This window comes from Sparus aurata, chromosome 9 (assembly GCF_900880675.1).
Source record: "Sparus aurata chromosome 9, fSpaAur1.1, whole genome shotgun sequence".
NCBI classification, from domain to species: Eukaryota; Metazoa; Chordata; class Actinopteri; order Spariformes; family Sparidae; genus Sparus; species Sparus aurata.
Genome location: NC_044195.1, coordinates 2,810,927 through 2,883,015, shown reverse-complemented (window position 1 = coordinate 2,883,015; position 72,089 = coordinate 2,810,927). Strand labels below are relative to the sequence as shown.

The following is a 72,089-nucleotide window of genomic DNA, read 5'->3' as shown; positions in this document are numbered from 1 at the left end:
GATCATCCCTTCCCAGTGTCATGGTAATCAAGGATCTCAAATTTGGTGTTAATAGCATTTAGTTTGACCGAGATATCAAACACTTTCCATTTTTATAGCGAGCTACAGAACTATGTTCGTTGATAATCTGCGCATTTTTTGACCGAGCAAACTTATTTTGATAACTTTGGATCAGATGCAGCTGAAGAGTGTATGTGCCAAGTTTCACGCAGACCGGACAAAATCCCAAGGAGGAGTTCAAAAAAAGTAGGTTTTCCAGTTTTTGCGATTTTGCGAAAAAAACTGTCTGACCGTAAGTGGGCATGGTCAACGGTAAAGTGATTCAGCTCCATTCAGGGAATCTGGGGATACAAGGTTTTTGAATGTACGACATACGGTTTGGGAGTTATAGGCAAAAACGTGTTGGCCTAGGTTATAGCGCCCCCTGCAGGTGGATATATGTAGTTTTTTGTGTCTGAGATATTCGCAGGAGTCTGGACCAACCCTCCAAATTGCACCGCCCTCCCTTGCACGGTTTAGCCTGCAGCACCACTTTTAGCCAGAGAAAAATAAAAATAAAAATCTTAACAATAACAGTAGGGTTCCTAGCACTGCTGGTCCTAGGAAACACGTATGCTTGCATGCATGTTCCCTCGGCCCCTCGGGCTTGGCCCCCTGAAAATCTTTACAATTACAATAGGGTTCCTAGCACTGCTGGTCCAAGAATACGCGTTCCCTCGGCCCCTCGGGCTTGGCCCCCTAACAATCTTTACAATTACAATAGGGTTCCTAGCACTGCTGGTCCAAGCATACGCGTTCCCTCAGCCCCTCGGGCTTGGCCCCCTGATAACAAAAAATACAACAATAAAATATATATATATTTTTTCATTTAATTTAAATTTAATTTAATTTAGGGTCCCAGCCTGATAGCCTGTGCCCTTTAGGTTTTTCTCCTCTACTCTCATCTCTCTCTCCTGCACCATCACTTTGCTCTCCTGCTCCTTCACTGGGCTCTCCCCCTGCTGTACTCTGCTCTCCTTCACTTTGTTCCACTGCTCCTGCCTGTCTAATGTTACTTGTCCTATACGATTACATAAAACATCAACGTTAGATAATTTGCACTCACATCACGTCTGATTATAAGTGTGAACACAATTTTTTACCGAACCATCATCATTTGAGTCAGTAAAAGGCTAATGATACCTGACTAGCGTCATCTTCATCAGGTGTCTTTCTCTTCTTTGAGAAATATTTGAACAAGCTCATCTGAAAATGCAGTCAGCAGTATATATATTTGCTTAATGCTATCAATTAGTTTACTCACGTTAGCGACACTGAGTTGAGTTGGCACCGGGCCCAATTAATTAAGCTACCGATATGTTACGTAACCTTAGCTGACCATCAATATTTTGCGAATGTCTATTGAACTTATAAAATCTATTATAAGTTTTCTTAAGCTAATAAGTCTACCCACTCCTCTGACTCTCCGACCTGGTGCCTGGGTGCTCGGCGTGATGTCACTTTCAAGGCCGCGCTCTCGCGAGTAATTAACGTCGATGGCACCAGTAAGTTCTTGGGGAAGGGGGGGGGGGGATCTACTCCAAAGAGTAGATACTGAGCAAGATAGTTATCTAGTTTACCTCAGCACTTGCGACACCCGACCCAGTGCAGGACTCTGCTGTGAAGGTGGAGATATGATGCGGCGGTGGTGTATTTGCGACAATTAAAAAAAAAAAAAGACATTTGAAGGAGCGGCGGCTAGGATTTAGGAGTGGCGGGCCGAGGAAACACTGTCCTGTTTCAGGGGCATGATACTGTCAGTCCGAGTCTCACCTTGCAACAAAGCAAACCCCTCATCCCAATAGCGATAAACTCCAGTTTCCTCAACCTGTCTAAGGAGGGTTTGTGATTTTTGTTAACCAACATCCAATTAAAACGTAGGTCCTCTGATGCATCCCACTGCAAGTAAGGAGTGATAGGATCTGATGCTTTTTTCCAGGGTTCGTATCATTTTGATTGCCAATCTTGTGGTACGAGACCAACTAGTGTATTTATCATTTTGGAGTCTGGGTCTTACTGACGAATGTCTGAGTTCTTGTCGATATATTGGACATAAGGGGTCACAAAGTCTCCATATGACCAACCTCCTACCGTTCTCCCAGCAGGCACATGTTGGTCACATACCTCTCTCCATTGATTGCATCTATTTACATAGGCGGTGTCATACAATAGGGCTTGATCCATGATGTGTCTTTTTATTGGCCACTGTTGTAAGTGCTCCTCTGGCCATTGTCAGGGCAGTGACTATTTCCGACTGTAGCCACCCCTGAGTTGAACATCCCCAGTGCTCAGCTCTGTTGTTGCAGTCTTTCACCACAGAATTTCAGCAAGCTATCCTTTTGGTGCTGCAGTTGCAGTGCATTCTAGTCCTGCAGCTCAGTAATTCTGCTTTGCAGGTGGGTCAATGTGGCATCCAAGTGTCCATTATCCCTTTGTAGCTGTAAGATTCTGACTGCTCGTTGGAGCACAAGTGCTTTTCTCACTCAACCTTAAAGATCAGCTTCTTTGATCCTGAATTTGCATGTTAAACTCGTGTTGCACCTGCAACAGTGGGTACTGGCCAGTTATGCTTTTGAATACTTGTGTGATCAGGATGCTCGACAAAGGTAGAACACAGCAAACCACCATCACAACCGGCACCAGGAATCCCCCTACCACCATCTCTATCATCTTAAATAATCGACCCCAGCCCATTCTGCCCAGCCAATCCCAAAAGGCCTTCAGGTGTTTATTCCAAATTGAATTTCTGACATGTTCTTCCTGCATGCTTTTCATGTCATCTATAACGTGGGTCAGGTTGCCTTCTTCATCAGTATGCATTCTTATATAAGTACAGCATTCATCTCCAGTTTCATCGCACACTCCTTGATCTCCTGCCATGAGGGTCTCAAGGACGAATCTGTTTTGCATAGTCCATATATAATTGGCATGCACCTGTTCTCTCACATGTCACAAGGCTAGGATGGTGTGGTATATGAATTTCTGTTGGTTATACCATAAGAAGTTTATCCACCTACTATTTCTTGCTATATATTGGGCATTTGCTACCTGTACTACAAATGGAACAGCCCCTAAACCCTGTCCTGAAAGTATCCATGCGTCACTTACGGCCTCATGTTCTGCTGAGACTCTGTAAGGGACTTGATCCCAGTTGATATATACCTCATCTGAGTTTTTCCATTTCCAATCCCAAACTGTTTTGCCAGTCTTACCTTCACTGTCTCTTTTATCTCGATTGTGAATTTGGTTATCTTTCGATGTGATTAAGGTCAATTGTCCTGTCCACATTACTGGAGCACATATGCCTGTTCAATCTTTTGGTAATTGGGTCAATAGGGTGGCATTGCGCTCGCCCATCCAAATATGTCACCTAATGTGGCAGTACCTTGTGCCCAATTTAGCAATCAATATTGGGCTATGTGCGATGAGTTTTTCCTCATAAATTACCTGTCCTTCATTTGGCACAACCTGACCGCACCTTATATGGGCCTTTGGTCTGGTTTCACACATTTTGATGGTGGCTGTGATGTTTCCAGTGTCCAAGTTTACCAAGTTTCCCAGCTGCAGTTCAACAGTCCTGCTGCATCCTTCATGGAGGAGGTGTATCTTTTGGTTACATATTCCAACTCCTCTCGCACTACACAGAAAGGGAAGATTAGTGTATCAGGTTTGCGTACCACTGGTGGTACTGCTGCATATCCATGAGTCTTTACTCCATCAATCCAATTTTCCTGCCATGTGTACTGCACAAAAGGCAAATCATTCAGATAAGTCTGAACAGTCACCCATGTGACTTCCTGGCAGGGGCATGAGCTGTGGTATTCTTTTGGCAGTGTAACATGCAATACTCTCTCGCCGGTCTTTATTCTGGGCTGGACACTGCTTCAGCCACAAGTCTGTGGATTTGATTTAAACCCTGTAAATCAGGGGTTCTCAACCTTTTGCAAGCTGGGCCCCCCCAAAGCTGGTTCATTGCAGTTGCCGCCCCCCCCCCGCCCCCCCCCCCCCCCCCCCCCCCCCCCCCCCGGTACACTACCTTGCATAGATAGATAGATAGATAGATAGATAGATAGATAGATAGATAGATAGATAGCCAGCCTAGGCTAGGCTAATATTATTATTATTATTATTATTATTATTATTATTATTATGAGTAGTATTAGGCCTATTATCATTACTAGGCTATTGCTATATACTTATATGAGGTTACATGCTTTATTATTATTACTATCATTATTATTATTATTATTATTATTATTATTATTATGAGTAGTAGTAGGCCTATTATCATTACTAGGCTATTGCTATGTACTTATATGAGGTTACATGCTTTATTATTATTACTATCATTATTATTATTATTATGATTATTATTATTATTATTATTATTATGAGTAGTAATAGGCCTATTATCATTACTAGGCTATTGCTATATACTTATATGAGGTGACATGCTTTATTATTATTATTATTATTATTATTATTGTTATTAGGGCGGCTGTAGCTCAGTGGGTAGAGCTGAGGACTAGTGAGCGGAAGGTCGCTGGTTCGAATCCCTGGCTCCCCAGGGCGGGACTGAGTTACAAGCCGAAGCATCCTTGAGCAAGATGCTGAACCCCAACCCCAACACTGCTCCTGATGTGCAGTTGGCACCTTCGTGGCAGCCACTGCCATCAGTAAGGGCCCTGCGATGAGCTGGCGACTCATCCAGGGAGTACCCTGGCCTTCGCCCATAGAGTCACTGGATTTGGCCCCAGTACCCCCGCTCCACCTTGAAAAAAGGTGGTATAAAAGCGGTAACATCACCCGCAACCCGCATGGATAAAGCGGAAGAAAACGGAACGGAACGGAACGGAACGGAATTATTGTTATTATTACTAGGCCTAATAGCATATCATCTGCATTTTTTTACAGAAGCCTGCAGGAAGGCGATGTTAATGTGAGACCTGAGCCTGCTTTGCCTTGCAAAGATCATCAATTCTTGGCTCAATGTGTGATAAACATAGCCTCAAATCATCCTCGATTTTGCGGTATTTCGTTTTGAGTGCAGTCATTTATGAGAATCCTGCCTCACACAAATATGTCGACGCGAAGGGGAGGAGAATCTTCAAGGCGACGTGGGTATTCCTGCATCAACGCTGCCCAGAATGATGAAAGCGGGCAGGAGGTGAAGAGTTCCTTCAGCCTACTGTCACTCTTCAGCTCAATAAGCTGTTCCTGCATATCAACTGACAGCTCGTTTGCTGCGCACACGAATGGTTCTCGAACCCACGCAAAAGAGCGATAATCCTCTTTAAAGTACGTCGCAAACTGTGTTCTCATTGCTGACAGGTGCTCAGACGCTGATCGAAATAGAGAGGAGAAATCGTGTGACGTGCCTGCATCAGTGATGAAGTCTGCAAGGCTGGGGAACATGTCGCAGTTCCCTCGACTTATGCGGCCGTGCCAGAGGTCAAGTTTTTGAGTGAAGGCGTCCACTTTGTCTGCCAGGAGCAAAATATGAGTTTCACGGCCTTGCAAAGACAGATTGAGGCCATTCAAGCGGTCAAATATATCGACCAAATAGGACAGAGACGCAAGCCACATAGTGTCATCCAGATGCTTCGCCAGATCTGATTTGATTTCTGTCAAAAACAACTTCACCTCCTCTCGCAGCTCATACAACCGCTGTAACACCCGCCCCCTGGAGAGCCAGCGAACTTCAGTGTGCAGAAGCAGCTGTTCGTACCCTGACCCCATCTCCTGGCAGAGGAGTCCAAACAAGCGAGAGTTTAGCGGCCGTGATTTGATGACATTTATGATTATCACGGATTGTTTCAGCACGGAGTCAAAGAGAACCGGCATGTTTTTAGCAGCTAGTGCTTCGCGATGGACCATGCAATGTGTCCATTTCACAAGTGGAGCTACTTGCTGAACGCGAGCAGCTAAGCCACGCTCACGGCCCGTCATTGCCCGCGCACCATCCGTGCATAGGCCGACGCATCGGTCCAAAGCCAAACCATTTTCACGGAGAAACATATCAAGGACATTGAAGATGGCTTCTCCAGTAGTGTGCGACTGAAGAGGCCGTCAAAAGAGGACATCCTCCTCAATCGCCTTGTCCCGCAGATACCTGACATACACGAGGAGCTGTGCCTGCCCAGCAATATCAGTGGATTCGTCCAGCTGCAGCGCGTAGTAAGGACTCTTTTTAATGAACTCTATCAGTTGCTCTCTGATACCATTAGACATGTCTGAAATTCTCTTAGCGACTGTGTCATTGGACAGTGGTACTGCACTGAGTTTGGCTGCTGCACTATCTCCTATCATTATTCTGCACATGTCTTGCGCGGCCGGCAAAATGAGAGTCTCGGCAATTGTATGTGGTTTACCCAACTGACCTATTCTTTTGGCCACTACATACGACGCCTCCAAACACTGTTTAGACACAGTGCTGTGCACTGACATGGTTGCCTGTTGCTGATGGAGGCCATCAAGCTTTCTTTTAAAATATTCAGCCGGTTTATCTTTAATGCCTGCATGCTTTGTTTCGAGGTGCCTTTTTAGTTTGCAGGGCTTCATGCTGTCGTTTGCCAGCACCTCTGCACACACGACACACTGGGGTCTCAGATCAGCCGTGACTGTGAACCATCTGCAGTCATTTGCATCCTGGACGCAGAGTGGCGTGTGTCTCCTCTCTGCTCTGGCTGCAAGCTGGACTGCTGCGCGAGGTACTGAGAGACTGACCGCCTGTCAGTGCTATTGGACGGGGGAGGGACTCACGGCAGCACCCGCTGCTCGTTGAGCACAGTGACTGCAGATTGATACGTGCTTTCAAGTCAGCGTCTCCAAACACCACAAAAGTCTCCAATAACACCAGTTAAAGTCGCTAGATTCATCGCTAGTCACTTTTGACAAAACATTTCGACACGGGGGGAGGGCGGATTTTCGTGATTTTTTTTTATTTTTTCAGATTTTTTTTTTTTTTGTTCAGATTTTTTTTTTCCTCCCGTCCTGTTGCCTACTCGCGCCCCCCCGGGGGAGTGTCGCCCCACCGGTTAAGAACCACTGCTGTAAATGATCCCCCAATTCTTGCTCCAGCTGTTGGAGCAGTGGGCCCTCTGTGGGCCCCCTGTAATGTGGCAGTGGCATTGGGCGTCCAGTGAGCATTTCATTAGAGGTTAGATGGGTAAGTCTGTTAGTTTGTGAGTGCATAAACATTAGTGCTAGTGGTAAAGCATCCACCCAGGTGAGTCTACCATTACTGTTAGCCATGATTTTGGCTATTATAGTTTTCAACACACCATTTGCACGTTCTAATGAACCTTGTGACTGTGGGTGATACACACATTCATATTCCTGTTGTATACCAAGTCCTTTGAACATTTCTTTAATGAAGTGTTTCTGTTGTCAGAAGGACTTCAGTACACGAAAATTTAGCAGCTGCTTTATGATCATCTAGACATGGGGCATGCTTCTACCCATCTGCTAAATCTACAAACAACCACCAACATGTATCTTTTGTTCTGATCTCTGTCCAGCATGTCCACATAATCCATGATCAGATGCCTCAATAGTCCTTCTGGGACTGGAATATGAGCCAATGGATGAGTTAATGACATTATACTTTGGACAATGTACACATATAGCCTGTTCTCTATCTACCCTTGTCGTCATGTATGGGGACCACCATACTGCTTGTAGCTTTTTCAAAACCTGAGCATGTGAACAATGATCTGGTTCATGCATTTTCTTAATGGCAATCTTTAGCAATGACAGAGGTAAAACAAAATGTCCATGACTGCTTCTCCACAGTCCTTCATGAGTAGCTGCTCTTCTGATTGCTCCTCTCTGAATCCAGTTTCTCTGCTTCTGGGACTTGGTTCTGTGCCTTTATCAGAGAAGACAAACTAGTCATAGGGTCACAATCCTCCTAAATCAAAATGGGGGCCTGTGTTGCTAACCTTGTTGCCTCTTTTGCTGCCTCATCAGCTAAATTGTTTCCTTTCGCTATCAGTGAGTCATTAGTCTGGTGGGCTGGGCACTTAACTATGGCTAATTCTGTAGGCAGCTGTATAGCCTGTATTAGTTCTAATACTGCATGTCGATGTACTACAGGAGTACTACCCACACAAACAAAACCCTCCTGTTTCCAAATGCTAGCATTAATATGGCAGACACCATAACCATAGGCACTATCTGTATAGATGGTTGCCCTTTTTCCTGCAGCCTGCTCACAAGCTGCAGTTATGGCTTTTATTTCTGCTAACTGGGCCAAACATGGTTGATCCAGACGTATTGATTGGAGTTTGGTGAATGTGTTATCTGGATTCAGCTGTACAACTCCGTAACCTGCATAGTTACTTGTGTCATCTTGAACACAAGATCCATCTACAAACAATGTCAACTCTGATCGAATTGGTTGATTGTACAAGTTGTCTAGTATTTCCATAAAACTGTCTGTTTCTTTTAACTGGGTTTATAGTGGTACAGCTATCGTTAGCACTGTTCCTGACAACAACACTTCATAACCAGTTCTTCTGGCTTGAGTTAATACAAACCGTGGGCTAGTAAGCATAGCATGTAACTGATGTGATGTATACAATGTAACAGGATGCTCAATTGTCAAAACTGATGCTTTTTTGTAAGCAAAAGCAGCTGCAGCTAACCTCTGGGAGCAGGGAGGCAGGCCTTCTTCTATGTTGTGTAGATGTGTGCCATAACAAGCCAATGGTTGTTTTCCTGTGGGGGGATCCTTCATCAACACAGCGCATGCATAGCCTTATCGTTCAGCAACATACAGATAAAAATGTTCTACTGTAATCTGGGGTGGCCAGCGCAGGGGCAGTCTGCATGTCTGTTTTAAGGGGGAAGAATGTTTTTTCAGCTTCCTCTGTCCAATTTAGTTGGGCTGACCTGTTTGTCTGCCCTGCAGCATGTATCATAGCTCTCAATGGAGCTGTTTTTACTGCATTGTCACATATCCATGGTCCGCTGTAACCAGTCATGCCCAGAAAAGACAACATCTGACCCACTGTTGGTAACATTTATTAACATTATATTAACATTTATTTTGAAAGGACATCTAAAGAGACATAGGGAAAGGAGAAAGCTTGAGAGGGTGAATAATATGCAAAGCAAAGAGTTGGACTTGAACTTAGGGCTGCTGCCTCTGCTTATGGGGCATCAGCACTACCAAGTGAGCTGCAATTAAATGCTTTCAATAAAGCATTTCACTGATAGATATGCTGCTACTTTGTTGCAGCTGCTGCTTCAGAACTGAAACAGACACGCTGTTTGATGACTGGATGTTCTCGTGTCACTCGTGGCATGCTCATATTGTCAAGGGCAGTTTATTAGCCAGACTGTAAATCAGTTTAGGCCTATCAAAGTTAGGATCAGAGTCACAGTCCCATTAACACTCAGACATTTGTGTACAATATTATTTACACATTTGGTGGTTATTTGGTGGTGGTGGGTAGGGGGATGTTAGGTTACAGTACCACCACCTGATTTTAATCCAGGAAAAAGTCTGAGTATGAATGACTTGTCATGAGTTTCAAAAGGATTTCCTGCAGACCCTTGCTTCTGAATGACCACTATCATCAGAACCACTCAACCTCCTGGTAAACCTTCAGCATGTGTATATGTACAGCAAATGTTAACCTTAATGTTGAGGTTAAAGCTTAACTGCTATTTCATTTAATTTCACTTGAGCCATCTCTAAAGTGAAACTGCATACATCATGTGAAGATGAATGATTTGGACCGCTCTGTGTAGGCTACTGAAATGACCATAGTTAATGAAAATAAACATTTGTGAGCTGCCTAGAACTTCTATAGGCTAATATGAAAAGCAGTTTAAATGTAGCAATGGTCTCCAGGGAAGGTAAATGCTGTTGTATTGGCAAACAAATCTCAATATCTGTCATAATAAAACAAACCAAGAAAAGGAACTGTGCCAACACCAGGATAAAACCACATAAACTACATGCTTTTCATCTGTTTCCTCAACCTACCACCTGAAAGCATTATATTCTGTCATTCAGAACAGATCTTAATGAGCATTAATATGTGTCATCTGTGTCTAATTGCTTTTCCGCAATTCAGAGGTAAACAGTGAAAATATAATTTATAGGAATAAAAAGTAATAGAAAGTATGAATCATTGCAGGGCCACACTGTAGGCTTATATATATATCCAAACAATGTAAATTACAACGTCTTGAATTATTTCACAGCATGTCTGAACAAAACACGTGTAATCAGGAGACATTCTACTGCTGCAATGTCTCCCTGCACAAACACACGTACACCAAAAAAAACAATTAAAAAAAAAGTCTCACGGCACAGGCTGGGACCTTAACCTCTATGACCTGAACTAGAACAACGTGATGACAACAACGCGACATGCCATTGGAGTACGTGCTGTGAAAAGTGCGGTTCCCGTTTGGGTTGGTCGACAGAAACTGTTCGAAAAGAAGAAGAAGACATGCCATTGGCTGTTGGGACACTGAACATCCGTCTTTGTCGTGACGCTTAACAAGATCAACAACCACCGCGCGGCGGTTCCAGTTTGGTTGACAGAAACTTCGAGCGAACAGCAGCTAATGTCGAGGCTGGAGGAAGGACGAAGGTAGAAGGCAAGTATCAAACTGAAGCTGAGAAGCATTAGCTTTATTTACCACCATGCCTCTGAGTTTACTCAGTCGGCAAAAGGCACCGAATTCGCTGGCATGTTGTCAATTGAAATGTTAGCTAACTATGATGACAAAAGCATGGCTGGCGGTGTTGGCGTCTTCACCTGGCGTCTGCCAGCTGCATTTAGTATTCAGCCAGACCAGCCACTAACGTTAGCTTACCACTTAACAGTGAGTCATTACGTTTGCTTTTGTGAACTAACTGACACAGGTGGAGAGAAAGACAAACAACATTTTTTTAGAGCTGCAACAATGAACAATAATTGATTATTAACCCTCTTCTACATTTTCACAAATTTTTTGGCCATAACTTTCACTGTATGACTTGAAATGGCATGATTTTTGGCTAGGATAGGAAGCTTAACTTGTCAAAATTTCGTTTTGAAATGTTTTTAATGTCAATAATACACTGTGGGCAAAAAAATGCATACACTTAATACTAGGGGTGGGACGATACGGGTAACTCACGATTCGATACTGTGACGATATTTGGTCCACGATAATGATGATATCACGATACACGATATCTGCAATATTCAATATATTGCAAGAAATTTTTTCATGTGACTGAAAAAGAAAAACGTCTTATGCATCTATTGCATTTATTTTATTTTATTTTCTATAAATTTAATATGTGTCCTTGATGTGTCCAGGTAGACCCAAAGCACTTTTATGTTCCCACTTTCCAGGTACTAGATGGGTGAACATAACTCTGTGGACGCCCCCCCCCCCTTGTGGTTTGAGAAACGCTGATATTTTCTAACATTTTTTAACATTTTATTGACCAAACAACTAATAGATTAATCGTTTAATCGTCATTAGCTGCAGCCCTACATTTGTTTGTAGCAGGATTTTGTTGTTGGGGCAGCAATACAGGATGTGGTAAAAACATTGTTGCTCAAGCTGAGTTATTTTTCATGTTGCCCGTTCATTTGACTTGAGCAAGTGTTATAGAGATGGGGAAAACCCTACCTTCATCTCCCAAATGACAGCTGTACTTTTAAAGCTTTTGCCTGGGCTTTAAGGCGAGGGATCCCCCAGGGAGGGACTGTTTTCAGTGAGCAATGGGAAAAAAAAGAGAGATTACGGTCATGTCGTTGAACCAATGTTTTACCCTCCATCTGTGCGGGTCATGTCAATGAAAACTATGAATGATCTTTGTGACTGCTTTTCTCTTGACATCTCTGAACAGTTTATCCAGAAACTTGCTGATATTTCCTTTGAAACTAATGCCAATGTTGCTGAAAGCTACATATTTCTTATGCTCGGAGCATGGCTGGGAATAAAAGCTTTACAGACATGGTAACAGTAAACAAGGGGGCAGGGCTTAGCAAAGGGTCAATACAGTTGTATAAAAGTGAAGGTGAAATTTGGGAACTGTCATTGCACCTACCTGATTTCAATCTTGTATTCTGGTTATCGATTGGTTCCTTTGGCACTAAATCATAGATAAACATGAAAAAAATGCATTGAGTCAGAAGCCCCTGTCCTCCTCTAGCCCCCACCTGCTCCTTTCTTTTCACACAGACTGCTCCTTCTCCTCCACTTGCAGGTGTCGCTAATGAGCCATTTTAAGTGTATTTTCTTCCAAAGAAGAGAGAACAAATATTTTATAAATGATACTGAGATTTGGTAATAGTTTATTTCAACCAGTTACTCTTTCTTAAAACAAATATTTTGATCTTCCTCTTGCCTCTCAAAAATATAGAAGGAGTGACCTATTCTGCCTTTTTCAAGGTTTTTCAAATCTTCATTTTGGTGCAACACTAGTCACTGGTCAACATGAAATTCAAAACAATACTGAAAAATATGTAAAGGATAAGCTAACAATCATCTTTTAGTTTATTGAGGGGAGATTGGCTAACACAGTTTAGGTCAACTATTTCACAACCAATAGCATTTATTTTGATTTTGGCAAATTTCATGATTCACATATTTGTTTTTGTTTTTTTTCTTTCTCTCTGCAGATAAGTGGTGCAAGTTGATTTCATGGAGTAAACTGAAAAGGCGAGTACTGCACTGCAGTTTAGGATGTCAAAAGATTACACCAGTTGTAGTTGTGGTGCTTCAGTGAATACCCTAAAAGGATATGTGATGCATCAAGAGCATAAAAATTAGCCACACTATCAGTTTGCATGTTGTATGGAAAGTTGTAAGTTTCAGTTCAGAAATTACAATTCTTTTAAATGTCATGTTTACCGCCATCATCATCATCTACCGTGTCACAGTCTCAAACTTTGCAGGCACTCTTTCTATGTCAACTTCCACATTGTCAGAAAGAGTTGATCGACCTTGAAGACCTTCTCTGTCACCTAAAATCTCACATTTTAAGAAGAGAGGTAGTGCATTGCCCATTTAAAGACTGTGATAAAAACGTTTTCAGTGACATCATCTTTCACAGCCCACCTATCTAGGAAGCACAAAAACCCCACAGCTCTGCATGTCTCTGGTGCATACTGTCCTCCTTCAGTTCCTAGTGAGTCTCAGTCCTCTGTTGCTGAAAGCCAGGCAGATGAAGGGTCAGCTGATGATGAGCCTGAGGCAGATGTCCCAGACCTTGCACAAATGAAAAGTTTGTACATTAGAAATCTGTGCATGTTTTATATGAAACTACAGGCCAAACAACTTATCCCTTCCTCTACAATCCAGTTGATCGTAGAAGAACTGAATAGTCTTAATGGAATGTGCCTGCAGAACACGAAAAGTCAACTAAAAGCATCTCTTCAAACTAAAACTGAACTATCTGAGACTGAAATTGAAGATGTTTTGAAGACCCTAGATAATGTAGATATTCATGGATCGTGCAGCTCCTCCCTTTCCACAGAGTACAACAGAAAACGGTATTTTGAGGAGAATTTTCCATATGTGCATCCACAACCAATTTTTTGGGGGTTTGATGAAAATAGAAAGGAGCAATATGCTGGGTATGTTCCCATAAAGCATACATTGGCAACTCTGCTAAAACATACTGATGTGCTGGAACAGGGTTCTACATCTGAGAATGAAAGTACACCTCATATTTTAAATGATGTGTGTGATGGATCGGTATTTAAATCCAATCCTCTTTTTGCTGAGTCAGGTCTCACATTAAAAGTGATACTTTATCAAGATGCGTTTGAGGTGGTTAATCCCAAAGAAAAAACATAAGATGCTTGGAGTCTACTTCACTCTAGCAAATTTTGAACCTTTTCATCGATCCACTATTGACAACTTGCTGCTTTTGCTTTTGTGCCGAGAAGCTGATTTCAAATGTTTTGGCCACGAGAAAGTGTTCTCTCAATTGATAACCGATCTTGGAGAACTGGAGACAAATGGACTGAATATTTCTGGAAACATTGTTAAGGCAACTGTCTTTTGCATTGCCGGTGACAATTTGGGGTCACATAACATTGGTGGATTCACAGAAAATTTCAGTACATCTCAACATTTCTGCCGATATTGTCACGTAACCAGAAGTGAGCTAGACAATTTGGAACACCATGCTCCAATCCGCACAGTACAAGAGTACAATGACACTGTTCAAGAACTGCAAAATGGGTATGCAAGTGTAGTCAGAGGTGTGAAATGTAACTCTGTCTTTAATTCACTGACATTTTTTCATGTTTGCCAGCCAGGCCTCCCACCCTGTATTGGCCATGATCTCTTTGAGGGTGTCGTGGCATCTGACCTGGCCATTTACCTGATCCATTTTGTCAAGGTGAAGAAATTCTTCACATATTCACAGCTTAATCGAAGGATCAAACAGTTTAGTTACCAGGGATCTGATGGTAGCTCTAAACCAGCTGAAGTTTCAGAAAAGGGTGTGAAATTAAGTGGCCAGGCAACAGAAAACTGGTCTTTGCTGAGACTTCTCCCCATTATCATTGGCGAAAAGGTCACAGACACAGAAGATTATGAGGGGCCGTACAAGACATAATTTATTCTGGCCCTCTCACACACACACATTCTCCTCTCACGTACATACATTCTCCTTTTACGCACATATATTCTCATTTCACATACATATATTTTAACTCTCGCACACACATACATTCTCCTTTCATGCACATACATTCTCCTTTCACGCACATACATTCTTCTTTCACGCACATATATTTTCCTTTCACGCACATACATTCTCCTTTCACGCACATACATTCTCCTTTCACGCACATACATTATCCTTTCACACACATACGGTCTCCCTTCATACATATATATTTTTTCATTTTTCATGTAAAGGAAAATATGTGTCTATATATATCTGAAGGAAATATATGAATGTAAAAGAAGATATGTGTGTGTAAGAGAGGAATATATGGGTGTGAGATAAGAATACATTTGTGTGAGAGAAGAATGTGTGTGTGTGAGAAAAGAATATATGGTTGTGAGAGGAGAATATATGTGTGTGTGAGAGAGAGTATAGTGGAAAAGGAAGTAGTTTAGTGGAAAAGTGTTGTGATTGGCTGTTCGGCTGGGACTGGGTGGGACTCCCTGAAAACTACTTTTGTGAAGGGATGCCATTTTTTCTCTGGCGTGTGATGGCCTCACCAGCCTTGTGTAGAAGCTGACAGCTAATCACTGAAAGGTCTCTGTTGTTGGCTGAATAGCCCCCCGCCTCAGAGGACAGAGGAGCTGAGTGGATTCACTTCATTTTAAATGGAAATAACCCTACATCTGGAAAACTCTGACAGGTGTGTGAAAACTACTGCATACTGCTTTCCTGTGGCAGTACAAAGAAGGTTTAATGAAGATCAAGGATTGATTGATGCTCACTTCAAACTTGGAAGCTGTAAGTTTTGCCCTTTCTTATGATGCTTTACTGTTTATTTTTCATGTTAGCCTGTTGAGCCTGGCATCAGCACTGTCCGCGGCTAACCTGGCTAATTTAGCATCGCTGGACCTATGAAGTATCTAAAACCTTACTAAGGGACAGCTAAAGGAGGATGAGGTGGTGTGTAAAATGTCTGTAAGACTTTTAAGTTACGTGAACATGACATGAGCAGTAGAGGTGTATAAGTTATAAAAATTTAGCAGCTAACGTAAGTAACTGTGCATGGCATCACAGACAGCTAAGCCATTAGCCTCGTTGTGTCTCTCCCACTATTAGTCAAAAGGTTTTACATTTTATCAGTCTGTTAGTCAAACAGTGATAACTCCTGAGGCATGCTTTTATGATGAATGCAGGACATGAAACCATCACTACCCTCAGAATATCAGTATTGCATTTGACAGTGGATTATTGATAAAGCTAACTGTCGCAACTTCTATGATGTCATTCTGCATAATAATTAGCCATGTGCTTCTGTTTGTTCGAACACTGGACAGATGAAGAAAGATAAATTCGCCTCAAATTAGATTCATTTCAGATCATGTTCTGTTTATCTCCAGCACATCAGAATGAATTGTAAATAAAGGGCAATATAATTGGCTAAACGTAAATTTGCCTATGTCCTCCATCAGCCATCTGACCATGGCAATAGGGAGTGAGTTGAGTACAAGGGAGCCGGTAAGTCATGATCAGATGGCTGATGATGGACATAAGCAGCAACAATGATTAAGACATCTACTCTGATGTAAATGAGGTGCTTGGGTGCAGAAAAAATAATCAAAATAGACCTTGTTTTAAAAAAAAAACCCTGCAGAGGCCAGATCCAACTAAACATTTTATTATGGGGGGGGGTCTGTGTATTTTTCTGCTTGTCCCTACTGTCAACAGCTCCAAGTCTCCCCTGTTGCTGTCAGGTTGTCCTGAATTGCATTATAAACAACCCAGAGCATCACTAGGAGAGTGTCAGTCACAACACAGATCATAGTCTAATGCAAATGCTCTATTTAATCAATCATTTCCTTCATACTGGCAAACAATGATTTGTAATCATTTTTTTGCAAACTGTTTGCTGCTGTTGCATATATTTGAGGTGATTTTGGAGTAAACTGTAACTGTTCTGCACACAGGCCAACATACCACTACAAGACCGACCCCGCAGACACCACCACATCTTTGACAAAGTTGATAAACATGTTGTGAGTTACTCAAATATCCCTTAATTTCTCTCTATATATTTATTAGTTGCCTGTTTATTCGCTTAAACTAACACAGTCTAATTCAGCGTTTGAACTCTCTCTGTAATATTATTTTCAGGCTCAGTGGCACCAAGTTCAAATAAAACAGGAATAATACTTTTAGTGCTCAAAATAATTCACATGCCTACACTAAAATAAACATACTAATAAATGTTACCAAATGTCACAACACTTTTATCAGGCCTACCACATCAACAAAGAGTGATCCTTAAAGAAGGACAATAAAACAAAGAAAGTATTTCAATGTAATTGTCAACAACATGTTGTTGTCATTTGGGTTTTAATACTGTAATCACCTTGACTGTAGTACTGAGATCACCATACCACTACATGCTTCTCCTTCATTCAAAACCAAATTTATGCAGTGGTTATGTGCATGGTTGCGACTGATTAATCAGCAAAGGCATCAAAGAATCAAAGGCTTCTGGATTTATTTGTATGTATGTCAAATACATATAAATAAATCCAGTTGCCTTCAATTCAGTTTCCTTGATATATCTATGACCTGGATGAATGAGATTATTCACAGGCACAAATTTTGGTTGATTATAGATAGGGATGTAACAGTATGAACATTTCATACCACGGTAATAGTGACCAAAATGATCACGGTTATTGCTATACACTGGGATTTTTAAAATGTCTTCAAAATATTGTAAAAATCACTGATATATTGATAACCTGAAGCAATTTCACCAAGATGAATATTTAAATATAGATTTATTTTATATTAAAATAGTATCACAGGCAAAACCTTATCAAAACAACAGGCTTTCTGCCTGTCATTGTGTCGTCTGCCACCAGTAGATACTGCTCCGGTCAACAGAGCTGAAATGAATGCAGCAAGAGTAGCCAAAGTCGTGATGAACGACTTCGACTAAACTGTCCCTCGGCATTCGTATAGTAGCCAAAATATGTCCCAAAGGAAGCAACTGTCCTCCCTCCATCATGACTTCATGACTTCAATACACAACAAACCACAAATGCACGTTGAACTTTGCGCCTGTGTAGTGAGACTTTGAGAGAAGCTCTAGGGAGTTTTTCACACTGTGGTTCTTGAACACGGTTACCATGGTAACAGTTGCATCAAATATCTACCACGCTGTGATTGGCTGAGAAGCACAAGCGAGACCTGGTTCTTTGTCTGGTTTCAAAAGCAGTCAGCCGAAAGTTAAGAAATCCATGTAAGGACTGTAAAGTATTGATTGCTTCTCTATTTCTTGAATCTTCCACAAATCTTTGAGAGATTGAGAGAAATCCAGATAAGGTTTGAATGTGATCACAAAGTTCTCTATACAGCTTCCCATGAACAAAAGAATCTGTAGCTACTCCATGCAATCATTCCACACATTGTAAGACATTATTAAAATACAATGATGTTATTTTCATTGCCACTTACTCCCAAAATAAAAAAAAATACTGGGAAAATAGGATGAGTTTGAATAGCATCATTGCATAGTTTTGCTGTGTCTGGCTAATATAAGCTAAGCAAGCACATGTATTTCCTGGTTTGAGAGTGACTTCCTGTTTAAGGAGGGACTTCCTGTGTCCCTGAGAAAGGAGAATGTATGTGTGTGCGAGAGTGAAAATATCTGTATGTGAAAGGAGAATATATATGTTTAAAAGGAGAATGTATGTGTGTGTGAGAGTAAAAATATATGTACGTGAAAGGAGAATGTATGTGCATAAAAGGAGAATGTATATATGTGTGAGAGGAGAATATATGTGCGTAAAAGGAGAATGTGTGTGTGCGAGAGTGAAAATATATGTATGTGCAATGAGAATGTAGTTGTGTGCGAGAGTGAAAATATAAGTATGTGAAAGGAGAATGTATGTGTGCGAGAGTGAAAATATATGTATGTGCAAGGAGAATTTATGTGTGTGTGAGAGTGGAAATATAAGCATGTGAAAGGAGAATGTATGTGTGTTAAAGGAGAATATATGTATGTGAGAGGAGAATGTGTGTGTGTGAGAGGGCCAGAATGAATTATGTCTTGTACGGCCCCTCATAGAGGATCCTGTATGGCAACTGACTGTCCAGCTGAAAGAGCTAGTGTAATTGATTTGTGCCCCTACTATATCAGTACCCCAGGTTGCATTGCTCAGTGTTCTGATTGGTGATTATCTGGAAGGAAGGAAAGAATTTTTTCCTTCACAAAAACTAAAACCAAAGCATTATTACCTCACCCACTACCTTGCCTTAATACTAAAGTTTGGCCCACTCATTCGGCTGTGGACAATGAGGTTCGAGAGTAAGCATTCATATTTCAAAAGATGTGTGCAAAGGACACAAAACTTCAAAAATGTATGTCACACACTTTCAAAGAACCATCAGCTACTGCAGGCATACCTACACTCTGGCTCCTTTTTTGCACCCTCACTGGTGGTTAAGAACTCCACTCCTTTCCATGGTGAACTGTACAGCGAAGCAGTGCGCTCTGCAGTAGCAGAAACCTTAGTCAAAGAACCCAATGTTGAGTCAGCTACCGAGGTGCAGTGGAAAGGCCCTCAGTACAAAAAGGGACTCTTTCTGTGTTTAAACCAAGGTGAGGCCCTTGAATTCGGACAGATTGAGCTCATGCTTGTGACACAGGACCAGCATGTGTACTTTATTGTTACACCTCATGACGTGTCCTATATGCCAGCATTTGCAGTGTATGAAGTGAAACAAGCAAGGCAGAGGCATGTTGGGAGTCTGAGCGGAAACTAGATTATTATCCTTTGCCTGTGTACAAGCTTTGTGGGAGAAGGGTTATTTCACTTAAGCATAGCATTGTTGACTCAGAGTAATCTTGAGTTTGAGAGATTAAAATCTGACATTAATGCTTGAAGAACAGTATTTTTCATCCCTTCTAGTCCTCCTAGTCATGGATACAGAGAGTCCGCTTCTATCTTTCATCAAATCAAGTCTTCCTAAACTGAGAGACTCTGAGCCTTTGCTGGAGCATCTGCAAGGTTTAGGAGTTGAGGACCTGGAGGACCTGAGCTACCTGCAGGAGAGTGACCTCCTTTCTGTCCTGAGACCAATTGAAGCCAGGAAACTTCTGTCACTGCTCAAAAAGACAAGTATGTGTTTCAGTTTTTCATCACATTAGAAAAATTTGCATGGTCAAAATATTAGTGGTGTCAACAATAATCGATTTAGCGATGCATCGCAATGCGGGGCATGCACGATTCAGCATCGATGCGGCAACGTGCCATAATCGATTATGTCACTGTTTATTGTCTGACCTTGAGTGGACAATAAAGTTTGGAAGTTTCAATTACTTCCGGGGGCATTTCCGGAGAAACGTTGCAATGACATGCGCAGCCTTTAGCTACATGCTAAGTGGCAGCACTAGCTAGCATAACAACAACAGTAGCCTCTTTCACACTGCCATTTGCATGCGGGGATCCTGTGCCAATTCTCCGCACCCTCCTCTGTGTGAAAGTTTCAGATGAGGAGAGGGGGGAAATTTGGTTCAGGCGCTGATCCGCCTCTGGAGGTAGTATCAGGGCCGCATTATTGGTGAGCCGTCCCAGTGTGAACGGATAATCCGGAGGCGCCGAGCGAGGGCGTGTCGGTTGTGCAGTCTGATAACTGCACAGGTCCTTCACTCAACCAAATACAGAGAAATGTCCCACAAAGCAACGTTACAGGACCGGACAACAGTAACATATTAACTGTAACTGCCTTTGGCAACTTATATGAGGAAAACAAATACCACAGCTGTACGTGGAGAAGCGTCTGTCCTCCTGTCCATCCTCTGCCTGTTCTCCCTACTCTTCCTCACATTTTTGCTCAAAAAACAGCGTCTGTCACCGGCAAAAAACTTTAACTCACCGATAGTTGGGGGCCTTAAGCACATTTTCGCGCAAATTCATCTAAAAGCGCCAAATTTGGCACAGATGTAGCTCAGGTCAAACTGAAATGATTTAGCTAGGGCGCCGAAGCCAGTGACCCTTGGGGCCAAGATGGCGGCCAAATCCAATATGGCCGCTGCCCAAAAAGGTTTCCGACTAGGGGTGCACCGATCCGATATTAAGATCGGATATCGGCCCCAATATTGACAAAACGGCTGGATCGGAAAATGAAACAGATCGACAGGCCGATACAGTTTTTTTTTTTTTTTTTTTTTTCCTCCGTCGCAGCACATCCTACGTCATTCTTCAGCGTTAGTGTGTTGCATGCTGGAAGAGCGCAAGTTGATGTTTGACCAACTCTTTATTAGTTTATTCTCAGGTTCAGCTGCTATGTTTTATTTTGTATTCCTGTTTGCAGGACGTTACACTTACTTACGACACATTTCTCCGCTGATTAGCTAGTAGCCCCACCATCAGTTGTTAGCCTCACCGATCAGCTGTTAGCCTAGCAACGCTAACTTTCAAACCGACGTATTCAATACTCTGTGGGCTGTCCATCGTTGCTCCGTTGGTCCTCCCGCCACCACAACCTCAGGGTTATTCACCGCCGGGCTGCTTTGTCTCCTCCTCTGCCGCTGCGGTCTCCCCGGCTCGCAGCGATGCTGGATGGTGGCCCCCGCTGTGTGCACGGAGCCTCCAGACGCTAGTTTGTTTACGGACGGTGCCACTGACTTCGGTGCTAGTTTTCCCTCCGTGCTGACTGACAGGCGCTACATTCATTCTTTGTTTTGTTTGTTCCACTTTGTTACGTGTGTCCTTGGGTACCCTGACAGTGATATATAGGCTAAATGTATTATTAGGGGGCCAAGCCCGAGGGGCTGAGGGAACGCGTATGCAAGCATATGCGTTTCCTAGGACCAGCGGTGCTAGGAACCCTATTGTAATTGTAAAGATTTTTATTTTTACTTTTCTCCGGCTAAAAGTGGTGCTGCAGGCTAAACCGTGCAAGGGAGGGCGGTGCAATTTGGAGGGTTGGTCCAGACTCCTGCGAATATCTCAGACACAAAAAACTACATATATCTGCCCGCAGGGGGCGCTATAACCTAGGCCAACACGTTTTTGCCTATAACTCCCAAACCGTATGTCGTACATTCAAAAACCTTGTATTCCCCAGATTCCCTGAATGGAGCTGAATCACTTTGCAATTGGCCACGCCCACTTACGGTTCGAAAGTTTTTTTCGCAAAATCACAAAAACTGGAAAACCTACTTTTTCGAACTCCTCCTTGGGATTTTGTCCGATCTGCGTGAAACTTGGCACGTACACTCTTCAGCTCGATTTTATCTAAAGTTATCAAAACAATTTTGCTCGGTCAAAAAATGCACAAATTATTCACGAACAAATTTCTGTAGTTAGCTATAAAAATGTAAACTGTTTAATATCTCAGTCAAACTAAATGCTGTGAACACCAAATTTGAGATCCTTGGTTGCCATGACACTGTGAAGGGATGAGCCCAATTTGGCGAATTTTGGCCACTAGGGGGCGCTAAAAATATGGGAAGTTTATATCTCTTGAACAGCTACACCGATTTTTACGATATGATGTAGGGCCAATCCTGAGGCCATATCTTGAAGGTGGTCATGACTGCTCAATGTGGGCGTGGCTTATTACAACATAAACAACAAACATTAATTTCAGCCAAACTATTATGCTGAGAGCTTTGAAATTTATATGGTACAGATAGAATAGGACACAGTTCTTCCATACCAAAAATTGCACATGTACTCCAGTAGGTGGCGCCATGATGGATGTAATCACGATTTTGCCTGTAACTTCCACATTTTAAATTACACATTTGCAAACCTTATATCCATATGTTCCCTGAATAAAGCTGGGTTTTCTGACATAGGACACGCCCACTTCTGCTGCACATTTCGTTCGCTAAATCACCACATATGCAAAACCTACTTTTTCGAACTCCTCCTTGGGATTTTGTCCGATCTGCATGAAACTTGGCACGTACACTCTTCAGCTGGACCTCATCTAAAGTTATCAAAAGAATTTTGCTCGGTCGCAAAATGCGGAAATTATTAACAAACAAATTTCTGTAGCTAGCTATAAAAATGTAAACTGTTTGATATCTTGGTCAAACTAAATGCTATTGACACCAAATTTGAGATCCTTGGTTGCCATGAGACTGAAAAGGGATCATTCATCTACAAGCACCAAATTTGGCACAGATGTAGCTGAAATGATTTTTCGGACAGTTGCCATATTGAATTTAGGGAATTTGGGGGGTCCTGATATACCTAATCATAAATGTAAGTATTCCAATGGGTTTCCTATGGTCAAAAAAGGTAAAATAGACATCAAGTTTGTATTTGTATCTCATCTGGCTATGGCCGAATCCCTTTCAGGTGGCGGCTATATTGGATTTGGCCGCCATCTTGGTCTCAGGGACCATTGACTCAGGCGCCCTGGCTAAATCATTTCAGTATGCCCTCAGCAGCATCAGTGCCAGATTTGGTGCTTGTAGATGTATTGGCGCGAACAATGGGGTGTAAGGCCCATACTACAGCCAAAACTGCTTTTTTGGACAGCGTTCATATTGGAATTGGAGGATTAAGGGGTCCAGATGCACCGGGTCATAAATATTAATATTCCTATGTGTTTCCTATGATCAATTAAGCTAAAAAAGACATCAAGTTTGTATTTGTAGCTCATGTGGTTCAAAAGTTATTTTCGGAACCCTTTACGGGCAGTGGCCATATTGGATTTGGCCGCCATCTTGGCCCTGAGGGTCGCTGGCTCTGGCGCCCTAGCTAAATTATTTCAGTATGACCTTAGCTACATCTGTGCCTTTTAGATGAATTTGCGCGAAATGACCTATTTATGTGCTTAAGGCCCCCAACTACGAGTGTTTGTGACGAAAATAAATCACTGCGACCCTCCGGACCGAGACTTCAGGGAGCTTTCCCCCAGAAAACAGCCTCCGTCCCCTCGAGTGACAGAGTCAGACAGTGTCCTGTTTACTGATGGTGATTATGTATAATTATGTAATTTAACGCGAAAAACTTAACTTCGTCACTTTCCAGGATGTTTGGTGGGTCAGGATCTCAATCACTACACATTATAACAGCATCCATATGATTATAAACTGTCCGCGGGTTGGGATTAACAGGGGAACACCTGGGGAAACAGGAGAGTGATAATACACACATAGCAGCCAATAAAATCTGTTGTTCAGTATCTGACTGCTTGTATTGCCTCATGACTGATGAAAAGTTTGCCTTGTGTGCAGTAGAATTTTGATGCCTTGCAATGCATCGCAATGCATCGTAGAATCGAATTGAATCGAATCGTTACCTGGTGAATCGTAATCAAATCGAATTGTGAGGGCAGTGCCAATGCACACCCCTACAAAATATACTTATTAGGTACACCTGTTCAAATTAATGCAGTCCAATACAGCAGTTTGACTATGAATTATACTTCAAAGAATCTTCTCTGTATTTGTGTTGATGTTTTCAAAAAGGTGATAACTATAAACTATACCTTGGTCATCATTGATTTCATAGTGAGTGTTAGTGGTGGTGTACTGTACTGCATTATATTGAGAAAGGAACAGTTTGAAATATATGAATTGGCTACTGAGTATATAATTATGTTAGGTATTGATATACCCAGATTGAGCTATGTGATGTCTGTATGGTTAAATATTACTACTATCTGTACTTTATTAAGGCCAACAAGATGTCTTCGACAGTCCTCCAATCAACCAGAGCAACCAACAGTTCAGCAGAGCCAGTACCAGTACAAGTCCAGTAACACAGTCTGACGAGATGGCCCTTTCTGGTGAGTATATGCATCTGTTGCACAGAATCACTCTTTTGGGTTAGATGGACTGAAAAATTATATAATCTACCTATAACTTACTGTAATATAGTACAATCACCAGCAGTGAATTGACAGTGTGCTTATAAATCAGTATCATCAGTTGGGTCTATCTTCTCTAGATTCTGATTCAGTAGCAAATGACACACAACTATTTTTGTATTTTCTTTGCTACCCTTTGTAGTGTGTTATGTTGAGATCTCGCAAGCTCGTCTGTCCCAAAGCAACAGTGTCATCTATAGTGTGACTCGTGTGACTGCAGTGGTGTTGGAAAAGGCTGGATCTTCTTGCACCTTTATCCTGGTCCTGGCTCGTAAACTGGATCACTCGTAAATGTTCTCAGACTCAATAAAAGCTCCAACCTAACAAAAAAAAAACACACACGACAAAAACAGTCAGGTCTCCCAGCCAACAACAGTAAGGGAAAAAATTACATTTTTCAACCCAATGCTGATAAAGAAAACTCATGAACTCACCCATGTGACCACACACTAAAAACAGTTGGGTTAAAAAATAACCCAATTTTAACCCAATTGCTGGGTTGAATAAGGACGAACCCATTTTTTGGGTTATTTTAACCCAACAGGTTGGGTTATTTTTTTCGACCCAACATTTGGGTTGAGTATTTAACCCAAAAGTTGGGTTATGCTTAACTACAATGTTGGGTTGCGCAATTTATCGCGTCTCTGACCCAATAGTTGGGTTAAAATAACCCAACATTGTAGTTAAGCATAACCCAACTTTTGGGTTAAATATTCAACCCAAAAGTTGGGTCGAAAAAAATAACCCAACCTGTTGGGTTAAAATAACCCAAAAATGGGTTCGTCCTTATTCAACCCAGCAATTGGGTTAAATTGAATAGTGTTGGGTTATGCCGGGCTCCACTACTTCCTTAACTTAAACAGGCTCCTTTACTTCCTGTCTTACATTATTGGACAAACTGATTAATCCAATTTTAACGCTGAGTCACTGTTGAATCAACGTCAGGTGCTAGTGCTGGATAACCGTTGAATTTTGTTTAGATTTTGCAAATCTAATCTAATAGTACGTCATTCCTACGTCACGTCTCTCAACATAGGTGAATTTGCCAACATTGAATCAATATTGATTTTAATTTAGATTTTGCAAATCCAATCAACGTTGATATTTCAACATAGTTTGACACACTATATATTTTTGTTACACTGTTTTTACTAAAGTAACGATGTGTTCAACAGAAGCTCCAGCAACAATTAACACCTTAAAATGGATACATTAACACTAAGTACACAACCACACCATTTTAACCAAACTCAATGTTTATTAGTTTGTGTTGTCATTGTTTTAAGTACACATTAGTCACATGTTGAGTTTGTTTACTTGAAAACATGTGACCCAAAACTTAAAATTTTTGAGGCAATTGATTGCCTCAATTACACTGAATTTAACAAACTTAATATATCTAAAAGTCATGAACATCTGCAACTGAACAGTATTTTCTTGCCCACTCCCTTTTAGCACACTTCAGTGTTAAAATTAAACAGAAAAATAAATAAACATTTATAAATTAAAATAAATAGAGCAAAAAATAGATTGTAGAGATGCAATAAGTAGATTAACTGATTATTTGCAAAATTTTTAAGAAGAAAAACTCAAAATTTTCTGATTCTAGCCTTCCAAATGTGTTCTTGGTCACTTGAGTCCATAGGAAATAGATATTTTTCACAAATTTCTGATACTGACCAAACAACTAATCTGATAGTCAGTAAAATAATCAGTAATCAAAAACAATAATAAATTAAAGCTGCAAGCAGCGTTGAACGGGCCCTCGCAGTCCGCGCGCGTCGGGGCGTGCTGCCGTCGATGCATGCTGCCGTCGGGGCTTGCTGCCGTCGGGGCATGCTCGAGCAACACCTTCCGCTGAGGAAGTCGTTGCTTCATAATTCGATGGACTGCTATTGCCGGTCTGAAATGATGTACGCTGAAGTCAGAAAAACTGTGTGAACTACTGCATGATTGCCCGGACAAAGACTGAGTCGATGCCAGGTCAGAGAAGAACTGATTAACTGATGGGATGTGAGATGTCACCTGCTGCATGATGAAATCTGAAGAAGAGGATGAAATTGCAGCTCAAGGGGGGGTTTCACGAGTACAGTGTTTGACCCTATAGACGGCTAAACAGCATGATAGTTTTATATACTGACTGTTAACCACAGTACATATTTCGACCTTTAAACTGTAACGAGCATGGTCACAATCCCAAGAAACAGACTGAGTTGAAAAATCGGCATTAAAAACAAAATATTCATCATTAAGTCCTCACAATCCAAATGTAGCTGCAGTGCAAGCAAAGTGCAGCTAACTACTACTGAGACACAGGCTATGTGTAAACTGCAATAGTGATCAAATTATCCATAACTACAAGCAGAAACCACGTACATTTCCTCAAGAATGCACACATCATTAGGGAAACCCACAGAAAGTCCATGCAGCTCCACACGGTCTGCTCACTGACTGGTCTGCTGCATTTTAGTGTGACTGAGCATGTCCTGACTCTTTGCACCAGTAGAGGGAGCTGTTGGACCTTTACCTGTAGAGCTTTCTTACAGTTTCTGTGACTGAGCATGTCCTGACTCTTTGCACCAGTAGAGGGAGCTGTTGGACCTTTACCTGTAGAGCTATCTTACAGTTTCTGTGGCTGCACATATGCTGGAGCACTAGCAGAGGCAAAGTAGGAAATGTCCACACAAGAAGAAATGGGAAAACGCCTCCCAAACTCCATTATTACTATAAAGATATGTATTATGATTATATCTATATATCACATAAAATGTCAAAACAAATCTCCAAACATTTATCATTAGTAATATTATCTTTTTAACACTTACAGATCAAGTAAAATGAATACTGTTACAAACATTGTATTGACATGTAGTGGTCAGATGAAAACAACAGCACTACACATTAAACTTCCAATGTTATATGGTTCTTAAGGTTTCATGAAACTGAAAAGAATACAGGAGAAAAGGTGGGTTGTTTTGCTCCGCTGCCTTAGAAGCAGAACAATGTTGACAATTAGTAGTAACATATTAAACCTGTGAAGAAACTGTTCAGGTGTTTTCAGTTGTACTTTTTATACATACATTTAGCACTTTTCTTCTTGAAAGATGCAAATTTCTCAGTGACTTTGTGGTTTAAGTTGTGGATGTCTTTGATACGTTTCTTCTCCATACAGAGCATGGCAACTGCATTAAGAAGATATTATCTTCCTGAGGAAGGTCTTGATTCTCTTCAGTGTTGAGAAGCACCGCTCAGATTCAGCTGTAGTCATAGAAGTTGTGATGAGGATGTTTAGCAGAGCCACAGTCTCTGAAAAGGTTTCCTGACGATTGCACTCTGTGACCAGCTGGTACAGAGCCACAGCTCCACTACGGTTTTTGAACTCATCATTGCTGTAGATGTGAGACAGCAGTGGGTAAGCCTCCATGGGGGTGTTCAGTACTGTTTCAGGGAACTGACTTTTGTACTGTTTGAATTTGTCTCCCTGCAGCAGTGTCACAAACCACAAACAGCCAAAAGTGTAAGTCCTACATCTGAAATAAGACCATCAGCTGAAAGCCAACAAGATTTCCTACATTTCCCTGTATATATTGTCTATGTGAAGTAAAAGACGTGGGATCCAAATCAAGCTGAAGAGAACTTTTTCTCCAGTTCTTCCATCTGCTCTCCACTGTAGCTATGATGTCACGCACTCTAGCTCACCCAATACACACCCATTATAAAATCAGAAGACGGCCTAAAAATCCTTAAAACTAAAACTGTGATGATTTGAAAACCATAAAAGATTTTCAAAAACTGATTACATGCCGAATAGTTTGAGGTCTTCTGACTCTTTTAAAGTTGGAATGGAGTGTCTAGCTCAAAGTATGAGGGACAAGAAAAGGATGAAGGTCAATGAGTTTTGAAGAGGACTTGAAGATCCCATTGACACTGATTAGACTGCGACCAGAGCGCCATCTATTGGCCGATTTGCACCAAATTTTACACAAAGCCTCATCATGCCATACCACACAATGAAGACCATTTATGTGATAATCAGACAGTATTTTGTAAAGATATGCAAGATTGTCTGTTTTCAACACAATATGCAGGAATTTGTCATTTTATATTTCGGGCAGTTTATGGACTATCAAAATTCTTTTGATAACTTTTTGTCAGGAGGGTCTACAGATGCTACATGCAAAGTTTGGTGCAAATTGGTCAAATTCTCTAGGAGGAGTTCGAAAAAGTAAGTTTTTCATTTGTCGCGATTTTTGCGAACTGGAAAGTTACTGCAAAAGTGGGCGTGGCCTACATCAAACAATTCAGCTAAATTCAGGGAATACATAATATGAGGATTAATAATGTGCAACATATTAAGTGGGAGTTATGAGCCAAAAACGCTTTTGAATTGAAAATAGCGCCACCTGGTGGTCATTTTCGGTGAGTGAGTCACAGGGGCCATTCTATAGCACCTCTATGAATTTCATTTCCATAAGTGTTATGGTGTGGGCACAGGGCCAATTATGCAATTAAAGTGACGCCAGAGCGCCACCTAGTGGTGGATCGGTAAACCCTTTGTCAGATGTCCTCAGGAGGGCACTGACAATAAATGTACCAAGTTTCGTTTTATTCCGATGCACCGTTGTGGAGATATAAAATACATCAATTTAAAGAGCGCCACCTTGTGGTCATCGCCTGAAATTTTGCACAGGGCCTCAGGGGCTCATGGGGAAGTAGTATCCTGAGTTTCATGTCATTAGACCACACCAATGTGGAGATATGCAACACTTCCTGTTTGTAACCAAATCTGCAGGAATTTGTTATTTAATAACTTCAAATTATTTATTTTAATTAGAATCCTTTAATAACTTTTTGTCAGGAGGGTCCACAGATGCTGTGTGCCAAGTTTCGTGCAAATCGGTGAAATCGCCTGGGAGGAGTTCGAAAAAGTAGGTTTTCGACATTTTGCGACGTAGCGAAAAAAAACGGTAGGCGGAAATGGGCGTGGCCTATACCACGAGATTCAGCACAATCCACTGAACGCGTCGATGTAAGGTTTTTGAATGTGCGACAAAGTATATGGGAGTTATTAGCCAAAACGCGCTTTCCTTAATAATAGCGCCACCTAGTGGTGGAAATTCAGGACGACAATAGATTATAAAATTTTTCGCCAGGTGTGACTTATATTCCAAGTTTGGTGAGTTTTGGGGTATGTTCAGGCAGTGAAAAATGCGATCATTTTGGTACAAGGAAAAAAAAATAAGAAGATATTACAATAGGCCTGCAGGTTCCCTGCTCGGGCCCTAATTAAAGCTGCAAGCAGCGTTGAACGGGCCCTCGCAGTCCACGCGCGTCGGGGCGTGCTGCCGTCGATGCATGCTGCCGTCGGGGCTTGCTGCCGTCGGGGCATGCTCGTGCAACACCTTCCGCTGAGGAAGTCGTTGCTTCATAATTCGATGGACTGCTATTGCCGGTTTGAAATAATGTCTGCTGAAGTCAGAAAAACTGTGTCAACTGCTGCATGATTCCCCGGACAAAGACTGAGTCGATGGTCCGCCTCTGGAGCTGGCTGAAGAGAATGTGCACACTAGGCATGATGCAATGAAATAGTTTCAGGAAGAAGCTGAGTATCATCCTCCAGTAGCCTCACAAACCTTCTAGCTTCTCGCACAGTGGTAGGCTCAATCTCCCCTAATGCTTTCAAAACACTGGATGATGGAGATGTTCCATCTCACTCTGTTTGCTCTTGGGAGTCTGTGTGCCACCACTGTGTCACGTACACTGGTTCTCTCTGGAGATCTTGAAAAAAATCCATGAAAGCCAGCCAGGTCAGAGAAGAACTGATTAACTGATGGGATGTGAGATGTCACCTGCTGCATGATGAAATCTGAAGAAGAGGAAGAAATTGCAGCTCATGGGGGAGTTGCTGTTGTGCTTGTCCCTCTGGGGCTTTAACAGCCAAAAGTCCTACATCTAAAATAAGACCATCAGCCGAAAGCCAACAAGATTTCCTACATGTCTATGTATATATTGTCTATGTGAAGTTAAAGATGTGGGATCAAAATCAAGCTGAAGAGAACTTTTTCTACAGTTCTTCCAGCTGCTCTCCACTGTAGCTATGATGTCACGCATTCTATTTCACGCAACACCAGTGTTGGGAATAACGGCATTAGAATAAACGGCGTTACTCACAGCGTTACTTTTTTCAGTAACAGTTAACCTAATCAATACTACTATTTCCATCGTTACAATGCCGTTACCGACTATTAAATGTGGCGTGTGACAAACTGAAGCTGATCACTGAAGCTGTTGTCATCCATCTCGGCTCTCAGCCGCCGGAGCTGCAGAGCTGTATTTTTTTTCCTCCGGTGAGGGAGGAGGGAGGAGCGAGACAACCGCATAAGTGATGATGATTGGCTCCCTAACGTTGAGTTAGAGTTCTTAAGCCAATCAGTGGCAATGTTCGGTTTACACACAAGCCACACACGCACACAGCAGCATCACACACTCAAACTAGCAGAGGGGAACTGTGGTAATGGTGAGTCCGGAGGGAAAGTTGATGTTTTCAAAGTGGAAATACAGACACTACTTTAATCTCCTTTGTCCACATCCGTTGTAAGCAACTCTGAGCACACCTTTTACAAAACTAACACTGGCCAAAACTCTGTTGCTGACACTGTTGATGATGATAGCAGGCCAGGTGTGGCTAACCTGTGCTCTGCGAACAGCTTCACAGAAACTTGTGACACAGACTGAACTGAATGCAATGATAGACAGGTATGTTGTTGAGAACTTGCTCCCGTTATCAACAGCTGACTCAGACTCCTTCAGAGCACTCATTGACAAAATATCGGGGAGAGCAGGTGCCGGTCAAAGAAATACATTTTCTAAATACATTTGTAGCCAAGCAGCTAAAATGACTGCCGAGCTCAAAAGGGGGAAGAAATTAAAGTAGCGCAACAGTTAATTTCCTGGTAACTAATTACTTTTATAATGGAGTAATTCTGTTACTAACTCAGTTACTTTTTGGGAGAAGTAATTAGTAACTATCACTAATTACTTTTTAAAAGTAACGTGCCCAACACTGCGCAATACACCCCCATTATAAAATCAGAAGACGGCCTACAAATCCTTGAAAGTAAAACTGTGATGATTTGAAAACCATAAAAGATATTTAAAAACTGAATACATGCCCCATAGTTTGAGGTCTTCTGACTCTTTAAAGGTTAGAATGGTGTGTCTAGCTCAACATATTAGGGACAAGGAGAGGTTGAAGGTCGATGAGTTTTGAAGAAGACTTTAAGATTTCCCCACTTTATCCCATTGAAACTAATTAGACTGCGACCAGAGCGCCATCTATTGGCCGATTTGCACCAAATTTTACACAAAGCCTCATCATGCCATACCACACAATGAAGACCATTTATGTGATAATCAGACAGCATTTTGTAAAGATATGCAAGATTGTCTGTTTTCAACACAATATGCAGGAATTTGTCATTTTATATTTCGGGCAGTTTATGGACTATCAAAATTCTTTTGATAACTTTTTGTCAGGAGGGTCTACAGATGCTACATGCAAAGTTTGGTGCAAATTGGTCAAATCGTCTAGGAGGAGTTCGAAAAAGTACGTTTTTCATTGTTTGCAAATTTGCGAACGGAAAGTTACTGCAAAAGTGGGCGTGGCCTACATCAAACAATTCATCTGAATGGAGGGAACACATCGGCATGAGGATTAATAATATGCAACATATTAAGTGGGAGTTATGAGCCAAAAACGCTTTTAAATTGAAAATAGCGCCACCTGGTGGTCATTTTCGGTGAGTGAGTCACAGGGGCCATTCTATAGCACCTCTATGAATTTCATTTCCATAAGTGTTATGGTGTGGGCACAGGGCCAATTATACAATTAAAGTGACGCCAGAGCGCCACCTAGTGGTGGATCGGTAAACCCTTTGTCAGATGTCCTCAGGAGGGCACTGACAATAAATGTACCAAGTTTCGTCTTATTCCGATGCACCGTTGTGGAGATATAAAATACATCAATTTAAAGAGCGCCACCTTGTGGTCATCGCCTAAAATTTTGCACAGGGCCTCAGGGGCTCATGGGGAAGTAGTATCCTGAGTTTCATGTCATTAGACCACACCAATGTGGAGATATGCAACACTTCCTGTTTGTAACCAAATCTGCAGGAAGTTGTTATTTAATAACTTCAAAATTATTTATTTTAATTAGAATCCTTTAATAACTTTTTGTCAGGAGGGTCCAGAGATGCTGTGTGCCAAGTTTCGTGCAAATCGGTGAAATCGCCTGGGAGGAGTTCGAAAAAGTAGGTTTTCGACATTTTGCGACGTAGCGAAAAAAAACGGTAGGCGGAAATGGGCGTGGCCTATACCACGAGATTCAGCACAATCCACTGAACGCGTCGATGTAAGGTTTTTGAATGTGCGACAAAGTATATGGGAGTTATTAGCCAAAACGCGCTTTCCTTAATAACAGCGCCACCTAGTGGTGGAAATTCAGGACGACAATAGATTATAAAATTTTTCGCCAGGTGTGACTTATATTCCAAGTTTGGTGAGTTTTGGGGTATGTTCAGGCAGTGAAAAATGCGATCCTTTTGTGAGAAGAAAAATAATAATAAAAAACATTTCAATTACAATAGGGTCCTTGCAGGTTCCCTGCTCGGGCCCTAATTAAAGCTGCAAGCAGCGTTGAACGGGCCCTCGCAGTCCACGCGCGTCGGGGCGTGCTGCCGTCGATGCATGCTGCCTTCGGTTCTTGCTGCCGTCGGGGCTTGCTGCCGTCGGGGCATGCTCGAGCAACACCTTCCGCTGAGGAAGTCGTTGCTTCATAATTCGATGGACTGCTATTGCCGGTCTGAAATGATGTACGCTGAAGTCAGAAAAACTGTGTGAACTACTGCATGATTGCCCGGACAAAGACTGAGTCGATGCCAGGTCAGAAAAGAACTGATTAACTGATGGGATGTGAGATGTCACCTGCTGCATGATGAAATCTGAAGAAGAGGATGAAATTGCAGCTCAAGGGGGGGTTTCACGAGTACAGTGTTCGACCCTATAGACGGCTAAACAGCATGATAGCTTTATATACTGACTGTTAACCACAGTACATATTTCGACCTTTAAACTGTAATGAGCATGGTCACAATCCCAAGAAACAGACTGAGTTGAAAAATTGGCATTAAAAACGAAATATTCATCATTAAGTCCTCACAATCCAAATGTAGCTGCAGTGCAAGCAAAGTGCAGCTAACTACTACTGAGACACAGGCTATGTGTAAACTGCAATAGTGATCAAATTATCCATAACTACAAGCAGAAACCACGTACATTTCCTCAAGAATGCACACATCATTAGGGAAACCCACAGAAAGTCCATGCAGCTCCACACGGTCTGCTCACTGACTGGTCTGCTGCATTTTAGTGTGACTGAGCATGTCCTGACTCTTTGCACCAGTAGAGGGAGCTGTTGGACCTTTACCTGTAGAGCTTTCATACAGTTTCTGTGACTGAGCATTTCCTGACTCTTTGCACCAGTAGAGGGAGCTGTTGGACCTTTACCTGTAGAGCTATCTTACAGTTTCTGTGGCTGCACATATGCTGGAGCACTAGCAGAGGCAAAGTAGGAAATGTCCACACAAGAAGAAATGGGAAAACGCCTCCCAAACTCCATTGTTACTATAAAGATATGTATTATGATTATATCTATATATCACATAAAATGTCAAAACAAATCTCCAAACATTTATCATTAGTAATATTATCTTTTTAACACTTACAGATCAAGTAAAATGAATACTGTTACAAACATTGTATTGACATGTAGTGGTCAGATGAAAACAACAGCACTGCACATTAAACTTCCAATGTTATATGGTTCTTAAGGTTTCATGAAACTGAAAAGAATACAGGAGAAAAGGTGGGTTGTTTTGCTCCGCTGCCTTATAAGCAGAACAATGTTGACAATTAGTAGTAACATATTAAACCTGTGAAGAAACTGTTCAGGTGTTTTCAGTTGTACTTTTTATACATACATTTAGCACTTTTCTTCTTGAAAGATGCAAATTTCTCAGTGACTTTGTGGTTTAAGTTGTGGATGTCTTTGATAAGTTTCTTCTCCATACAGAGCATGGCAACTGCATTAAGAAGATATTATCTTCCTGAGGAAGGTCTTGATTCTCTTCAGTGTTGAGAAGCACCGCTCAGATCCGCTAGTAGTCATAGAAGTTGTGATGAGGATGTTTAGCAGAGCCACAGTCTCTGAAAAGGTTTCCTGACGATTGCACTCTGTGACCAGCTGGTACAGAGCCACAGCTCCACTACGGTTTTTGAACTCATCATTGCTGTAGATGTGAGACAGTTCAGTTTTCAGCTTGTTCTTGTTAAGCAGTGGGTAAGCCTCCATGGTGGTGTTCAGTACTGTTTCAGGGAACTGACTTTTGTACTGTTTGAATTTGTCTACCCTGCAGCAGTGTCACAAACCACAAACAGCCAAAAGTGTAAGTCCTACATCTGAAATAAGACTATCAGCTGAAAGCCAACAAGATTTCCTACATTTCCCTGTATATATTGTCTATGTGAAGTAAAAGACGTGGGATCCAAATCAAGCTGAAGAGAACTTTTTCTCCAGTTCTTCCATCTGCTCTCCACTGTAGCTATGATGTCACGCACTCTAGCTCACCCAATACACACCCATTATAAAATCAGAAGACGGCCTAAAAATCCTTAAAACTAAAACTGTGATGATTTGAAAACCGTAAAAGATTTTCAAAAACTGATTACATGCCCAATAGTTTGAGGTCTTCTGACTCTCTTAAAGTTGCAATGGAGTGTCTATGAGGGACAAGAAAAGGATGAAGGTCAATGAGTTTTGAAGAGGACTTGAAGATCCCATTGACACTGATTAGACTGCGACCAGAGCGCCATCTATTGGCCGATATGCACCAAATTTTACACAAAGCCTCATCATGCCATACCACACAATGAAGAGTATTCATGTGATAATCAGACAGTATTTTGTAAAGATATGCAAGATTGTCTGTTTTCAACACAATATGCAGGAATTTGTCATTTTATATTTCGGGCAGTTTATGGACTATCAAAATTCTTTTGATAACTTTTTGTCAGGAGGGTCTACAGATGCTACATGCAAAGTTTGGTGCAAATTGGTCAAATTCTCTAGGAGGAGTTCGAAAAAGTACGTTTTTCATTTGTCGCGATTTTGCGAACGGAAAGTTACTGCAAAAGTGGGCGTGGCCTACACCAAACAATTCATCTGAATGGAGGGAACACATCGGCATGAGGTTTAATAATATGCAACATATTAAGTGGGAGTTATGAGCCAAAAACGCTTTTAAATTGAAAATAGCGCCACCTGGTGGTCATTTTCGGTGAGTGAGTCACAGGGGCCATTCTATAGCACCTCTATGAATTTCATTTCCATAAGTGTTATGGTGTGGGCACAGGGCCAATTATGCAATTAAAGTGACGCCAGAGCGCCACCTAGTGGTGGATCGGTAAACCCTTTGTCAGATGTCCTCAGGAGGGCACTGACAATAAATGTACCAAGTTTCGTCTTATTCCGATGCACCGTTGTGGAGATATAAAATACATCAATTTAAAGAGCGCCACCTTGTGGTCATCGCCTAAAATTTTGCACAGGGCCTCAGGGGCTCATGGGGAAGTAGTATCCTGAGTTTCATGTCATTAGACCACACCAATGTGGAGATATGCAACACTTCCTGTTTGTAGCCAAATCTGCAGGAAGTTGTTATTTAATAACTTCAAAATTATTTATTTTAATTAGAATCCTTTAATAACTTTTTGTCAGGAGGGTCCACAGATGCTGTGTGCCAAGTTTCGTGCAAATCGGTGAAATCGCCTGGGAGGAGTTCGAAAAAGTAGGTTTTCGACATTTTGCGACGTAGCGAAAAAAAACGGTAGGCGGAAATGGGCGTGGCCTATACCACGAGATTCAGCACAATCCACTGAACGCGTCGATGTAAGGTTTTTGAATGTGCGACAAAGTTTATGGGAGTTATTAGCCAAAACGCGCTTTCCTTAATAACAGCGCCACCTAGTGGTGGAAATTCAGGACGACAATAGATTATAAAATTTTTCGCCAGGTGTGACTTATATTCCAAGTTTGGTGAGTTTTGGGGTATGTTCAGGCAGTGAAAAATGCGATCATTTTGTGACAAGGAAAAAAAAAAATAAGAATAATCATTACGATTACAATAGGGACCTCGCAGGTTCCCTGCTCGGGCCCTAATTAAAGCTGCAAGCAGCGTTGAACGGGCCCTCGCAGTCCACGCGCGTCGGGGCGTGCTGCCGTCGATGCATGCTGCCGTCGGGGCTTGCTGCCGTCGATGCATGCTGCCGTCGGGGCTTGCTGCCGTCGGGGCATGCTCGAGCAACACCTTCCGCTGAGGAAGTCGTTGCTTCATAATTCGATGGACTGCTATTGCCGGTCTGAAATGATGTACGCTGAAGTCAGAAAAACTGTGTGAACTACTGCATGATTGCCCGGACAAAGACTGAGTCGATGCCAGGTCAGAGAAGAACTGATTAACTGATGGGATGTGAGATGTCACCTGCTGCATGATGAAATCTGAAGAAGAGGATGAAATTGCAGCTCAAGGGGGGGTTTCACGAGTACAGTGTTCGACCCTATAGACGGCTAAACAGCATGATAGCTTTATATACTGACTGTTAACCACAGTACATATTTCGACCTTTAAACTGTAATGAGCATGGTCACAATCCCAAGAAACAGACTGAGTTGAAAAATCGGCATTAAAAACGAAATATTCATCATTAAGTCCTCACAATCCAAATGTAGCTGCAGTGCAAGCAAAGTGCAGCTAACTACTACTGAGACACAGGCTATGTGTAAACTGCAATAGTGATCAAATTATCCATAACTACAAGCAGAAACCACGTACATTTCCTCAAGAATGCACACATCATTAGGGAAACCCACAGAAAGTCCATGCAGCTCCACACGGTCTGCTCACTGACTGGTCTGCTGCATTTTAGTGTGACTGAGCATGTCCTGACTCTTTGCACCAGTAGAGGGAGCTGTTGGACCTTTACCTGTAGAGCTTTCTTACAGTTTCTGTGACTGAGCATGTCCTGACTCTTTGCACCAGTAGAGGGAGCTGTTGGACCTTTACCTGTAGAGCTATCTTACAGTTTCTGTGGCTGCACATATGCTGGAGCACTAGCAGAGGCAAAGTAGGAAATGTCCACACAAGAAGAAATGGGAAAACGCCTCCCAAACTCCATTATTACTATAAAGATATGTATTATGATTATATCTATATATCACATAAAATGTCAAAACAAATCTCCAAACATTTATCATTAGTAATATTATCTTTTTAACACTTACAGATCAAGTAAAATGAATACTGTTACAAACATTGTATTGACATGTAGTGGTCAGATGAAAACAACAGCACTGCACATTAAACTTCCAATGTTATATGGTTCTTAAGGTTTCATGAAACTGAAAAGAATACAGGAGAAAAGGTGGGTTGTTTTGCTCCGCTGCCTTATAAGCAGAACAATGTTGACAATTGGTAGTAACATATTAAACCTGTGAAGAAACTGTTCAGGTGTTTTCAGTTGTACTTTTTATACATACATTTAGCACTTTTCTTCTTGAAAGATGCAAATTTCTCAGTGACTTTGTGGTTTAAGTTGTGGATGTCTTTGATAAGTTTCTTCTCCATACAGAGCATGGCAACTGCATGAAGAAGATATTATCTTCCTGAGGAAGGTCTTGATTCTCTTCAGTGTTGAGAAGCACCGCTCAGATCCAGCTATAGTCATAGAAGTTGTGATGAGGATGTTTAGCAGAGCCACAGTCTCTGAAAAGGTTTCCTTTTCCTTTTCTGTGACCAGCTGGTACAGAGCCACAGCTCCACTACGGTTTTTGAACTCATCATTGCTGTAGATGTGAGACAGTTCAGTTTTCAGCTTGTTCTTGTTAAGCAGTGGGTAAGCCTCCATGGTGGTGTTCAGTACTGTTTCAGGGAACTGACTTTTGTACTGTTTGAATTTGTCACCCTGCAGCAGTGTCACAAACCACAAACAGCCAAAAGTGTAAGTCCTACATCTGAAATAAGACTATCAGCTGAAAGCCAACGAGATTTCCTACATTTCCCTGTATACATTGTCTATGTGAAGTAAAAGTCGTGGGATCCAAATCAAGCTGAAGAGAACTTTTTCTCCAGTTCTTCCATCTGCTCTCCACTGTAGCTATGATGTCACGCACTCTAGCTCACCCAATACACACCCATTATAAAATCAGAAGACGGCCTAAAAATCCTTAAAACTAAAACTGTGATGATTTGAAAACCGTAAAAGATTTTCAAAAACTGATTACATGCCCAATAGTTTGAGGTCTTCTGACTCTCTTAAAGTTGCAATGGAGTGTCTATGAGGGACAAGAAAAGGATGAAGGTCAATGAGTTTTGAAGAGGACTTGAAGATCCCATTGACACTGATTAGACTGCGACCAGAGCGCCATCTATTGGCCGATATGCACCAAATTTTACACAAAGCCTCATCATGCCATACCACACAATGAAGAGTATTCATGTGATAATCAGACAGTATTTTGTAAAGATATGCAAGATTGTCTGTTTTCAACACAATATGCAGGAATTTGTCATTTTATTTTCGGGCAGTTTATGGACTATCAAAATTCTTTTGATAACTTTTTGTCAGGAGGGTCTACAGATGCTACATGCAAAGTTTGGTGCAAATTGGTCAAATTCTCTAGGAGGAGTTCGAAAAAGTACGTTTTTCATTTGTCGCGAATTTGCGAATGGAAAGTTACTGCAAAAGTGGGCGTGGCCTACACCAAACAATTCATCTGAATGGAGGGAACACATCGGCATGAGGTTAATAATATGCTACATATTAAGTGGGAGTTATGAGCCAAAAACGCTTTTAAATTGAAAATAGCGCCACCTGGTGGTCATTTTCGGTGAGTGAGTCACAGGGGCCATTCTATAGCACCTCTATGAATTTCATTTCCATAAGTGTTATGGGGTGGGCACAGGGCCAATTATGCAATTAAAGTGACGCCAGAGCGCCACCTAGTGGTGGATCGGTAAACCCTTTGTCAGATGTCCTCAGGAGGGCACTGACAATAAATGTACCAAGTTTCGTCTTATTCCGATGCACCGTTGTGGAGATATAAAATACATCAATTTAAAGAGCGCCACCTTGTGGTCATCGCCTAAAATTTTGCACAGGGCCTCAGGGGCTCATGGGGAAGTAGTATCCTGAGTTTCATGTCATTAGACCACACCAATGTGGAGATATGCAACACTTCCTGTTTTGAGCCAAATCTGCAGGAATTTGTTATTTAATAACTTCAAAATTATTTATTTTAATTAGAATCCTTTAATAACTTTTTGTCAGGAGGGTCCACAGATGCTGTGTGCCAAGTTTCGTGCAAATCGGTGAAATCGCCTGGGAGGAGTTCGAAAAAGTAGGTTTTCGACATTTTGCGACGTAGCGAAAAAAAACGGTAGGCGGAAATGGGCGTGGCCTATACCACGAGATTCAGCACAATCCACTGAACGCGTGGATGTAAGGTTTTTGAATGTGCGACAAAGTTTATGGGAGTTATTAGCCAAAACGCGCTTTCCTTAATAACAGCGCCACCTAGTGGTGAAAATTCAGGACGACAATAGATTATAAAATTTTTCGCCAGGTGTGACTTATATTCCAAGTTTGGTGAGTTTTGGGGTACGTTCAGGCAGTGAAAAATGCGATCATTTTGGACAAAGGAAAAAAAAAAGAAGAAGAATAATAATCATTACGATTACAATAGGGACCTCGCAGGTTCCCTGCTCGGGCCCTAATAATAATAAAAATCATTTCAAAAACAATAGGGTCCTTGCAGGTTCCCTGCTCGGGCCCTAATAATCATTACGATTACAATAGGGACCTCGCAGGTTCCCTGCTCGGGCCCTAATAATAATCATTACGATTACAATAGGGACCTCGCAGGTTCCCTGCTCGGGCCCTAATTAAAGCTGCAAGCAGCGATGAACGGGCCCTCGCAGTCCACGCGCGTCGGGGGGTGCTGCCGTCGATGCATGCTGCCGTCGGGGCTTGCTGCCTTCAGGGCATGCGCAAGCAACACCTTCCGCTGAGGAAGTCGTTGCTTCATAATTCAATGGACTGCTATTGCCGGTTTGAAATGATGTACGCTGAAGTCAGAAAAACTGTGTGAACTGCTGCATGATTCCCCGGACAAAGACTGAGTCGATGCTCCGCCTCTGGAGCTGGCTGAAGAGAATGTGCACACTAGGCATGATGCAATGAAATAGTTTCAGGAACATCAGGAACATGTCCATGTATATGTTGTCTATGTGAAGTAAAAGATGTGGGATCCAAATCAAGCTGAAGAGAACTTTTTCTACAGTTCTTCCAGCTGCTCTCCACTGTAGCTATGATGTCAAGCATTCTATTTCAAGCAACACCAGTGTTGGGAATAACGGCGTTAGAATAAACGGCATTACTCACAGCGTAACTTTTTTTCAGCAACAGGTAATCTAACCAATATTACTATTTCCATCGTTACAATGCCGTCACCGTTACGGACTATTAAATGTGGCGCGTGACAAACTGAAGCTGATCACTGAAGCTGTTGTCATCCATCTCTGCTCTCAGCCACCGGAGCTGCAGAGCTGTATTGTTTTTCCTCCGGTGAGGGAGGAGGGAGGAGGGAGACAACCGCATAAGTGGTGATGATTGGCTCCCTAACGTTGAGTGAGAGTTCTTAAGCCAATCAGTGGCAATGTTCGGTTTACACACAAGCCACACACGCACACAGCAGCCTCACACACTCAAACTAGCAGAGGGGAACTGCGGCAATGGCGAGTCCGGAGGGAAAGTAAATGTTTGCAAAGTGGAAGTACAGACACTGCTTTAATCTCCTTTGTCCACGTCCGTTGTAAGCAACTCTGATCTAATGAGGCCTCTCTCAATGGCACACGCTTTTACAAAACTAACACTGGACAAAACTCTTTTGCTGACGCTGTTGATGATGATAGCAGGCCATTTTCTAAATACATATGTAGATGCCAAGTAGCTAAAATGACTGCCAAGCTCAAAAGGCGGAAGAAATAAAAGTAGCGCAATAGTTAATTTCCTGGTAACTAATTACTTTTATAGTGGACTAATTCTGTTACTAACTCAGTTACTTTTTGGGAGAAGTAACTAGTAACTATAACTAATTACTTTTTAAAAGTAACATGCCCAACACTGCGCAATACACACCCATTATAAAATGAGAAGACGGCCTAAAAATCCTTAAAACTAAAACTGTGATGATTTGAAAACCGTAAAAGATTTTCAAAAACTGATTACATGCCCAATAGTTTGAGGTCTTCTGACTCTTTAAAAGTTGGAATGGAGTGTCTAGCTCAAAGTATGAGGGACAAGAAAAGGATGAAGGTCAATGAGTTTTGAAGAGGACTTGAAGATCCCATTGACACTGATTAGACTGCGACCAGAGCGCCATCTATTGGCCGATTTGCACCAAATTTTACACAAAGCCTCATCATGCCATACCACACAATGAAGAGTATTTATGTGATAATCAGACAGTATTTTGTAAAGATATGCAAGATTGTCTGTTTTCAACACAGTATGCAGGAATTTGTCATTTTATATTTCGGGCAGTTTATGGACTATCAAAATTCTTTTGATAACTTTTTGTCAGGAGGGTCTACAGATGCTACATGCAAAGTTTGGTGCAAATTGGTCAAATTCTCTAGGAGGAGTTCGAAAAAGTAGGTTTTTCATTTGTCGCGATTTTGCGAATGGAAAGTTACTGCAAAAGTGGGCGTGGCCTACACCAAACAATTCAGCTGAATTCAGGGAATACATAGATATGAAGATTAATAATGTGCAACATATTAAGTGGGAGTTATGAGTGAAAAAGGCTTTTGCGTTGAAAATAGCGCCACCTGCTGGTCATTTTTGGTGTGTGAGTCACAGGGGCCATTCTATAGCACCTCTATGAATTTCATTTCCATAAGTGTTATGGGGTGGGCACAGGGCCAATTATGCAATTAAAGTGACGCCAGAGCGCCACCTAGTGGTGGATCGGTAAACCCTTTGTCAGATGTCCTCAGGAGGGCACTGACAATAAATGTACCAAGTTTCGTCTTATTCCGATGCACCGTTGTGGAGATATAAAATACATCAATTTAAAGAGCGCCACCTTGTGGTCATCGCCTAAAATTTTGCAGAGGGCCTCAGGGGCTCATGGGGAAGTAGTATCCTGAGTTTCATGTCATTTGATCTGACTACTGTGGAAATATCCAACACTTCCTGTTTTGAGCCAAATCTGCAGGAATTTGTTATTTAATAACTTCATAATTATTTATTTTAATTAGAATCCTTTAATAACTTTTTGTCAGGAGGGTCCACAGATGCTGTGTGCCAAGTTTGGTGCAAATCGGTGAAATCGCCTGGGAGGAGTTCGAAAAAGTAGGTTTTCAACATTTTGCGACGTAGCGAAAAAAAACGGTAGGCGGAAATGGGCGTGGCCTATACCACGAGATTCAGCACAATCCACTGAACACGTCGATGTAAGGTTTTTGAATGTGCAAGAAAGTATATGGGAGTTATTAGCCAAAACGCGCTTTCCTTAATAACAGCGCCACCTAGTGGTGGAAATTCAGGACGACAATAGATTATAAAATTTTTCGCCAGGTGTGACTTATATTCCAAGTCTGGTGAGTTTTGGGGTATGTTCAGGCAGTGAAAAATGCGATCATTTTGTGAGAAGAAAAATAATAAAAAACATTTCAATTACAATAGGGTCCTTGCAGGTTCCCTGCTCGGGCCCTAATAATACACTAATGAAATTAGCTTTTGTTATCAGCTATAAAAGTGCCTTTGGCTTCCTGGCTAATTCCTTTCAATGACGACTCACAGGGTGGTAGTGAACTGGATTGTGTCATGGTCACTGATGACAGCAAGGAGGCCCACTGCAACACCATCAAGCTCTGGCTCATCAGACTCGTCCTGAATGAATGAAAAAGAGATACTAATCACAAACTAACACATGGAACAGAACAGATAACATTTCATTTATCTTTCTTTAACCATGTCCCATTGAAATCCAATACCTTTTTTACAAGGGAGACCTGGGTCTCATTGTAAGAGGTGGAAAACATAAGATCCATGATTCAAATCCTCACAAATTACCAGAGAATCTAAGTGGTGTGAGTGACTGAAACCAAACTAAAAGACATTTACAGGAAAATGTTCTACTGAACATCTTATCACTCTGGACATAACGCCAATACAGTTCCTTTGTAGGGAAGAGAAAGAAAACAGACCATATACGAAAACTGTATGGGTAGACTAAACAAAGGTCAGTCCTAAAACATGTTATTTTGATGAACTGTTTACATAATAGACAGCAGTCAGTAACTTAAGGAGACTCACTGTGCAGGTTCTGAAAAATCCAGAAACATCCTCAAACAGATACACAGGAAGGGCGTGGAGGACAGTAGAGCGCTTGGTGTGGATGTCATGGATTTCCTATTCAGATAAAAACAGAATTGTATACACTGAAGAATTTACTGAACAAAGCTGATTTTAAACAGTCAAATCAGAACATATGTCCACAAATACCCTGTTCACATCTTTAATGCAATCAGACAAATGGCAAACACAAAGTGGACTAATTGCAAAATTCACAAAGCTCATTTGAATCATTGAACCTGTTCAATATTGTGATGGTTCAACTTATGAAATGTGTAATAATCTATTTACCTGTTCATTGTGGACTTTAAAATTTCAGCCAGAGAATCTGCTGTATTCCCAGTTTTTGATGCCTTCTGTCTGAATAAGGTCATCAGTCGAGGAAGATGGTGGTCATGCTCAGCATAGAATGTGTTGGGCAGGTGCTGATTCGTAATCCGCTGGAACTCTGCATACAACTACATTGAAATAACAGCAGGAGAATACAGCAACAACACTTAAAAAAACAGTTCAATTTGAAGAATCTAGCACACATTCATGAAGCGGCCAGATGAGTAAGAATCACAATTTTCACTTTAAAAGAGAGAGCTGATCCATATTACCTAAGATTCTATTTTGAGAGCAGGCCAGAGGTCCATGAGCTCGTTCACTGGCAGGACATCACTATGGTCTGTCGGCGTGGGAAAATGTGGTCTCCATCATCTTTCTAATGAAGGGGAAATGTACAAATGCAATCAGTATAGAGACATATACGAGGGCTGATTCTGGAATAGTGGCTGTGCTGCAGCCTGTGGTGTCTAAATAACTGTATTCTGGAGGTGAAAGAAGCTATGCACAACTTACACGTCCAGATCATTTTGGAACCAGCAACCTAAAAGGCAAAGAAAAAAATGACAAAATTAAGACCACCATCTAAAACTTTTAAAACAGAATTGCTTATACTTACTACTTAATATAACAAGTTAATTTCTATTAACTCACCCAAATATCACAGACTACAGCTAGTTTAGTTTTAGTTTTCCCTTGATCAAACTGGCAAGTAGAATAAACAATGATATATGTATGTGGGAGGTCATATGATTCAGGGTTAACTTTCCAAACTAAAACATTGTCTGAGAAAAAAAATGTATTTACAGAGGCGGGAGTGGCGGTTGATAGAAGAATTCATTCATTGGATTAATGTTACCTGGTACTATCTTTATCATATCTTCAGTTATCTTCCTTAACTCTGTCTTGACTTCTAAAAACTGGAACAGAGAGATGCAATGATGGGAAATACATTCATCTCATATCAAAATATACTGTTTGTGAGCTTGGCTCCTCTGAGAAATCAAGTTGTAACCTAGGTTAGCTAATGTTAGCTCGCTAGTTCTGGCAGCTAACTATTACATTCATTGTAATTGGTTCGCTAGGTAGCACCATGGTGGCTAGCGGAGTTTTGCCTCTGCTGTAAAAATACTTTATTACAATCCATGGCGTAAAAGTAAAAGTGAATAAATATTAACATTCAAAACTTACAGTAAGTCCTGACTGCTACCGCGTAGGTCAAGCTTTCTGACTCCTGTTGCTTCCAGCCGCCAAGCGTCTCTCTGCAACGTTCAAACTTTTCTTCTTCTGTGTTTTTTCAAAGAGCGGTAAGGAATCACTGTAGTATGCGCATTAGCGCCTCCTTCTGCTTCGGAGGGTGAATCAGAAATTAACTCGGAATAAAAAATTATCCCTGCAGCTGCTCAGCACTTTTATTATTATTATTACCACCAACATTGCTGTGTATGGTCACAGTATTCATATACAGCATGCTTAAGTATTTAGTACCTCTTTAAAAGGTAAAGGACGCATTTCATGTACATAAGGTGTGTGATTATAAATAATGTTAATGGGATTACTCCATAAAATACTCCCCGTCAAGAAAAAAATAACTTTTTAATAAAAAAAAAAACAAGCCTCTAACCCAAAAAATGGGTTATTCTCTGAAAAACAACCCAAAAATGGTGCATATCCTTGAAAACCCAGAAATTGGGTTAAAATATTAGCCCTATAACCCAGAAAATGGGTTACTCTTTATAAAAATAACCCAACAATTTAACCCAACACTAACAACCCATAAATTGGGTTACCAAAATAACCCAACATTTTTTAGTGTGCACGCAGGTAATATTTCCACCGTTGTTCTGCTTAGTTGTGTCATGACTGTAGATTCTTGTTCGTTGTGTTCTTGTGTCTGGTTTTGTCTTGTTGTTTCTTGTATTTGTTTTCCATGTCCTTGTATCTTTTCTTGTGTCTTTTGTTTTTCCATGCCCTCATGTGTCCTTTAAGTTCTCCTGTGTATTTTCCTATGTTCCCTCTGGCTCCCTCTGTCTATTGCTTTGTTCCCTTCATGTTCTCATGTGCTCCTCCCCTTCGTTACCTCACCTGTTGGTCCACCTCACCTGTTCCTCGTCTTGTCATCAGTGTCTGTGTATTTAGTCTCTGTGTTCCCTTCACTCCTGGTCTGGTCATTGTTCTTGTCAGCGTCCGTCTTTGTCCATGCTCCAGTTCTTGTGCCTCCGCCTGTCTGTTCCTTGTTCCCCCACGGTATGTGTTTTTGGAGTTTTGCATTTTGCATTTTTGATTTGAAATTTGCCTTTGATTTGATTTGCTGTTTTTGTTGCTACTTTGCCTAGCTTTCTTTTGTTACTTTGCCTCTTGCCCCCGTTTTGTCTGTTTCTGTTTTTGTGTTCAGCTTTTAAATAAAGCTCGCTTTTTGTTTCCCCATATCATTGCCTCTAGTCCGTAACTGCATTTGGGTCCACCTTCCCCTTTTCCATAGTCTCCCTTTAACCCCCCGCCTGACATGTTGTTTTCTTTTCCTCCCGTTTCCATTCCTGCAATCAGTATCAGGACTACTAACTCCATGCTGGGGTTAAAATGCTATCCACTGACTATTTGTGGAAAGACATTGATGATGTTTGAGTCAAAATTATGCAGGTTACATTATACATGTGGAAAATTGGATGTCTTTAACTGTTGCATCAGTAAGTGGGTTTACAAGGAGCCAAATAATTTGATTTACAATCAGCTAAATCAAAATAAACAAGCCCAGAGAGGTGGAATAGACATTTTCTTAAACCGAGAGAAATGAAAATTTTGTCATGTAAACAATGAAACTAAATGTTGTCTGGTTCCGTTCTTTCTGCTCCGTGTCGACAGAAATCAAAACGTAAACATCACTATGCATTTACAAGTTCTTTATAGGCCTGAAAATTAAAATTCGACTGAACCCATGGGTGTTGAAGCCTGGACTCAGCACGTCTCACTGGCATTAAGTCTCGGCCCAAACACGGCCAAAAAAAGAGGAGAAATGACCCAAGTCATTTCTATATAGTTTCGTCCGGTACCAACGTCCCGAAAGAGGAAAAAGGCTCCATGAAAACCCACCTTTTACTTAATAACAGCTAATGTTCTCTGTGTTCTCTTCAGGTAGTCACAGCTCAGAAACTGCAAGTTCACCGCGGTCAACAAGTAGTTCAAGTATGGATATCACACCTCGTCGACTGTCTGACAACAGCTGGCATTTCAAATTTCAAATTCCTTGGCAGAAAATTCCATCTGAGAAAAAAAAAAGTGAGAGACTTGAAATCATACGGCTCATTGTCAGTGAAATCTTAACCTCGTGCCCAACACCTGGTAAGAAACACATCAGTGAGATAGCAAGGAAGATGACAAAGGCCTACCCTGTGGCATTTACTGATGTCATTGAAGGTGAAGTTGTAGGCAGTGGATATGACTCACTCACCAAACAGATGGTCAGCAGAGTGGATAACCTGAAGAGAGGAAACACTTCACTTTCCTTAAAGAGACAAATTATTAGCAGCAGTGAAGGAAAGGATACCCCAACTCAGAAAAAAAGACTAGACACTTACGGATGTATAAACTGGCAACCAAAACACGGCTGCCACTTGATGAAACCCCTGAATCTCAGAAACATGCACAAGAAGAGTTAAAGAAAATGTTGAGAGAAAGATGCTGTGACAGCAAAGCCATTGAGAATATGATGAGAGCCACTTTCTTCACTCAGAGAAAAGACATTATCAGTGGGACTGAGATTTCTGACTTGACAAAGGAATGGCCATATCTGTTCAAGACAAGTGGCATGAAGACTCATTTTAAAAAGCTTACAGGTGTGGACATGGAAGACAAAAACATAGCTAATAAATGTGCCAGAGCTATTTCATTTCTTAAATCTGCTGACAAGACAGGGAAGATGGAGACCATCTTCAGGGAAATGGAAACATCAAGCAAAAATGTTGCAGATGTGAATGTTGCAGTGTTTCTTCCACTGCTCCTCAAGTACTTCAATGAAGAAGAACAGATGTTCTACAAAGTGGATCAAACAACCCTGCCCTCTGAAGTGGACTGTGCTGAACTTCCAAGTACACCATGTATTGTTGTGTGTGGTATGAATATTATATTATTATATTATAATATGAATATAGTCTTTCTCCACCACAGTATATCAAAACCAAAAAACAGAAAACTATTACCACATTTACATTGATTGTTATTGTTGTACTGGACTCAGTAGTGGTAACATGATAATTTAATGTAGTTGTTGTAGGAGTTACGGTCTTTTGGCTCAGTTTGTCACAAAAACGTTCCCCTTTTCTCTTGTCCTTGTACACAACAGGAAACTCGACTTTGGCAGTGGAGAATTTCATGCTGTCGGTTGACCAGACCATTGTGAATGGCCACATCAGAATCTTCAGTGATGCTCTTTAATTTAATACATCAAAATAAGATATATAATGCACATACTGTAAAACTGAGCACTGCTCAAGTGCTGAAATGATTAGTACAGGGTTCCCAAACTTTGGCAACTCAGGGCCCACTTGAAAATCTCAACGTTTTTTGCATCCCACCTCTGCCCTCATTAACAATACAGAGGCCTAATAATGCAATTTCAGTGCACTTTTTTTAATCTTAATGATAAAGATAAAACATTCAGGACTGACCTGAAAGTAACAGGAAGCTCCAAAGTCACTAACGCAGCATGCTGACGCTGCCAGTTCATGGTGCATCCTGACTGAATCCTGAAGAAACCAGAGAATGGCTTCAGTTTGGGAAGATGATTCACTTTCATGTTCACTAAGGATGGGACAGTTCACTAATCCACAGTATGGTTTGATTTACAGTGTTGTTGTTTTCCCTCTCCAGAAACACCATTCTATTATTACATTTTATTCAAAATAAAGATGGTCATATCTGAAAAATATTAGATTACTACCTGAAGTGAGAAGGATGAAGCAGCTGTAGGCATCTACATCTGTTATCATAATTAACTTTCCTTCTATGGTTCTTGGTGAATATTAAGCATTTTTATTCTTTAAGTTGTATTGCTCTTACTAACAGTCCACCTCAGCTCAGGTGATCTTCAGGTTATTGTTACACTTCACTGCTCTGACGGGACGCCCTGCGTGTGTGTCTGTGTGTGCACACAGTGCTCACACACACAGACACATGCTGTTACGCTGCGTCTACAGTAGTCTTAACACCTGTTCTTCATGCCGTCTACATTACCACAGAATTAGCGACACGAGCAGCTCAGTGTTTACACAATTGGAGTTCTCTCTTCCACTTTCTTACCATCACATCATTCACTCTGCTCCTCACAGCCCCAAATGATGCTGCTGGAGCCTTCTCTGTCTCCTCTACACTGACCTGCTGCTCTACTGGACACTCAACCCTCCGCCTCTGACATTAACAAAAAAATATTTCGCTGGGTCTCCGATGTGAGGCTTCAAACACATGACGACCTGAGACAGGCGAACTGACCAGGCCGAACTTATTTCATGAACCGCTCCACATGTTCACGTCACTTTAGTTGCCATCAGCACCACTTGCACTCATTTCCTCCCTCCCTTTAGCTTTAGCTGCAGTTCAAACTATACACGCTCACAACAGGAGGCAGTTTATCCTACGCGCAGCCCTCTTTTATATAGAGTCTATGGTGCAGCAACAGACGGCAGAGTGACAGGCCGCTATTTATTTATGCCATGTGATATCGAGGAAATTATAGCATTTCCTAAATTTATCCAAATATCACAATAACAAAATAATAAAATCATAAACGTCATTTTAATGTTCTGATTTTATTGTAAGAGAAAAACAACCTTGTTTTCTCTTTTTCTGATTGAGTTATGAAATGGAATAATGAAAGATCGACCCATACACGGAGTAGGACAATGTATTATTGACCTCTTTGAATTTTTTTACAACAACATTTCAAGAATTTATAAAAAATCAAAAAAAAAAAAGTCATTTGATATCACTAGGGAGAGTTATGTCTAAAAAAAATAAGTGAAAAATGCCCCCTACTGGATGAAAATGGTCCGAACTGTACCTGAGAGTTCATTTTTGTTTTTCAGATTTTCAGACTGGCTATGTCTCTTATTTATCATTGATTCATGCTCATGTCAAGTTACAGAAACAAGTGCTTGTTAATGCTTATTTATGAAATGATGACAAAACAAAACTCAAATACCCAAGAAACCTTTGAGTAGCAGATCCTCCTGACCGAAGTTATGTTCTTCTCCCTGAAATAGTATTTGCAATACTACTACTACTACTACTAATACTAATAATAATAATAGTAATAGTAGCAGTAACAATAATAATAATAATAATAATAATAATAATAATAATAGTAATAATAATATTACTAATATTGCTTGGATTTTATATTGCGCATTACAAGGCATCCAAAGCGCTTAACAGAAACCATTATTCATTCATACACATTCTCACCAGTGGTGGTAAGCTACGTTTGTAGCCACAGCTGCCCTGGGGCAGACTGAGGAAAGCGTGGCTGCCATTTCGCGCCAAACGGCCCCTCCGACCACCTTCAAACATTCATACACAATACACAGACACAGTACTCACATGTTAATCTTTTCATTACATCACTGTTCCACAGTTCCCTGTATGTCCAAACACTCTTTCACAAGCAAGCTCTGTCTACACTGTTGTGTAACCTTTTTGCAAATTTATGAAAACATTAAATTACAGTACAGTCCACAGTTACTAAAGTTGTTTGTTTTTTTTTCATTTGACAGGTGCATCTTCAAGATAAATCCCGACAAGGGATCAAAAGTGGAGTGGAACGCCACCAAAAAACAACTTGCAGTCAGTCCAAAGGTTCTCACTCTGATCACCAAAATTGCAGACTACGAGTGGAGGGAATAAGAAGTGCTCACAATTTATGGATACTTTGTCCAAGTTACAGACTGTTATGGATTAATATCCAGTGAGGTTTCATGTTAGCTATTTGTTATGTAGCTTTGTTATCAATGTTGTGGATGTATAATTACTTGACCAACTTATGGATGCCTTGGATAGAGTATAGATTCATTTCCAGTGAGGTTTGACGAAGTTTGTCATCAATGTTTTGGATGTATGGTTACTTGACCAGGTTATGGATGCCTTGGATAGAGTATGGATTCATGTCCAGTGAAGTTTAATGTAGGTTTGTAATCCATGCTGTGGATGTATGGTGACTTGACCAAGTTATGGATGCCTTGGATAGAAATAATACTGTGAATTGGTAACTCAACTTTTTTTTTCCCTTTCATTTCTAATTCAGTTAATTTTTTTTGTTTGTTTGAATCAGAGCCAGTCATTTTAATTTAATTGATTTTTGAGTATTGCTGTAATAACAGTTACCTGTTACAGTTGAATAAAAATACTGAGAATGGGAAATTGTAGCTGTTCTTGTTCAGCTTAGTCTCATTCAAACACAACAATTCATTTAAGCCCCTTTTCCGATTGGCCAAAAAATGGTTTAAACCATTTTATAACCATGTTATTAGGTGAGAAATTTAAGTTGAAAGTCCTTTAAATATTCAGGATATCAATGTAAAAGAAAACAAACTAAATTTACAATAAACAGTGAATTGTTGCAAATGTACATCCAATATGTAGTTAAATCAAATCAAATCAAATCAACTTTATTTATAGAGCACTTTTCATACATGGACATGTGCTTTACACAAGAGAGATAGAACAATCATAAAGAAAGCCCCTCCTTCCCACCTTCCATACTATATACACGCACACACACACATACACACACAGACACAGACACACATACACACACACACCTGCACACTCTTACTACTGGCAATAAGAAGACATGGCAAGGCACTGAGGATTGAGGAAACGCCACCTTTGGGGCCGTCCACACTGGGAGGAGTCACAGGCTGTGCCTGCCCCCCGACCCCCGACCCTGACAGACAACAGCTGGCCGGACCAAAGGGACCCAAGGACAGCACCCCAGCAGCAACCCCGACATAGCTCCCAGTGTGGAGGACCCCCCTGGGGAAACTCTGGAGTTAAACTTTAAAAACTAAAGACATAAGATAAGATAAAAACCCTGACAAAAGATAAGTGAATGGAGTGAACAGTTAAAAGGATAAAAATACGTAAGATAATAACATTTTAAAAAATAGTACCGAAGATAAATAAAAATAAAATTATTTAAGATTAAAATCGTTTTTTAAAAAACAAGATAGAAGCAACAACATAAAATACGATAGAACCACATAAGAATGGTATAAGAATTTAAAATATCAGTTAAAAGCCTGATTAAAAAGGTGTGTCTTTAACCTTCCCTTAAAAATATCAACAGTCTCTGCAGACCTGAGGTTCTCCGGCAGGCTGTTCCACAAGCGGGGGCCATAGTGGCTAAATGCCGCCTCACCGTGGGTTTTAGTTCTTGGTTTTGGTATGGATAAAAGGCCAGAGCCGGAGGACCTCAGGGTCCGTGAGGGTTGATATGGTAAAAGCAGGTCAGATAAGTAGGAGGGCGCAAGGCCGTTAAGACATTTAAAAACCAGTAAAAGAACCTTAAAATCGATCCTGAAGCGCACGGGGAGCCAATGTAGTGGCTCTTAAACTGGTGTAATGTGCTCCCGCCCTCTGGTCCTCGTCAGCACGCGTGCGGCTGAATTTTGTAATAATTGGAGATTTAGAGTACTCTTTTTGGGAAGACCAGAGAGCAGGGCATTAAAATAATCTAAGCGACAGGAGATAAAAGCAGGCATTAGCACCTCCGTACTGGCCTGGGAGAGAAACGGGCGGACTCTGGCTATGTTCTTAAGATGATAAAAACCTATTTTTGTCATATTTCTGATATGTGGAATAAAATTCAGCTCAGAATCAAAAATCACGCCCAGATTTTTTACTGATTGTGTTGGTTTAAGATCTTGTAGTTTTGGAAAAAGTTTCTCTCTCTGGCCTTCAGGACCTATAACTAAAACCTCAGTTTTGTCCTGGTTGAGCTGTAGGAAATTCACTGCCATCCATGACTTGATGTCTACAATGCAGTTAAAAAGGGCATCAATTTGCTCTGTGTCATCAGGAGACACAGCAATGTACAGTTGTGTATCATCAGCGTAACTATGGAAGCTGATGCCGTGTCTCCTGATGACATCCCCAAGAGGAAGCATGTAAAGATTAAAAAGAAGTGGACCTAAAATTGACCCTTGGGGAACCCCACATCCACTTTCATGGGTTCCTGAGGAACATGTATCCATACTTACATAAAAGCATCGATCTGTGAGATAAGAACAAAACCAGTTGAGGACAGTACCAGAGAGGCCGACCAGATGGCTGAGTCTGTTTAATAAAATGTGATGGTCTACTGTATCAAAAGCGGCGCTTAGATCCAGTAGAACCAACACTGTGAGCTTTTTGTTATCTAAATTCCATCTGATGTCGTTGAAAATCTTTAAAAGTGCTGTCTCGGTACTGTGGTTTCTCCTAAAACCAGACTGATGTTTCGCTAAGATGTTATTTCTGTTTAATTAACATTAACTTGGTTAAAAACAAGTTTCTCTAAAATTTGACTTAAAAACGGTAAGTTGGATACAGGTCGGTAGTTATTAAAAACGCTGGGGTCTAAGTTGCTCTTCTTAAGAAGGGGCTTCACCACCGCTGTTTTGAAGGCGGTGGGAAAGACACCCATCTGAAGAGAGCAGTTCATGATGTTTAAAAACTGTTCCTCAAAGAATCCGTAAAATGATTTTAAGAGTGATGTGGGAATTGGGTCTAAAAGGCAGGTTGTTGGGTTTACTTGGGAGAATACTCGACCAAGTGTCCTTGCATCAATCAGGGCAAAACTCTCCAGTGTTTCCTCAGGCAAGGACAACAGTTCAGATGTGTTAACAGATAAAACTTGATGGGATAAGAGGCAGGATCAGATGTCCTTGATTTTGGTTCTGAAGTGGTCTGCAAAGTTCTCGCAAAGATCGTCTGTGGGTGTCTTAAAAACTTTATTATATTTAGAACCTGTTAAAATATCGAAAGTTGAGAAAAGGAATCGGGGGTTATTTTTATGGTTGGTGACGAGTTGTGAGAAATGGGAAATTTGTGCCTTTCACTGCATGAAAAGTTAGGATTTTCGTCAGTATGCAGCACTGTAGATTGACGTGGAATTTCAGGTTTGCGGCTGCACGCGGCAATTTGCAGGCAACACTGAAAACTGGCGTAAATTGTCGGAAATTGACGTGGGCCTTGCTTGGCAGTTGTCCCCCAATGACCCCCCTCCCCCTGATTCTAGGGGAGGCTTTAACATGTAAATTAAAATGCTGTGAGCTATACAAATGCAAAACAGGGTTGCAGGGGGAGTTTTACCCCAGGTGACCTTTTTCTAAAAGGTGTTAACTTCATTTTAAGAAAATCTCTGGTATAAATAGATCAGGCTCAGTATAGCCTAATTTTAGACCCTTATATTTGAGCTTGAATGGATTTATTTAATGAAAGTATGCTAGATTAATTACTGTGTATGTCATTAGCAATGGCCAATGTTATGTAAAAAAGATTATTTATTCTTTTGTCTCTCTCTCTCCTGGGAACAAGTTAAAGATAAAACGCCAGTTGTTAAGAAGTTAAAATTTGCATGAAATATTTTGAGAGATATTAAAGATAAGATATAATAAGAGAGAGATAAGATATTAAAATGTAAAAAAAAAAAAAAAAGTATTTCTATAATTTCATGGGTTCTGAATGTTTTAAAAGCAGTTGAAAAGTAATTCTTATTGCGTGTGAGAGTTCATGACCTGTAAGAGTTTTTACACTTCCGGGTTGACCAGAGCGTGAGTGACGAGGAAGAAGAAGGAGCGGAGAGTTAATGGCGTCGAGCCGCTGACAGTGGACTGTGTGTGTCGTCAGTGTCGTGTTTTATCACTAACAGAACGTGAACTGTTGTCGGACGACGTGCTGTGAGTGTGTGAGTTGGACTCTCCATCACAGTCGAAGTGTTTGTGTTTTAATGGACACGAAGCAAGTTCGGCTAAGCTAGCTAGCAGGAGCAAAGCTAGCTAGCAGTGTTAGGCTAGCGGCCCGGCCATTGTCGAGAGGACGTCTGCGCCGACGGGAGACGCTTTGCCGGGTCGCCATGAAGAATGTCGCCGACGGACGGAGCTTCGCTGCCGCAGAGGGACACGGAGGTTTATCGCTGCGAGCATTTTGTTTTCACAGACTAACCTCGCCTCATTACAAGGCCGCGACCTCCTGTTAGCTCGGAGCCACACGATGCCGATAATGACGCCATTGTGTGTAAGTAACTGTTACTGTTTTCTCCCTCGCTTAATTTTACTGTGACTTACGTTTCTTTACGTTTTTTTCTTTACGTTTCTTTACGTTTTTTTCTTCCTGTATCTGCTTGGGTGCAGACGCTTTTCTGCTTGCTCTTGCTTCTGCTTGCTATCTTTTCCACTGTTATTATTTTTCTTCACTGAAAGATTACAGGCAGCAACTCCTGGATATTTACAAACCACTGGGACAACAATTAACTGACTGCTGCTGCCTTATTTCACTTTTTTTTTTTTTTTTTCTTCCGAACTCCGTACTTTCAGAACGAGGCCTTCGAAGTAGCACAAGCCTATTAGCAGCTAAAGCCTATTAGCAGCTAAAGCTAACTAGCACCAAAATGCCTCTTGTTAACCTGAACCTTCAGAGCATCCTACAGAAAATTGCTGAGCTGGAAACCAAGATCCACCGGATAGAAGTAAATGTGGAAGTGAATGGACTATCTGGGAACGAAACTACTCTCCCATGGAATCAAAACAGCAGACACGAGCCTGCTAACACACGGCTAATTAGCCCCGACAATGACTCGACAAAACAGGAGTTCAGGGGACTGGATAAAAAGCCCAGGAACAATCATCCCTGCTGGAATACTCTTGGAGCAAAGCCTAAAGATAAATCATTTTTGGGAGAACGAGTAACAGGCAGAGCCCAGCGTCCTGAGATCTGTGATGCAACTGGTTGGCCTGCACTTTCTTCTGAAAAGAGTGCCTCCTCAACGCCCGTACCAAAGCGGAAACAACCGTGGACAACGGTGAAAACAAAAAGTAAGAGCGTACCTACGCAAATAACAAAAATACAACTGGAGAACAGATTTGCTCCACTTTATCAAGACCGTGTAAGCTCTCCGTCAATGAACAAGGAGAGTTATGAGACCAAATTCAAAAGTAAAAGACCACAGAAAGAGCTAATGACTGGACCACAAACACTGATTGTGGGTGATGTTGCTGTGAAGGAGGTAAACAGCTTTTGCAGCAAGAAGAACACCAAAGTACTCTGTTTTACCAACGATATGGTCTCTGACGTCTCAGAAAAAATTCTGGACATTGTCGCTGAACATCCAACAGTGAAATCTCTCATCTTACACACAGGGGCCTGTGATGTTGTGAAACAACAATCTGAGGTATTGAAACAAGACTTCACTGATCTGTTGAACAAAGTCAGATCTCTCGATACTGTGGTGTTTGTCAGTGGCCCTCTACCAACTGTCCGTAGAGGTGATGAGAGATTCAGCAGGTTGTTGATGTTGAACAGATGGCTCAAAGCTACATGTGCCGCTCAATCGGTGAACTTTATTGACAATTTTAACATTTTCTGGGAACGCAGACACCTCTTTAAGGCAGATGGATTCTGCCTTAACAAGTCAGGAGTAAGGTTGTTAACCTCCAACATATTCTACTCTGTGCACCACACACCAGTTCCTCCCTTCAAGGACACCAGGCAAGACAAACTAAAACAACTGATAAGACAGCCCTTGGAAGGAGAAATACTTGTTCCTGAGATAAGCTTCGAACAGACAAGTCAGCTGTGCCAGGAGGAGGAGTCCTTGCTGCCATCTTCGCCCCGCAAGGAGGAGTCCCCCCCAGTCGCAACAAGAGGGAACATCCACTCTCCACCAACCCCAACCAACTCTCCGCCCTCTCCAGCCAGCCTCAGCCTCTCCCCCTCTTCCCCCCTCCTCGATTTCACGGATGAGATGAAAAAGCTGGTCAATGTTGGACTCAGACTCACACCCCGCCCAAATCTGCCACGCTTGAAACCACCATCGCCAAAACGTCATCGTGCCCCTCCGCCCCCTCTGAATAATCTTTGGCCTCTACAGTCTGAACACAGCGAAGCACATCCTGTCCATGCTGACAGTACAATTAACGCTTACTGATATGTGCCGGGTCCGGGCTACGAAGTTGATATCACTACTGTTTTCCCCCGAGAAAAGCCAGGGCCCCTTGGAGTTCAGGCAGCCTCCTCAATTCCTGTGCTTACAGGTAATAGAAAAATTGTGAATTTGTTGAGAAACAGGAAATGCGGGACTAAATGTGCCAATCCATTCAATTTAGCTCCCATTCCTCGTCAGCCACTAACTGTCGCAAAAAACTGCACAATTGGTTTTGATACTGTAACTGTAGCTCTATTAAACATCAGATCTCTGGCAGGAAAATCTTTTTTAATACATGACTTTATCATCAAACACAATCTTACTTTTATGTTTTTAACTGAAAATTGGTTAGACCAGGATAACAGTGCAGCTGTTCACATTGAATCAAGTCCTCCAAATTTCTCTTTCATAAGTGAAACTAGAATGCATAAAAAAGGAGGAGGTGTTAGTATTCTGTTTAATGAGTTACTCAAATGCAAGCAGATGTTTTATGGAAGTTTTACTTCTTTTGAATATGTTGCTCTTCAGGTAAACTCATCTTCTCGAGCTATATTTCTAAACATCTACAGGCCACCTAAATACTGCACATATTTCTTTGATGACCTTGTTGAGTTACTGTCTCTTATCTGCACTGACTTTGATTGTGTGTTAATTGTTGGTGACTTTAACATCCATGTCGACAAGCCTGAGGACAGATGGACTAAAGAACTGTGCTGTGTCCTTAATAACTTTGGACTCACTCAGCATGTGACACAACCCACACACAACAGGGGCCACATCCTGGACTTAGTTATCTCAAAGGGTCTGAACATTTCTAAGGTTCTGGTATCTGATGTCGCTCTCTCTGACCGTTACTGTGTTTTCTTTGAGAGTGATATATCAGTGCACACAAATGTTCAAACTCAGGTTGTCTCAAAGCAATACGTCACTGAAAACACTGGTGACATATTCATTGATGCTTACTCTTCCACACCACCCCTCTCTAGGTTCTCTGTCAATGACCTTGTACTTCATTTCAATTCCAAAATTACAAATGTCATGAATGCCATTGCACCCACTAAAGTGAAGGTGGTCTCTGGTAAGAAAAAATCTCCTTGGAGAAACGCCACGCTTGTCAAGATGGAAAAAAGGGAATGTCGAAAAACTGAGCGCAGGTGGCGAAAAACAAATCTCCAGGTTCATTTTGACATTTATAAAGAGAGACTTTATATTTTTAATTTAGAATTAAAAAAGTCAAGGCAGTCCTTCTTCTCAGACATTATCACCAAGAACAAAAATAATGCTCTTGCCTTGTTTGCTACTGTCGACAGGCTAACAAACCCTCCTGTGCCAGTAGCAGCTGAACATCTGTCTACCAGGGCCTGTAATGAATTTGCATCATTCTTCACTGCCAAAATTCAGAACATCAGAGTGGCACTGACCACCTAAACCCAACTCTAATACCCTGACACAATTTGATCCAATTAATGACAAAAACCTTCAAGACATTATACAGCATTTGAAGGCTTCCTCCTGCAGCCTGGATATTTTACCAGCAGGGTTCTTCAAAAAAGTTTCAGACTGCATGATTCCAGACCTTCTACAGATTGTTAACACGTCTCTTCTCTCAGGTGTCTTCCCCCAAGCCATTAAGACAGCAGTCATTAAACCACTCCTGAAGAAGAGAACTCTAGACACATCAGTAATGAATAACTATAGGCCCATTTCAAACCTCCCAATTTTAAGTAAAATAATTGAAAAAGCTGTCTTTCAACAGCTGAACAATTACTTAATAATAAATGGCTGTTTTGATGTTTTCCAATCAGGATTTCGACCACATCACAGCACTGAGACGGCCCTCGTTAAGGTCTTCAACGACATTCATTCAAACACAGACAGCGGAAAAATCTCAGTCTTAGTATTACTGGATCTCAGTGCTGCGTTTGACACAGTCGACCATAATATACTACTGGACCGACTGGAAAACTGGGTTGGACTCTCTGGTACAACACTAAAGTGGTTTAAATCTTATCTAAATGAGAGAGATTACTTTGTGTCTATTGGTGACTACACATCTGAACGGATGAAAATGACAAGCGGAGTACCCCAGGGCTCCATTCTGGGGCCTCTACTATTCAACATTTACATGCTCCCTCTAGCTCAAATAATGGAAAACAATGACATTTGCTACCATAGTTATGCAGATGACACACAAATGTACATAACCATATCACCAGGGGACTGTAATCCCATACATACCCTGAGTAGATGCATTGAACAAATCAATGATTGGATGTGTCAGAATTTTCTTCAGTTAAACAAAGATAAGACTGAAATAATTGTTTTTGGATCCAAGGAAGAACGACTTAAAGTCTCTGCTCAGCTTCAGTCTGTAATGTTGAAAACTACAGACCAAGTCAGAAACCTTGGTGTGACTATGGACTCAGACATGAATTTCAGCAGCCATATTAAGACAGTTACAAAGTCAGCCTACTATCACCTTAAGAATATATCCAGGATAAGAGGGCTTATGTCTCGGCAGGATTTGGAGAAACTTATTCACGCATTTATCTTCAGCAGACTCGACTACTGTAATGGTGTCCTTACATGACTCCCTAAAAACTCCATCAGACAGTTGCAGCTGATTCAGAACGCTGCTGCTCAAGTCCTAACAAGAACCAAAAAAGTAGATCACATCACTCCAGTTCTTAGATCTTTACACTGGCTTCCTGTCTATCAAAGAATAGATTTCAAAGTCCTGTTGTTGGTTTATAAAGCATTGAATGGTTTCGGGCCAAAATACATTTCTGATCTGCTGCCGCGTTATGAACCATCCAGACCTCTGAGATCGTCAGGTACCGGTCTGCTTTCAGTCCCCAGAGTCAGAAGTAAACATGGAGAAGCAGCTTTCAGTTACTATGCGCCACATATTTGGAACAAACTCCCTGAAAATTGCAGGTCTGCTCCAACACTCACCTCTTTTAAATCAAGACTTAAAACATTTATTTTTGCCATTGCTTTTAACTGAAACAATTCAAGTCTTTGAACTGCATTATTACTCTGACTCTACAGTCTTGTTTCTTTTAAAGCTTTTCTATTTTAGCCTACTTGTTTTGATGTTTGTCTCTTGATGTTTTTACTGGTCTTAAAATGCTATTTTTATTTATTTTTCATTATTATTATTATTATTGTTATTATTTTTTATTATTATTATTATTATTATTATTATTATTTTAATGCAATTATAATGTCTTTTAAATGAAATGTTTATGTCTTTTAATGTAATTTGTGTGTGCCTGTAAAGCACTTTGAGTTGCCTTGTGTCTGAATTGTGCTATACAAATAAACTTGCCTTGCCTTGCCTTGCCCCTTTATTCATACCACTGTTTTTAATTGTTTTCCAGCTGCCTGTAAGACAGTATGGGACAGTACGCAGGACAACAAACAACCAGATCTTGCATCGCAGGCTGACGCTGTGATGAGTTCAGCTCGGAGTCAGAACAAAGAGGGTAAGATTTATTAGATTAGATCCGTTTTTGGTCAATGTGACTATTATTCTATTAAATAATAGATGTCTTGTATCCATACGCAGTGCATCGCGCAGTACCGATCGTCTTTATTGATTGTTTTTACAGCTGCTTGAAGCGAGACAGTGTGCTAGCTGAGGATGAGGTGGACCTTTGGAAGTGCGCCGCCATGGACCTGATGTCTGAGGAGGAAGACGGCACAAGATGGCGGGGTGTCTGGATGAATTGTGCAACCTCTGTCCTTTCGCAGCCGAGAGCGCACCGAGCTCTGTGCCACACTGCTGTCACATGAGAGGCGATTCCGAAGTACAGGGCAGCACACCACAGACGTCTGCAAAAACAGACACTTTGCAGTGCTGTAGGATTTTGGGCCTCTTGTGAGCTTCCCGTTTGTTGTGTGGGCAGATTATGCTTTGTACATGCTGTGTGTTTGTGTTTGTGCTAATAAAACTCTTTCTTTGAATAAACAACTCCTTCCTGGCAAATGTTCCTTTCCTCAGTAAATTCATTCATGTCATTGATGATATCATAAATATAAATGAATGAATAAATCATATAAATATAAATATATAAACATTATATATAGATATATATATATATATAGATATATATATATATATATATATATATATATTCCCACCGGGGTTTACATTTATAATGACCCAGGGTGACCAATCACGAGTGATTTTGCTTGTTTATGAGTAGTGGTTTCATCCAATACTGAGTGAGAATATTCAAGCCAGCCCATACATTCTCTGGCCAGGCGTGGTTTTGCTGCTATTCATATGCAAATTGGAGCTGTTCGCACCTCCGGGAGCTCCACTGACGTCATGGTTCGTTTCCGACAATTTTCGGCACAGACAAACGCCACGTTCACAGCCTGTAAATTGTCATTAACTGCCGAAAATTAGGGAGATTCCCGGGCGTTTACGGGGCCGAAAATCCCACTTTTCATGCAGTGTTTCTGACTGCATTATTGTAGGTTTTGAGTTGTTCACGTAAAATCTCGTAATGAACTGTCAATTTACTTTTTCTCCATCTTCTCTCAGCACTCCTGCATTTTCTTCTCAGTTCACTGATTTCATCGTTTTTTCTCCATGCGGGTGTAGGTTTTCTTTTTATTGTTTTTGTTAAAAGTGGAGCTACTAAGTCCAGAGTTGACTTCAGTCTACTGTTAAAATTATCAACGATAAAATTACAAGGTGCAGGTAAAATTTCAGCAGGAGTGCTCTGTAAAATCCCCATGAAATGTGCAGCCACTTCAGAAGTTAGATAGTGCCTCCTCACTGTTCTCACCGGGGCCTCCCCTTGGTTAAAACTGGTGATGTTAAAAAATACACAGTAGTGGTCAGACAGAGCCAGGTCGGCAACAGAGGACACACCGATGGACAGGCCATGGGTTATGACCAGGTTCAGGGTGTGTCCTCTGTTGTGAGTCGGCTGCATGACGTGCTGCTTAAAATCAAGACAATTCAAAAGATTTAAAAACTCTCTGGATATCGGGTCCGAGGTAACATCAACGTGTAGATTAAAATCACCAGTTATTAAAATCCTGCTATAAGAGGTGTGCATAATTGATAAGTAAGAGTGATGGGGTGGTCTATATATATTAATGCAGAGAATTGGAGGGCTGCTAAAAGTAAAGGCATGGTGCTCAAATGACGTGTAACTGTTAAAAAACACTCCATTTGAGGTTAGGGAGTTATGTGTAATGGATGCCGTCCCGCCCCCTCTTCTACCCTCTCTAGTAGAAAATAAAAAATTTAAATTTGGCGGGGAAGCCTCAGTGAGAACAGCGGGTGCGTCAGCGCCAAGCCATGTCTCAGTTAAAAGAAGACAGTCTAACTTATTATCTAAAATCACATCATTCATTAAAAAAGTTCCATTTAAAAGAGCGAACGTTAAAAAGTGCCATGTTGATGGTGACAGGTGGCTTGTTGACTGGAGAGGTCACTTTTTCTGTGAGCGGTCTGAGGTTATTAAAGTTCACAGAGTGGGTATGGCGGTGTCTGATGTGCTGATGGAGTGTAATGATTACGGGGATGGGTGAAGTGTTGGTGAGACTATGAGGTCCAAGTCCGGTGTTGTGGATACGGTGGTCAGAGGTGGAACTGAATGAATAGGAGCAAGGACCTGGGGGACATCAATCAGTGGTGTACAGAGCAGCTGGTGTGGGTTTGAGAAAGTTAGCATGCTGTATGCCGTGTGTCAGGTTGGCTGACAGCATGCGGGCACCTGCCCTGTTCAGGTGAAGCCCGTCTGGCCCAAAAAGATGTCGCCTCTCCCAGAAGACATCAAAGTTATTAACGAAGCCAACATGGTGTGAGTTGCAGGCAGAGGAGAGCCAGGTGTTGAGGCTGAGCAGCCTGCTATCCCTCTGCCACAGGTGGGGGTGGGGCCGGAGATAAAAACAGCCACTTGGGACTGTGAGACGATGTTAAAAAGGTGGGAGAAGTCTCTCTTTAAAAGTTAGGACTGTTGCTTGGCGATGTCGTTTGCACCTGCGTGGATGATAATCCTATTTGTCTGCGGATGCAACTCAGGATGTCAGATATTTTCCCCATTGTGTCCATAACGGTGGCTCTGGGAAATGACACGGTGAACACCCCCTTCATGCGGACGTGCCTCACAATTGAGTCCCCGATGACCAGGGTTGTGGGAGCGAAGGCTGTGGTGTCTGTCAACGGGGGCATGGTGTCTGTGGCCACAGGAACAGGTGGTTTATCCTGGTGTGGGTCCCGGGCCGCCGGCTTCTCGCTCATGGACAGAGCCGCGTACTTACTACTTGGAGAGCTGTAGGCTCGGGGTAGAAGGAAGGTAGAAGCCATGAATCCTGCTCGGAGCCCTTGTCCGCCCGCGGACGACCACTTCAGTCCAGGGGGTCCCCCTATTTGGAGTGGAGCAAGCGGGCCGCCGACCGGAGGAGGACGGCTCCCAGAGAACTGTGTGCCCGAGTGCAGAGGTGGTGTTCTGTTCAGGTCTCCAGCCAGCTGGTCAATGCCCGGAAACGGGACCTGAGGGTGATCAGCAGGGAATCCTTCTTCTGCAGCTCGTTCGACATCCGTTCAATGTCCTCGAGAAGGTGAGCAATCTTTTTGAATGCCTTGTTCAGCGTTTGTTCCATCTCTCCAGGTGAGTCGGCAGCGTCCAGTGATGACATGGCGGCTCACTGGGCCTTTCTTTAAAAACTTTAAATCCAAATGTCCGATGACTAAAGAACTTTCAAAACCACCAATGTTGTCCTGCTGTGTTCAGACAACACAGAAAACAACTGGATCCAGGCACAACAGTATTAGCAGTCAGTGAGGAGGAGCGACGTTAGCTAGCCAGGAGCGACCACAATGTCTGATGTCTTCTGCCATAACCTGCAGCTCCTGCCGTCAACCCACAGAAAGACTTAACTCCTGCCCCCCAGCAGGAGTTAAGTCTTTTTGACATGTTTTGAAAGATTAATCAAATTATTGTGTTGTATACTGTGATATTACGTCTAATATGAAATAATATGCAGCCTTTTTACATAAAATAATACCAAATAAAACCAACTAATAACAGCACATTTCTGTAAATTTAAGCATTATTATTCATATTACAATGTTAATTTACCATCTTTATGGGTAATTTCATTGTTTTAAAATGTAAAATGTTTGTAATTAAATGTTAAAAACAACGTAAAATAACTATATATACATTTGATGTGATCTAAAAGTCACAGTAAATTGTAGCAATTTTAAACCCAATATCTAGTTTTTTGACATGTTTTAAAAGATGAATCACATTATTTTGTGTGTCATATACTGCTATATTACATCAAATATAAATTATTATACAACCTCTTTCCATAAAATAATGTCATTAAAACCCACTAATAACAGCACATTTCTGTCAATTTAAGCATTATAATTCGTAATACAACGTTTACATATTTCTAGGTAATTTAATTGTTTTAAAATGTGAAAATGTTTCTAATTAAACGTTAAAAACAACCTGAAAATAAGGCGATATCTGTTTAAAATTACAACTACAAACTGTGTTTTAATTATGGAAAATAATCGTATTTTTATTATTTCACGATATTTTCTTGGCGCCCCAGCTGCCGGAAAATTATCGTTTTTTTAAGATTTTTTTTTTACAGTGTACTGTTTGTTGATAAAACTGCAGTTTACTTTTGCTGACCTTATGTCCAACCGCTGCTAGTTCTTTTAGGACTGTAATTGAGTCCCTTTCACACTGCTCTTGGCTGTCTGAGCATATGAGAATATCATCAACATACATCAGAGTGGTGGACTGAACATTTAAATGTTGCAAATGTAAAACTGGCACACTGAAAAATGCTTAACACAAGTCTATCACTGTATGCCATTTTGTCTTTGGAGGAATATTGGACAGCAGAGTATGTGGATCGGGCACAACTGGTGTGTCTTCTGTCACTATGGCGTATATTGCTCAGAGGTCATGTACTTACCTGTAGTCATTAAATTAAGTTTCCTTATTGGAAAGATTAGTGTGTTACAGGGGCTTTTAGTTTTTATTAAAGGAGTCATCACCTGGTTTTTTACATATCCAGTCCCTCTTGTATCGCTTTGGATCAATTCTTAAAACTTATTAGAATTTTTTATTTTTTTTTTTAAATCAAACATAGAGCTTGTTCTGACACTATTTCATACCGCGACTTTCTCACGCGGGATTATGCGCGAGGTTTTGACCGGTCCGGATGTGCATTGTATTAATATGTAATGAGGCGCGTGTTGATTGGCCGCAGGAAGGACAGAGCCGGAATGGGGGGCGAGCCTGCATGCACACACAGACTCCAAAACATAAACAGCCCCCTGTCATGGCGCACACACTAAATGACGAACCTTATGGAATTCAGGCATTTATTTACGAGCCGGAGTCGGAAACCGAACGGGAGAGTGAAGAGGCAGAGACGGTGGAAGAGACACGTTTATAGCAGGATGTCTCTGAATGGTAAATTCTTTTTTTTTCCTTCTTACTTTTCACACTCCTGAGTTTAAGACCTGAGTTTTAATGCTGGCAGTGACGATGTCTGGCGTGAAAATGACAGAGAAATAAGCAGATTCGGCGTGCTCACTCAGAAAGTCTGGCTGAGGACGGCTGTGAGCTGATGTTTATGCAAGTAGCCTCCTGTGGTAACGTCACCACAGGAGCAGAGTCAAAATCTCATATTTAGGAACGCGCACTACTGTGCGCTATTCCTGTTCGGAAAAAGAGCCAAAGCGAAAAAAATAAGCCACTTTCAGACTCCAGCTTTTCAGGCAAGTTTTAACAGAGGTCCAACACCAATATGCATGATTTAACGAGAGAAATTGCGATTTCCGGGTGATGACTCCTTTAATACTCCTGCTTCAAATAACCCTTCAATAGTTGGCTTCATACCATTATTGCCTCCTGTTGTTCTTCTAGGAGAGGTATCGCAGGTCCTTCCTTCCTGATGCAGTCAGACTGTACAACCAGCACTGCTCCATGTAGACCTCACCCCGTACTCTGCACTGTGCAATAAGTCTGTACAAACTCATTTCATCACCCATATTTATTACCTATATTTAAAATCTGTATCTAAAAATTTGTTGCTCATTTTTTGACTATCCATGTAAATATGTACATTTGTCGATTCTATTCTATTTTTCTTTCCTTTTTAATTTTGTTTGTCTATTTTTCTATTTCTCTGTCTTGTAATATTCTGCTGTTGCAACAAACAAATTTCCCCGTCGACATTAAAGGAATTCTGATTCTGATTCTGATTCTGATTGTTTGAGGGGATATTGTCTCTGGTGTGGTAAACGCACATCTGTTTTAATTTGAAATTGCTGTGGGGTTGCTGATATCACTAAATCTACATCAGTTTTATGTGCGGACCATACTTGTGGTGGAACTTGCGATAACAATTCTTCATGGTCTTTAGTCAAAAGCATTGTGTTTTTAAGTTGGTGGGCAATAATACCTTTTCTGCAATTACTTCATTTGCTTGTTTGTATGAAATTCTCAGGAAACGTCTGTCTGGTGATGCATGGACACATTGATTGTCTGTGGGAATCCATTCTTTGATTTGTTGGGCTTCTCTTATCATTGATCTCTTCTCTTATCATTAGACGCTTCCTGTGACGCACATCGGGACTTCCATGAGATCCAAAGCTGTTCTTTACTGTGTCTCTCTCCTTCAGGGCGGCAATAGCTCAGTCCGTAGGGACTTGGCTTTGGGACTTAAAAGTCGCCGGTACAAGTCCCACCCGGACCAAAATGTGTGTACAATGTGTGCCGGCAGTTGGAGAATGCAGATTCACATCCTGGGCATTGTCAAGGTGCCCTTGAACAAGACACCAACCCCTAACACTGCTCGTTGGGCGCAGTGGCATGTGTGGCAGCCCCTTCACTCATTTCCTCTACACTGTTTGTGTGTGCGCACCTGTGTGTAATGTGAGTGGAAAAAAGAATTTCCCAATTTGGGATTAAAATAGTATATAATATATTATTATATAATAATTAAATTCTCTGTCTATCTTAGCTGTTTATTCTTATTCGATTTCTTACTCTTCATAGTCACACTAGTTTTGTACCGTAGCTAACGCTAAACTTAATAACCTGTACATAGTTTGTTGTTCTTTTACTGGGTAGTCTTTTGCTATCCGATTAGCTTCCTCAAACTAGCTTAGCTCACTGCTTCTTTGCCTTTCACCGCAGTCAACACAGCCTCGATAAACAAGTGTTGCGATGGCCTGTGCTGACTGCTCTGCAGTTACTGATAGGTTGTCTCTATCAGAGAGACGTGACGGTGAGCTAGAGCAACTTCTTTCAGCTAGAAACACTCGATTCTGTGGCACTGGTCTCTACCAAGACAAGATGATCAAAGAAATCTAATCCCTGGTATACTAACGAAACCCAAGATCTCAAGCAGGCCTGCAGGAAAATGGAACGAGCATGGCGTAAATCTAAATTGGACTTTTTTTTATCTTGCTTGGCGTAATAGTGTACTAAATTATAAGTGTGCTCTAAATATTGCTAGAACAGCATATTTCTCCGGCCTAATAAACAATAATAAACACAATCCTGGATTTCTCTTCAACACCGTGGCTAAACTTAGTCAAAAACCACAGTCGGTGAGCTGTGGACCCTTTAATGCAAATGATTTCTTTCTTTTGCAATAAAATTAATGAGATCAGAATCGAAATTAACTCATCATCTCTGGCTTCCTCGTCAAAGTGTATTATAAAATATCCTTCTGCTGATTCTCAGTTAGTCTCAGCTCTAAACACTTGAAAATATCTCCCTTGAGATATTGTCTAAATTGTCTCATCCTCAAAGCCAACTACCTGCGTCCTGGACCCCTTTCCCGAAAAACTGTTTAAAGAACTATGGCCAGCACTGGGACCTACAATGTTAAATATTGTTAACTCATCACTCATGACTGGTGTTGTCCCTTCTAGTTTTAAGTCTGCTGTGGTTAAGCCTCTACTGAAGGAACCACACCTCGACATAGGATCTCTAAATAATTATCGACCAGCATCCTACCCTCCCTTAGTCTTAGCAAGACTCATTTCCCCAAAACTCTCAGGCTCCTTACTTAATAATAATCAACTGGAACCTTTTCAGTCAGCTTTCAGAGCCTGTCACTCCACCGAAACTGCCCTTACTAAAGTGGTTAATGACATTTTACTTACTTTAGACTCAAACTCTACCTCAGTGCTCATGTTACTGGATCTCAGCGCTGCATTTGATACTATAGATCATGGCATATTGTCAGACCAACTTGAAAGTCAATTTGGCATCTCTGGCTTGGCTATAGCCTGGCTAAAATCGTACCTGTCCGAAAGAACACAATGTGTTTCCTACAATGGTACTTCATCAATTTTTACTGCTGTGAAGTATGGAGTTCCTCAGGGCTCTGTTCTGGGCCCTTTGCTCTTCTCTTTATATATTTCACCTCTCGGCCAAATTATTTGGAGCTATGGAATACATTTCCACTGCTATGCGGACGACACTCAGCTGTATGTGCCCATAAAAGCTGATGATAGATCTCAAATCACGAAATTAGAGACCTGCCTATGCGCAGAGAAGAAGTGAATGTCAGCAAACTTCCTGCTCCTAAATTCGGAAAAAAACTGAGATACTGGTCATCGCCCTCGCTAGACAGAGACACCATGTTGATCAGGTGACTGTAACTCTCGACAACTTTATCATTTCTCAAATTTCAACCATCAAGAATCTAGGTGTTACTTTTGATTCTACACTCTCTTTTGATCAGCACATCAAAGACACTACCAAGATTGCTTTCTACCACCTGTGCAATATAGCTAAAATTAGGTCCTTCCTGTCCACTGTGGATGCAGAGATCCTGAATCATGCTTTTGTTTCGTCTAGGCTGGATTACTGCAATGCCTTATTTTCGGGTCTTCCACGTGAGAGCACTATAAGTCTTTAGATGGTTCCGAATGCTGCAGCCAGAGTCTTAACACATACAAGAAAATTTGATCATATTACACCAATCTCAGCATCTCTGCACTGGCTCCCAGTGCATCTAAGATCAGACTTTAAGGTGCTGCTGATGACATACAAAACTGTACACGGCCTTGCCCCGTCGTACGTGGGAGGGAATAGTTGTGCCATTCGCTCACTTCCCTCCTGTCATCATGGGGGAGCAGTAACTCATGTGAGTGTGGGCTAACTCATCTGTCTTCATTTAGATGTCTATTTTCTATTTTCACAGTTAGGTTCTTTTCTGCCTCATCCATCTGCACGTCGAATTCCTCCAATACCTTGGTGTCCAATACACGCCATGCTGGAGTAATAATACAGGTAATGGATTGGATTTGTATGGCGCTTTTCAAGACACCCAAAGCGCCTGACAGGGTTCCAGGTTCCATTCATTCACACACAGTCATACTGGTAGTGGTAAACTGACGGAAGCGTGGCTGCCATTCAGCGCCTATGGGCCCTCCGACCACCACTTCAAACATACAGCAGTCATACACATTCACACGAGGCAAGGTGGGGGAAGTGTCTTGCCCAAGGACACAACGACCATGACCCAATTGGCCGGGCGGGGATCGAACCACCGACCCGCTCAACCACGTGAGCCACGGTCCCCCCGTAGAATAGAGTGGCCTGATGTCTCATGTTGCTTGTCTCTTTTTTCAAGAGGTGTGTTTTCAGCCACATGGGTGGTTCATCATGTTCAAGAGTTATCACCTCACTGTCAGTCCCGTCCTCTTCTTCGTCTAAGTTTTCCGCTAAATGCTCAGATGTCTGGCTATGGTTTAAAGTCTCTGGGATCCTGTAGCTCTGACTGTGTCTCCTTTCTGCTTATTCAGGAGCGTGCATCTTGCCTCTAATCTGTTGGCTTGTGCATTTGATGTTGGTTGCTGGTGTTCTACCTTCTCTTTCAATTCTACTGTGAGTGTTCCTACTATTCTCCCATCCACTTCTTTCAGTGGAAACTGTCCTCTTTCCTCCATAGGCACATATGGTGGTGATGGCTGTGTTTCTAAGGTTGGAGCAGTAGGTTTTGTTTTATCTTGCCCCTTTTCTTGGTGTACTGCCATTTTTGCCTCTGTGTTCCTTCCATCTTGAAGTACTGCAGCACATACCTCTGTTCATGTGATTCATCATTTTCTTTTGGTGCTTTTTATCATTCTTTTGGTCTTTTCTTCATAGCTCTACCTATACTCGGTCACAATAATTTGGGTCAAAGGTTCCTGTGAGTGGCCACTTAGTGCCTCCAGAGGTTGTCTTATGCCATGTCTTCATGCACATTTGGATTGTACTTTTTTGTTTTGGGTGTTCTAACATTACTAATTCAACTGGTGTTAATTCTGTTGAATGTTTGCTGTGGGTTCGCTCATCGTTCCTTCTCTGTTAGGCACTGACAGGGTGCAGCAGGCCTGTACTTTTTTTATCCTGCTTTCCTGCTGCTTTTATTTTGGATCAGACTGCTCCTCCTTTGGCTGTAGCTCAGTGGGTAGAGCTCAGTGGGTAGAGCTGGTGGACCAGTGATCGGAAGGTCGCTGGTTCGAATCCCCTGCTCCCCTGGGGTGGGACTGAGCTATATGCCGAAGTATCCTTGAGCAAGATACTGAACCCCAGAATTGCTCCTGATGTGCAGTTGGCACCCTGTAGGGCAGCCACTGCCATCAGTAAGGGTCCTGCAATGAGCTGGCGACTCGTTCAGGGTGTACCCTGGCCTTCGCCCATAAGTCGAACTGGATTTGGCCCCAGTAAGCCCCGCAACCCCCCACGGGGGGATAAAAAGCGGCAACATCCCGCAACCCTGACGGAAAAGCGGAAAAGAAAACGAACAAACTGCTCCTCTATGTCTCTCCAGCAGCTGATCTTTGTTTTTTTCTTTTAGTCAAATACACTGGTGGTTTGTATGTGTTTGATCAATTCTCATTTCTTAATCTCATTTCCCTGCGTCTCATTTATTACTATTCTATTTTATTTCTATCTTTATCACCTGTCTTTTTGTTATTTACACAATATTCACACTTTTTCTCCTACTTTATCACATACACTTCTGCATTTTACAATATTCACATTTCTATGTACATATATTTACAAGGCCTGTTTTTCCTCTATTTTTACTTCCAACCAATACTAGGATGTATTTTTAAAAAACCTACAGATGTCACACCTAGGCCCTCTCTTCCTCAGGCCTTGGGTGACATGTGGCAACATCTGGAACTCATTTATTTCAACTTTGTCATCATACAATCTTAAGTCAAACATTGGTCTTCCCCTGTCATCCCCAGCAGACACAAGATGGATGTTAGAGCATAGCAGGGACTGCAGGGGACATTCCATCATCTGCAAATAGCCGTACTGGGTGTCACAGGCATGCTGGTATCATGTTTCAGCCACTACACATGGAGGGTTGCACCTCAAGTGAAGAGACCAGACGTTGTACACCAAGCAGAAGGAAGGACGCTGAGGATTAGTGAGTGTTCAAGTCATTATCCATTTTGAAACAACAAGCATCAAG

The 72,089-nt window shown here is 41.5% G+C and overlaps 1 protein-coding gene and 1 long non-coding RNA gene across 4 annotated transcripts; one reads left to right on the top strand and one right to left on the bottom strand.

The window, feature by feature from the left end:
* Positions 1-15,039: 15,039 nt before the first annotated feature.
* LOC115588355 (uncharacterized) lies at positions 15,040-51,892 on the top strand. Of its 2 annotated transcripts, XR_003985314.1 has the most exons (5): positions 15,040-15,487; positions 19,639-19,848; positions 24,371-24,481; positions 47,555-48,531; positions 48,762-51,022. XR_003985314.1 is itself a non-coding variant. In XM_030428948.1 (4 exons), exons 1-4 carry the CDS (start codon positions 15,355-15,357, stop codon positions 51,201-51,203), a joined length of 471 nt encoding a protein of 156 aa, XP_030284808.1. In that variant the 5' UTR covers positions 15,045-15,354; the 3' UTR covers positions 51,204-51,892. The 2 variants fall into 2 exon arrangements, 1 of the variants encoding a protein (XP_030284808.1); XM_030428948.1 differs by lacking the exons at positions 47,555-48,531; positions 48,762-51,022 and adding an exon at positions 51,187-51,892 and having other exon boundaries at positions 15,045-15,487.
* LOC115588358 (uncharacterized) lies at positions 43,466-46,233 on the bottom strand. Of its 2 annotated transcripts, XR_003985316.1 has the most exons (7): positions 45,614-46,233; positions 45,282-45,342; positions 44,939-44,966; positions 44,698-44,801; positions 44,387-44,553; positions 44,057-44,152; positions 43,466-43,630 (listed from the first exon to the last, which is right to left on the bottom strand). It is a non-coding gene; the product is annotated as an uncharacterized LOC115588358 (long non-coding RNA). The 2 variants fall into 2 exon arrangements; XR_003985315.1 differs by lacking the exon at positions 45,282-45,342.
* Positions 51,893-72,089: the final 20,197 nt, after the last annotated feature.

What these genes read in the sequence shown, in the direction of transcription:
- LOC115588355 (XM_030428948.1), top strand. Translation starts at nt 15,355, where the DNA reads ATGGAAATAACCCTACATCTGGAAAACTCTGACAGGTGTGTGAAAACT. An exon ending in TCACTTCAAACTTGGAAGCT is followed by an intron (nt 15,488 to 19,638) that starts GTAAGTTTTGCC and finishes CATCCCTTCTAG; the next exon opens with TCCTCCTAGTCATGGATACA. An exon ending in GTCACTGCTCAAAAAGACAA is followed by an intron (nt 19,849 to 24,370) that starts GTATGTGTTTCA and finishes TACTTTATTAAG; the next exon opens with GCCAACAAGATGTCTTCGAC.